The sequence below is a fragment of the Mustela nigripes genome, chromosome 16 (assembly GCF_022355385.1).
Source record: "Mustela nigripes isolate SB6536 chromosome 16, MUSNIG.SB6536, whole genome shotgun sequence".
Taxonomy (NCBI): Eukaryota; Metazoa; Chordata; class Mammalia; order Carnivora; family Mustelidae; genus Mustela; species Mustela nigripes.
The window spans coordinates 40,849,965-40,921,061 of NC_081572.1; the positions used below are offsets into that span (position 1 = coordinate 40,849,965).

General features: G+C 44.0%; 1 protein-coding gene and 1 long non-coding RNA gene across 6 annotated transcripts; both read left to right on the plus strand.

Annotated features, from left to right (window-relative positions):
• The first annotated feature begins 14,191 nt into the window (after positions 1 to 14,191).
• WSB1 (WD repeat and SOCS box containing 1) lies at positions 14,192 to 32,759 on the plus strand. 3 transcript variants are annotated; one of them, XM_059381054.1, is made up of 9 exons: positions 14,195 to 14,550; positions 21,564 to 21,732; positions 22,569 to 22,837; positions 23,977 to 24,108; positions 26,325 to 26,425; positions 28,697 to 28,869; positions 29,399 to 29,512; positions 30,965 to 31,072; positions 31,557 to 32,759. In XM_059381054.1, exons 1-9 carry the CDS (start codon positions 14,511 to 14,513, stop codon positions 31,714 to 31,716), a joined length of 1,266 nt encoding a protein of 421 aa, XP_059237037.1. In that variant the 5' UTR covers positions 14,195 to 14,510; the 3' UTR covers positions 31,717 to 32,759. The 3 variants fall into 3 exon arrangements, 2 of the variants coding, with proteins under 2 accessions (XP_059237038.1, XP_059237037.1); XR_009400535.1 differs by lacking the exons at positions 28,697 to 28,869; positions 29,399 to 29,512; positions 30,965 to 31,072; positions 31,557 to 32,759 and adding exons at positions 27,298 to 27,473; positions 28,199 to 28,419 and having other exon boundaries at positions 14,192 to 14,550; XM_059381055.1 differs by lacking the exons at positions 28,697 to 28,869; positions 29,399 to 29,512; positions 30,965 to 31,072; positions 31,557 to 32,759 and adding an exon at positions 27,298 to 28,419 and having other exon boundaries at positions 14,192 to 14,550.
• A 10,091-nt stretch (positions 32,760 to 42,850) lies between these two features.
• LOC132003443 (uncharacterized) lies at positions 42,851 to 48,411 on the plus strand. 3 transcript variants are annotated; one of them, XR_009400200.1, is made up of 4 exons: positions 42,851 to 42,881; positions 46,447 to 46,628; positions 47,253 to 47,298; positions 47,756 to 48,411. It is a non-coding gene; the product is annotated as an uncharacterized LOC132003443 (long non-coding RNA). The 3 variants fall into 3 exon arrangements; XR_009400199.1 differs by lacking the exon at positions 42,851 to 42,881 and adding an exon at positions 43,006 to 43,813; XR_009400198.1 differs by lacking the exon at positions 42,851 to 42,881 and adding an exon at positions 46,176 to 46,258.
• The last annotated feature ends 22,686 nt before the right edge of the window (positions 48,412 to 71,097 follow it).

A 71,097-nucleotide genomic window follows, 5' to 3' on the forward strand; every position in this document is an offset into this window, starting at 1 on the left:
TTTGACAGAGAGAGAGATCACAAGTAGGCAGAGGGGCAGGTGGGGGCGGGGGTGGGGGAAGCAGGCTCCCTGCTGAGCAGAGAGCTGGATGTGGGGCTCAATCCCAGGACCCTGAGATCACAACCTGAGCTGAAGGCAGACGCCCAACCCACTAAGCCACCCAGGTGCCCCAAGACACCGGTTCTTAAGATAGCTCCTGCTGAAGTTAGAAGAGCTACGCAGTAAAGAAGTGGTGGGAGGAATCTCTCCCTGCCCCCAACACAGACCAATACCCTATGGTATTCATTATAAAAAGTAGAAAAGACTCAGAGATGAACAGTCTACAGAAGCAGATCTCACAGGCACTGAATGATTGAGACAATGTATTAACAGGAGAAGATGAACTCACTAAGAAACTTAGCCATGGGGCCGAGCCCTTTCATAACAACCCTCCCACAAAACAAAACAAAACCCAAAACCCAAACAAACCTGGAGGCAAGTCAAACGGGGCATACCCGAGGATCCAGAGAAAAGATCTGTGGCTTGTCAGCAACAGAAGCAATTAAAAACTATTTTTAAAACTTCCTGTAATTTAAACATCTGTCTCTGCCTTGGTGACACAATTACTATAATTCTTTGTTATCCAGTTTTGATACAAAGTACTGGACTGGGAGAACACCATTTGACCAATGAGGTTGGTCTCCTTTCTATAGTTGATAATTTTGCTTATTCTTCGGTTGATACAATCAACTTCAGCTAAGCTCATTTTTTTAAAAAGATTTTATTTATTGGACAGACAGAGATCACAAGTAGGCAAAGACGCAAGCAGAGAAAGAGGGGAAAGCAGGCTTCCTGCTGAGCGGAGAGCCCGATGAGATGACAGGACTGGATCCCAAGACCCTGGGATCATGATCTGAGCTGAAGGCAGAGGCTTTAACCCACTGAGCCACCTAGGCACCCCCAGCTAAGCTCATTTTTATAAAGATATCATTTATTTATTATTATTTTTTTAAGATTTTATTTATTTATCAGAGAGAGGGGGAGAGAGCGAGCACAGGCAGACAGAATGGCAGGCAGAGGCAGAGGGCGAAGCAGGCTCCCCGCCGAGCAAGGAGCCTGATGTGGGACTCGATCCCAGGACGCTGGGATCATCACCTGAGCCGAAGGCAGCTGCTTAACCAACTGAGCCACCCAGGCGTCCCAAGATATCATTTATTTTTAAAAAGTTTTCCTTTAGTGGAGATTTATATGACTGGGGAGAAACAGATCGTTTTGGTGATGGTGGGGTGTTTGTTTTGTTTTGTTTGTTTTAGGTCTGTTGCTTATATCCATGTCATTACAGTGGAAAGAATGATAAATTTCATCTATGAATAGCTTAGGAAAAATTATATACATATAATATAGATTTTATTATTTATATACTTTACTATATATAACATATATTTTATTCTTATATATAATTATATACATAATATATAAATAAATAAAGTGTATTTATTTATTTATTTTGAGAGAGAGAGAGAGGGAGGGGGCAGAGGGAGAGGGAGAGAGAGAGAATCTTCAGGAGGCTCCAGGTCCAGCATAGAACCCGACATGGGGCTCGATCTCATGACCCTGAGATCATGATCTGAGCTGAAATCAAGAGATACTTGATTCGCAGATGCTTAAACTGACTGAGCCACCCAAGTGCACGCAAATAATAATTTTTTATATTTATAATTTGTAGTTACATATTTATATAACTTTATGTAAAGTTATATAAATATAACTATATTTATATAGTGTTATATTTATTATTTGTTGTTAAAATTTAGGTATTCTCCAACCCTATATAACTCTCCATGAAAAAAGACCTGTACTAAATGGAAATGGTTTGCTCATCTAAACACATAAAATACCTGGTTCCATCAGAGCACTTTCCTTAATACTAAAAATGGACCCTCTACTGAACAGCATACATTGTTCTTTCTTGTTGAACAATATAAAGAGGAATTTTTAGATTCCACTGTGGTGATAAGAAAGTTAAGCCTACCTACTTAAAAAAAAGAAAAAAAAGGGTATCAAGTAAGTGCCAAGAGGTAAGATAATAAAGTAACCACAGAGATGATTCATGTGGAAGCCTTTTGCTTGTTTTCTTTAAATAAGGTACTGATGAGAAATGGAAGAACTCTGAATTACAAGCCTACCTCTGCTATATTCTATTACTTTATGGTCTAGGAAATATAATTTCAGAAACCCCGGATTATTCAGCAGCTGCATTTGGGCAATAGAAAAAGGAGCTGACAAAATATCCCTGATGATGGGCTTCTAGGTAATTTCCAGAGATTAAACATTGTTATTCTTTTCTCTCTTAAACTAATTCCTCCAAAAGTACACAAGGCCCCAGAAATGTTAGGTGACTTTTCCATTGTTCTTTTGGTAAGGGGGCAGGATAGACACTTTAATCCTTAACTATTTATTTGCAGGAGAAAAATAATATATATGTACCAGGGTCCCTGGGTGGCTCAGTTGGTTAAGCGTCTGGTTTCAGCTCAGGTCAGGATCTCAGGGTCTTGAGATCAAGCCCCATGTGGGGCTCCATGCTCAGTGGGGAGTTTGTTTCTCCCTCTCCTCCTCTCCCAGCTCATGCTCTCTCTCTCTCAAATAAATAAATAAATAAAATCTTTAAAATATCTCTATGTATATATATACATCTGCCAAATAGAGAAAGAGCAGACTGCGACTGCTTTGTAAGGTTTGTGTCAACTCAGCTATACCGAACTACATTTCCCAGAATTCCCTTCCAGTATGTTTCTGGCTAAAATGGATCACAAGAGACATTCTCACACAGATTTGGGGCTTGGAAGTGAAGCAGCAGCTGTTTTGTAGCTCATGTCATTGATGAGAGAGCAGAAGTCTAGCTGAAGACAAAGCAGAAGTTGACACCCTGCAGCCTCCCACCGATCCCCCCACTCCTGGGAGGGATACTTGTGACACTCCTCCAGGAAACTCCCAACCATCTTCTCGTTAATGCCTTGCTAGAAAGGAAAACAACCTTAACTTGACAATGGCAGGGCCTCTGGTATCTTGGCTATCTTGTAGGTTGGTCCTCTTTAGCATATGAAAGTTCTTTTGAGGCCCCCCCTTTCCCTTACTTTGCCCTAATTCCCCAGGATATAATCACCACTCCTCAGAGATCCTGGTGCAACAGCTGTCTCTGCCCACAGATCCTGTCCCGTTTTCCCCCCTCCCCCATTTTGCATCGAAGACGTCTCAATAATTCTTTCTAGGTCATTGGCTCCGGATCTCACCCCCACCGAACCTCACCTATATTCCAAAACTACATCATCATTGCTTATCTACTGGCTCACCTCTCCAGCAAGGGACAGCCAACTCACAAGCCAAGGAATGTACAACTGCTCCACCTACCCCCAATCCTTCCCCAGCTTTTCCAGCTCCTGAGCTAGATACATGATGAAGGGGGACAGCTTCTCCTGTTGGACCTATGCCAATAAGATCAGTGAGATCTTAAAGGCAGTGAGAAGTGACAAGGTTTCATTCTGTCCTCCTGGGTTCTAGCTCACACCTGTAGATCCTAGTTTACGTTTGCTTTTCCCTGCTATACATGTATCTTCCCTTCCAGGCTGCCTTCTCTGAAGTCTTCAAGCTCCAGGATAAGGTATGAAGACAATGGCTTTACAGAGACTGTTTAAACAGTCCCCACAACTGTGAGAGATTAGATATGATATAGAGGATACATGCACACACAGAGCTCCTGGGGGGTTCTGCTTCTGTGATTGAATCCTGACCGTATTATATTGATGTCATAGTTGGAAATGCGTCAGCTTCTTTGGGTTTGCTCTTCCAAAAACTTCATCATTCAGGATGATGTATTACAGCTTGTTTATATAAATTTTGTATTTTGAAGGCCAACTTAACTCAATACCTGAATTTTGAAGAATAAACTTTATCAGATGAACAGCTTTTTCACATCTCTAAGCTATTCATAATTGCCTAACTTATCAAAACTGCTATGTGACAAATGAAATAAGATACACATACTTCTTAGAAATACGGAGTTGGGGTGCCTGGGTGGCTTAGTCGGTTAAGCAGCTGCCTTTGGCTCAGGTTATGATCCTTGGGATGGAGTGCCACACTTAGCAGGGAGCCTGCTTCTCCCTCTCCCTATGCCCCCGCTCAGCCTACTTGTGCTCTCTCTCTCTATCAAGTAAATAAATAAAATCTTCTAAAAAGAGAGAAAAAAAAAAAAAGAAATACAGAAGCAAATGTCAGACGTCAGTCTGTTGCTTTTGCCATAAGCCTTTTTTTTTTTTAAAGCATTATTTGTCTTTCTAACCTAGTTGTACAGAGTGTTTTGATAAATGAAAATAAATATTGGTTACAAAAAAGCTTTAATAAAAAGCAAAATCCAGGCCACCTATTTGAATTAGGGCAGGCAAGAAGAAAGGAAATAGGAAAGGTTATCGTTTGAGTTAGACAATAGAATTTAGCTCTGGAGAGATTCCAATATAAGTTGAAAGGAAGGTCAAGTTTAGGGAGGAATATGAAACAGTAAGATTTAAAGGGGTAAGAGAACAAGCTCTTCCTTCTTTAAGAGCCATTTGGAATAAAAAGAAAATCTTGGCAACATATTCTTAGGTTTCTCCCTCCTCCTCATCTCTCTGCCTTCTTGTATTTATATATTCGTGTACTCAGTGAATCCAAACCGAAGAAATTAATGAAACAAGAGAACACATCTAAGCAGCTCCTTTCAGAGCTAGGTTTCACAGAAATATGAGAGTATTTTGCTAATTTAAGTCAAGGCAGGTAGGTAAGTAGTCCTTGAACCAAAGAAGTAGATGGATGAGAGGTTTCAAAGAAGAGAAAAAAGACAAGGTTTGGAGGAAAACAACAAGAAAGGCCTAAGGAAAAGTTCTGGGGAAGTGGTTTTACGTTGGCAGAGGAAAAACAAATTGTATTTTCAGTCGCTTTGCTAGTCCTATTTCAAAGCAATGAATAGGTGTTACCTCACTAGTTTACTTATTTCCATTTTAGAACTGCTTCTTCCTCCATGATTTGTAGCTTATTCCTCAAACCGTTTGGTGATTCCAGCTACACAAATTTCTAACAAATCCAATGAGCCCTGAGAGCTAAGTGAAAAGTTTAATACCCTACCTTCATACACAATTTTTCCTTCTAGAGACATAAAGCATTTCACAGATACTTTCTCTTTTATTCACAAAGCATTTCTTTCTCTCTTAATTTAAAAAATTTATGTTGAGATTTTACTTATTTGGGGCACCTGGGTAGCTCAGTCATTGGGCATTTCTGCCTTCGGCTCAGGTCATGATCCTAGGGTCCTAGCCTTGAGCCCTGTGTCGGGCTCCCCACTCAGCAAGGAACCTGCTTCTCCCTCTCCCTCTGCCTGCTGCTCCCTCTGCTTGTGCTCTCTGTCAAATAATAAATGAATAAAAATTTTAAAAGATTTTATTTATTTATTTGACAGAGAGCTAGTACAAGTAGGGGGAGGAGCAGGCAGAAGGAAAAGGAGAAGCAGGCTCCCCACTGAGCAGGGAGCCTGATGTGGGAATTGATTCCAGGACCCTGAGGTCATGACCTGAGCTAAAGGTGGACATTTAACTGACTGAGCCACCCAGGCGCCCTTCACAAAGCATTTCGAAGACTGCAGCAGAAAGACGTGTACCCTAAGCCATGCAGACCGTCAGGAAAAGAGATTAAGTTCTGGTGTTTCACCCTCAACTCTGCCATTCTCTGGACCTCATGATGTACTTTCCAGACTGTAATCCCCTCTGACTAGATGACTGATCTCGCATAGTGTCCTCTAGGTTGGTTTTACGCCATTCATCCATCCCTTTGGGTGCAATGTCTCAACCAACAACAAATTCAGTTAACACCTGTTATTCTTGGCATCTCATCAAGGAGTTTCTACGCTGGCTTTATATTCACATTTGTAGGTTCTTTTAGAACCCTGGGCTGGAAATTGTATGGGCCTGAAGACAAGCTCATCTATGGGTCTATATACTCTCTTAATTCCTTCTCACTTACCTTGACCTTTGTTTTTTTAAATTTAAGTATAGCTGACATACAATGTTACATTAGTTTCAGGTGCACAACATAGTGATTCAACAAATATATATATATATATATGTTGGGCTGTGGTCACCACAAGTCACCATGCAATACAATATCACTGACTACATTCCCTATGTTGTATGTTTCATCCTTTGACTTATTCATTCCATAAGCGGAGTCTATCTCCGCCCACCCCATTCCCTTCTGGCAATCATCAGTGTGTTCTCTCTGTTGATGGGCCTATCTCTGCTTTTTGTTTGTATTTTTATTTATTCTGGTTTTTAGATTCCACATGTAAATGAAATCATATGATATTTGTCTTTCTCTGACTTATTTCACTTAGCATTATACTCTCTAGGTCTATCCGTGTTGTTGCAAATGGCAAGATCTCATTCTTTTTTATGGCTGAGTCTCTTAAGCTTTAACTTTAACTCCCTTTTACAGATGTTTGTTTGAAATCACTTTTGGTTGGAAATCACTTTTTCTAAGAGAGCAAGTCAAAAGCTTGGCCAACAACAGGAGATTTTGACTGTTGTCTTTGTCGCTGACTCAAGGACTTCCACTATTCCTTGCTCTGTGACTCTGAAGATAATTTTCGTGCTTTCAAATTGCATGTCAATAAAACCAGAATCTCTCCAAAGGCAGACGAATTACCAGTTTAAAGATCTTAAAAGACATCAATATGAGGGAACCGCAGCTAAATGCCATTTATTACTCACAATCCTTATGTTTCTTGCCCAAGAAAAAGAAAGAAAAGAAAAGAAAAAAGAAAATGATTAGAATTCTCTCGCGTGTGTGCATATATGTGTGTAATAGGTCATGTTGGGGGTGAAATGAATGGTAGATGACTTATCCAAAATCAATGATTGCATCAGACAAACCATTGAGAAATAAGAGGGATATGTCACTTGCTGGGTCCTCATGTGATACGGGTCCATTAACTTTTAACTATATATCAGCAAATGAAATTGAAAGGCAGAACCTTTTTTTCCCCATTAGAAAATACTCCCCAGATCCTCTACAAACTTACACATTAAAAAGCATGACGCAGGACACCTGGGTGGCTTGGTGGGTTAAGCGTCTGCCTTTCCCTCAGGTCTTGATCCCAGGGTCCTGTGACGGAGCCCTGCATTGTGCTCCCTGCTCAGGGGGGAGCCTGCTTCTCCCTCTCCTCCCCGATTGTGCTCTTTCTCACTACTCTGTCACTATTTCTCTCTCTCTCTCTCTCAAATAAATAAATTATATCTTTAAAAAAAAAAAAAAAAGCATGACGCACGGGGCACCTGCGTGGCTCAGTCTGTTAGGCACCTGCCTTCAGCTCAGGTCATGATCCCGGGGTCCTGGGATCTGGTCCCACATTTGCTCTCTGCTTAGCAGGAAGCCTGCTTGTTTCTCTCTCTCTGCTCTGCACCCTGCTTGTGCTCCCTCCCACCCTCAAATAAATAAAGTCTTCAACAACAACAACAAAGGGAGTTGAGTACCTACCATTTGGTAGCCACATTTGCCAGACATTATAACTTTTATCTTCCATAAAGAGTAAGATGAAAAAGATATGACTCCTGTCTTCCATTAACCTAAAACCCTTTGCGGGGAGATGGCATCCATACAAATAGCTATATTCTGCTAAAAGAGCTAAAGTGCAATAGAAAAAGGTGCTGGGTTCTTAAGGGCAGAACTAGGTCTCCTCTTCATTTTCCCCCTACCTAGTTGTCTGAATGTGAGAAAGTCATTCATACAATTGGACATAAGTTTCATCACCAGTACAATAAAGTTACACCATACAATCTCTAAGGTTCCCTGCAGCTAAGTATCTGAAAATTATTCTATGCCTCTGAAAACTTAGAGGTTTTTTTTTTCAAGATTTATTTATTTACATGAGAGAGAGAGAGTGCACCACATGCAAGCAGGGGGAAGGGCAAAGGCAGAGGGACAAATAGACCCACGGCTGAGTGGGGAGCCTGACGTGGATCTTACAACCCTGAGATCATGACCTGAGCCAAAACCTGAGTCAGAGGGTTAACTGATTGAGCCATTCAGGTGCCCCAGTTTTGTTTTTTGTGGGTTTTTTTCCAGTTTTATTTAACTCTACACCCAACATGGGGTTTGAACTCATAACCCTGAGATCAAGAGTCATATGCTCCACTGAATGAGCCAGCCAAGTGCCCTGAAAAATTAGTTTAAAGGCTTACTCTTGAAGACCCCTAACTATATGTTGGAAATGCTCTCTTCAATACACTCATTTTTCCAAGTAAACCTAATAAGCAAAGTCACACAATATGTTTCTTACTGGTTTCCCTCTACAAGTGCTTCAACCTTTCAACTCACCTACTGTCAAACTTTCTCATTTAATTCCTCTTTATTTTTGTAAAGGCACTAATAGGAACATTTGCTTTCTAAATCAGTCTCAAATAGGGGGCACCTGGCTGGCTCAGTCCATGGTGCATGTGAATCTTGATCTTGGGGTTGTGGGACTGGAACCCCACTTTGGGTATGGAGATTACTAAAAGAAAATAAAAATAAAATATTTTAAAAATCTATTAATCAATCTCAAATAATCTATGAGGAAGGTAGATGAAAGATATAACTCGATTCCATTTGACAAACATTTCTTGAATATCAAGAAATGTGCCAAGTCCTAAAAATGATTCTAAGATATAGAAAGGTCATGCCCTAAGGAACCTACAAGCACATTGAGAAAATGAAACCTTTCCATTATATCAAGAGTATTCATTTTATAGAAAGGAAAAAAACAAATTCAGAAAGTAAAACAATGTGGCAGATAGAAAAACAGCAACGAGGCAATGTGTTGGAAGTAAAGTCAGAAGTTCTTCTGCCTAAAAAAACACTCTGGCCTAGTAACCAGCAAGTCAAGGCATCAGTAGAAAGGTCCCAGCATTCAAATTCATTATACAAGGCCAAGACTGGCAGGCAGAAGCCGAAAGGTCCAGCTGAGATATCCCGTGAGCTGTCTACAGGACACTCTGGGGTCCATGGAAAAAGACATATACATTCCAGCCAATGCCAGGAGAAAATAGCTGACTAAAAATTAGGCTCCCTGCCAAAGCCAGGCGGAGATAGGAAGACTCAGGAAGAATTTCCCCAATAAGAAACCAAAGAACAGGGAGGAGGACAAGTAAGAGAAATCCTTGCATTTTGTGGTTAGTGAAGGATAATTTTCTTCCCCCTCATAATCTTTATAGGTCCTAGGAAGGAACATTCAGAAAAATGAAAATGCAAAGCTCTACCAGAGGAAGAGAAAAATGATTGGTATGGGAAAATCTCCATCCTAGCATGGAATATTCCATTCTATACAGATTTCTCCTGAAGGTCAAGGACTGAGCTAAAAGGACACAGACTGCTTGTAAGCGCTGGGAGTTTGGGGGTAAGAAGTGGAAGCAGATGAAGCTGGGTTGGCTCAGCAGCAAGAGTAGGGAATCCTACAGAACACTGGAGCCAGGGGCCTCCTGCTTGTTCTTTTCAATAGAATACAGTAATTTCCGATAAGCTGCCAGGAGCATTCTGGCTCAGACACACGTGTAGAAAAATCTAGATGGTTGTACATTTTCCACACCTCTGAGCCATTCTGTGTATAGCTGTCAACTAAGATCAAATTATTCATCTTTGAAAACCTGGTGCTAGTATTCTGCTCATACCACACTGTAGAACAGCCCACAAAAAAAATGTGAAAACTAAGGTATCCGGGTGGAACTGGGGACACCAATAGACATTTCATCCTCAGCAAGACTACCACAGCCAAAAGGAATTGCCTCCAGGGCTTTCCCCTGGGTCCTATCACTTTTCCAGCATGTTCCACAATTACAGAGGTATCTATTACTGTTATTAATGTACATGTTTATGTGTATAAATGATGTCTGTCTAGCTAAATCCGGAGCAAATTCCATACTCTCAATCTAGAATTCCAGATTTAACTCCATAAATCCCATGATGTGAAACTCCTAACCTAGCACTCAAGCACTGAATAAACTTGGATGAATTCTTAGGCTTAGCCTGGGAGAATGGTAGTAACCATACCAGTAGAGAAGTCCAAAAAACAAACACAAGCAAATGAGCAACTCACCTATTACTTAAAAGCAACGCTGACGTTCCAAACTGCTATTAACTTTCTTTGTTTGTTTGGTCGTGATCATTATAGAGTCAAAAAACGATGCTAATCTTTTTCATCTTTGAGATTTAACCACACTAGGGAATGTTAAATATTTAGCATTTTTATTATTTTTTTTTCCTGGTGGTGGTGCTCAGCTTGAAGCCCCTGCTGGACAATTTATTAGTTCCTTTTTTTTTCTTTTTTTAAATCCTAGTCATGTTTGGTTATTGATTTCAGTAAATATTGCTTCTTTTTAGTTATAGGAAGGGGACACTTAGATTTCCTCTCACCAAGATATAGGTTCTGAAATGAGATCCTGCAAGAATCCTTCCCAATTTAAGAGGTTGATTATTTATTTATTTCTTTAAGAGGTTTGCCTGTAACTTTGGAGATCTGTGTAGGTGCATAGCAGGAATCCATTCGAATTATTCCTACTTAGGAGACTATGTATTCTCCAAAAACAGTTCACAGTAGTGAACTGGACACAATCATGACATGAAGGGAAATACACATACACTGTCCTTATGAGTAATGAAAAGTTAATTACAGAAGAAGGCTGCCTTTCTGTGCTGTGTTCTGGCAGAGGAAGGGGAAAAGTTCACCTCCCAGTGATGTTAAGTTTACCTACAATGATGTGGTGAAAAGTCTTGTTTTGTATTTTGAAGATTTTATTTACTCCCAACATGGGTGGAAATTTATCTATAATTTATCCACACCCGACACGGGACTCGCATTCACAACCCTGAGATCAAGAGTTGCAAACTCCACAGACTGATACAGACAGGCCCCCCTGGTGAAAAGTTTTTTTTATTAATATAGGAAAATATAATATAGGAAAGAAAAAAGGCAACACACAAAATTTTATATTGTGATCTACTCCGCCATTCTAATTATTTACATATTCATGTAAAAAATAAATACATGTTTATTCTCCTTGAACAAAAGAATAATTATTACTCCCCATTTCTCTACTTATACACCTGTCAGTATAAGAAGATGGTATAGAAAAGAATACACCCTTAAAGATGATTAACTAAGTAAAAATACCAGACTGTTGTTACAACTTTTTGCTGAGATGTAAGAAAATGGAACAAGGAAGGCTAAAAAAATTTTTTTAAATTATATGTCAAGATACTAAATGCTGGTTCAAAAATTTCAAAAAGAAATAATATCTACATAGTAAAAATTACAAGTCAATCAGCCTTACTAGTTAACTGCATAACAGCAATGCTTTCTAAATAACTCAAGAATGAGATTTAGGAGAATGGATTTTTAGTGGTTGGGTCAGCTTTGTTTTAGAAATGAGTCTTTTCCAGAATTTCCACTTATTATTTTGATTATACACATATTTAAGGTCATTTTAATGGCTCTTTACCAATCCCTTATTTTTTTTTTTTTATGAGATTTTGATCTCTCAGCTTTGCAGTTAGCTGGGATTACTTACTATATACAAAAACGGCATCTAACACGTATCTCACCCTTAGTGTCTGACACTGTGTCAGATAAATTCACTTCATTCTCAAAACTGTGAAATAGGTAATATTATTATCTCCATTTTATAGATGAGAAGACTAAGGCATAGGGGGGCTAAATAATTTGCCCACAGACACAGCGCTAGTAAAATTTTTAAAAGACTAGAAGGAAATACACCAAGGTATTGATGGTGGTTTCTCGGGGATAGGTTTATAAAGGATTGTTAAGAGAGATGACATAACGAGATAAAATCTTGAGCTAAGACAGAGACAGCTGAGCTGGAACAGAGAGGACAGATTCCAGATCAGTTTGAGAAAATATGGGCAGAATTGGTGGATTGAGGGAGAGGTGGAGGAGTCTGAATGCCTCCACCTTGGGGCACCTGGGTGGCTCAGTGGGTTAAGCCTCTGCCTTCAGCTCAGGTCATGATCTCAGGGTCCTGGGACTGAGCCCTGCATCAAGCTCTCTGCTCAGCAGGGAGCCTGCTTCCCCCCTGCCTCTCTACCTACTTGTGATGTCTCTCTCTGTGTCAAATAAATTTTAAAAATGTTTTAAAAAAACAAAAAAGAATGCCCCCACCTCTGGTTGGGTGGTTGGGTGGACATATTTACTAGGATAGGGAATATAGACGGTAAGAGCAACTTTGGGAGAGAAGACAATGTATTCAGTTTTGGAGGTCTGAGCTTTATTCTAAGTATCTGAATATGCACATTTTAAGCTCAAGAGAGAGGTCAGGTAGGTCTGGTCTTAGCTGGTTGTTAAACCCAAAATAGAAGCTGCCATAACCCAGGGTTGGTGTGGAAGAAGAAAAAGGCTGTGGGTCAAGGACAGAACTCTGAAGAATCTTCCACTATTACAGGATATGCAGGGGATAAGATGGTCCTTCAGATTTGACATTAAAATAACAAAGCTATGAGATGCCAAATACAAATTCACTTTTCAAGCTTGGTTTCATTTATGAGATAGCATGGAAGTAGGGCAGGATAGTCAGACAAGTTTGGGTTCAAATCTAGCACTTTGCCTCTAAGTAGCTCCGTGCCTGTTGTCAAGTTACTAAGTATAAAATGTGAATGATTAATATGCTACTCATACTGTTGTGGGTTTTAAATTAGTTAATCCATAAAAGCACTTACATGGAACAGTGTCTAGCATGTAGCATGGATCCAAAAAATATTAGATATTATCACTATTGACGACAAATAGTAAAACTGTTTTTCATTACATTGTTTTACTTTGGTTGAGAAAATGGTCAGGAAGTTTGTTGGAGAGCAGGATTAACTCCAGTAATTAAACAACTGTCTAAAAAAACCACCAAAGAATTTCAGGCAGTCAAGAACTGGTATTTTCTATGAATTTGTAAGGTATAGTATAAGTAAACAGAGGTACTAGCAGTTGGTTAAAACAATGAAAAGGGACTGATAGAAATGCTGATATACGAGTCACAAGACTGCGTTAAAATTGTTCTATTCTAAATACTCAGCCACTAGCCCCTGTGCCTGGGACACAGTAAGCCATCAATAAATTTAAATTTGTTGCCTGAAAATAAAAGAGAGGGGCTGATTTCTTTAGTCTGCTACTAATCATTTCACTATTGGAATAATTAACACACAAAGAAAAGTAGACATGCCTGACTGCTGTGATTTGAGAACTCCCAGAAGGGTCTGACTCATGCAACTCCTCTCCCAGCAGTATCTGCCACATACTTGAAATTCCCAGCCTTAGATGTCCTCCAGTGGAACACGGATTAGAGTCCACAGAAGGGCCCCTTAAAATGCAAGTCTGTCATCTGTGATCGGGAAGCAACGTGGCTCTGGCCCACAGGACTTTCATCAGCCTTGTGTGAATAGTTAGCTGCCTGCCAGAGACCTCGGTCTGAGCGGACACGACCCGGTCTGCCTCGGGAGAGGCCGGGGCAGGGCCGAGCCTTGTGGGGCCGCCAGGATGCAGGAGCAGCCAGCACAAGGCAGCGCAGGGAGGTCCCCGGGCTGGGTGGGCCGCCCGCATGCCCGGTCTCCTCGACCCTTGCAAACACCGGCCGGCCAGGTCAGGATGACCGCCGTCCGCACGGCTGGGGTTACCGCGATCGATGTTCATTCTCATCTCATTTTTTTGCATCAAGCACGTGAGGGCTGGGGAGGTGGCCAAATCGGGGTAAAATCTGAAACGTCTTTTTTGTTCATTTTGGTCCAGCCAGTTTAAATTCCACGCCATCTTTAAGCGGTGGGCCAATAGGTATTATACGATTCCCCGTTTGCCTTTTCGAAGGCATCTGAACTCAGAAATACAGACCACGCTATCGTTCCGGGGGCCGCGGAGGGGTGGAACAAAACCGAGCTAGAAGCACAGCTCGGACTCAGCGTTCCGGCCTCGGGTGGGCTGGGGATGCAGCCCGGATTCCGCCCTCGCCTCCGCGTTCTTCCTGCCCCAGCCTGTCCAGTCCTCGCAGAAACGCCCGCGCGTACCCGGCGGGGGGGCGGGGCACCGAGCCCAGACCGTCACGTCCCGAGCGTCGGGGGGCGGGGCTTCGGGCGATGGCGTCACGAGACCCCGCCCGCGCCGCCGTGCTATCTCTCCCGCGCCGCCCGCCATTTTGTCTCCAGTGTCTGGTTTGCGGTCGGCGGAGTTGAGGGGAGCGTCTTGGTCCGTAGGCTTGAGGCAGGGAGCGGGGTCTATTGTCTGTGTTTGACTCCGTAGTTTGGTCCGAGGCCTTCGGGAGCTTTCCCGGGGGAGTCGGTAGAGCCTCCCGCTTCCGCCCCCGCCCCTCCCCTCCGTCCCCCAGTCCGGGAGGGACCGAGCCCGCGTCACGCCCCTCAGCGCTCGCCGATCCCTTCTCTATCGTTGGGTCCGCATCGCACCCCCGGAATCAGACGGTGCCCCATAGATGGCCAGCTTTCCCCCGAGGGTCAACGAGAAAGAGATCGGTGAGGAATGGGACTGTGGGTGAGGGGTGTGGTGAGCGTGCCGGGGCTGCGGAGAGGCGGGGAGTCCCCGGACGAGGAAGAGTCTAAGCGAAGAAGGGGTGAGCCGGGGCCAAGCCCTGGAGCATAGAGGAAGGAAGCGGCCCCGCTGGTGGGTGTCGCCGAGGGGTAAATGGGGTCGTCATTGCTGCAGCGTCTACTGTGCGCGAGGCTAGGAGGGAGGCGGTGGGCTGATCTTCGGGTTCGGGGCGCTCCGGACTGTGTGGCCGGGGGCGGACACCCACCCCCTGGGAGCCCCCAGTTTTCCTTTAAGGAGGAACGCGCAGGGTCATTCTCCTGGGATTCTCTAGGCGTCGAGTGGATAGGCCAGTGCTGGGCAGGTCTGGGGACGCGAAAAGTAAACTTGGGTGCTCTGAGTGTAATGAAAGGGGAGGGGTCCTCAGGTAGGTATATCAGCTATCCCTAAAGGAGAAATACGACCGAAGAGGTGCCAGCGGCCTGGAAAAAGCAGCATTTTTTTTTTTTTTTAAGTAGCATTTTTTAAAAACGGCGTGGCGTTAAGGAAGGAAGCGGCTCAGGGGAGGAGACTCAATTATCTTTTCTACACAGAGGAGCGGGGAGGAGCAGAATGGTTGGGTGAATGACAGGAGTAAAGCTGTTGTATGAAAGAGCGCACTCTGAAAAGGCGGTCTAAAAACTAGTCTAGAAGCTAGCCCCTGCCACACCGAAGTCAGGGCAATAGATCCTGGAGGCTGTGCGTCAAGTCGTTGAGAGCACCTCGCATTTAAATTCGCCCTTAACGGGAAAATAACTGGAATAATTTTCGGGGGAGTTGGTGCTGTGCATTGATGGATCGGCTTAGTAAACATTGAGCTTGCCAAGTCATGTGATACATCTTAAATTATAGTTTAAAAAATAAAGACTTTGCACCCCCCCCCCCCCCCCCAAAAAAAACCAGCGCCAAACTTACTGTGTTAATTAAATGAAAATTGGAAGTGGTTACTGAGCAAAGACCCTTTGCATTTCCTCTTCCTTTATGTATGCCTTTAAATATATGGAGGAGGTACTTCTAGACCAAGGGAGAAGCTAAGTAACCAGTAGGCCCTTTATCCTGTATGTGAGTTCAGTTTTTATATCTAGAGACAGTTATCTTAGAATTCTGGACTTTAGTTCTCTTAAGGATAAGGTTAAATGGCAGGTTAGGAATGGCAGGTTAGGAGGGGACTTTAGCCCAGTTTCTTATAACTGTTTTACATACACAGGGAAGGGGCGCCTGGGTGGCTCAGTGGGTTAAAGCCTCTGCCTTTGGCTCAGGTCATGGTCTCAGTTCCTGGGATCTGCCCGGCAGAGCCCCGCATCCGGCCCTCTGCCTGCCTGCCTGCCTCTCTGCCTACTTGTGATCTCTTGTCAAATTTATTTATTTATTTAAAGGTTTAAATAAATCTTTAAAATTTAAATCTTTAAATAAATAAATACACAGGGAAAATAGAATTCATGCCTACTTTTTATTTTAACTGTATTTTAAGACTAGTAAGTAGGTGCTGAGTCGAACATGGAACCCAGAAGTTCTTTAGTCCAGTGGAGTCCAGTGGGCTTTTTTCCTCCTCTGCTCCGCGATAGTATCACAGATAAGTGATCTGCCTTTCATTTATCTGTTTTACTTTATCTTGATGAATCATTTTGAAAACTTTCCAGTCCTGCCTTCCAGTGGCTGAGTAGAGCTTCTGAGCATACCTGAATAAGGTAGAAGAACCAGCCACACTAAGTAATAGCCTTTTCAGTTAACGTTTTTCATATTTAGTAACATCTCAGTGTTATTTGCTGGCTGTAGTATAAAATTATTAGGCAGGTCCCAAATATCTGAAAGAACCTCGGCCTTTTCTAAGCTTTCGAACCACCCCCATCAGCCCTTTTTTTTGTTTCTTTCTTTGGAAGTACCATTTGGATACAGAGTTAAACAGTAATATCTCTGTGTAGCTTTGTAACTTTCAGTAAGAACTTAGCTTTTCCCCCTTTTTTTCCTTGAGTATTAATTATAGCTCTTCCGTTTATCAAGTGCTGAAAGAGGAGAGGCAAGATTCCTAGACTGATTAAAGAAGTCTTGTGAGACAGGGAGTACTGCCTGGAGCTGCTGCCCTCTTTCACAAGGCACTACCACAGATCCTCCCTTTCTGGTTATGAAATTGCAGAGAGGAATGTGAAGAAGGAGCTAAATCTGGTTCATTCGGTTCAGCAGTAACTCAGTGTATTACTACTGTACAGATAATTGTATTTTATGGCTGAGTTCCCATGGCAGGCAGCTTTTCCCTTATACAAGGTCATTAAATCATGTATCTCTTACGATACTCATATTAAACAGCTGCAGGTCATAAAGGTTTAACTTAAAAAAAATTTTTTTTCAAAGCACTTCATTATGACCTTGTGCTACTTGATAATATTGTACCAGTAAGTATCTGAATGAGTGCTTGAATCATTTGATGGCAGAGATCATTGGGGGAGGGGGAGAAATCACTTGATGTGCCTGTTAACAAGCAAGGAAACCCCAAGTTAATTGCTAATACTTGTGACAGTATAGCACTTATTTATTTGGTAATTTTTTTTTTTAAGATTTTATTTATTTATTTGACAGACGGAGAACACAAGTAAGCAGAGAAGCAGACAGAGAAGTGGGCAGAGAGAGGAGGAAGCAGGCTCCCTGCTGAGCAGAGAGCCAGATGCAGGGCTCAATCCCTGGGCTCTGGGATCACGACCTGAGCCGAAGGCAGAGGCTTTAACCCACTGAGCCACCCAGATACCCCTTTCTTGGTAGTTTTAAAATAATGACCCCATTTCTTGAATGCCTATGTGTTTAAGAATAAATTAGCTTTTTAGTTCATGGTCTTTGTTATTTGAAACAATTTTTGGTTGTTAATTTCCACCTTTAAACCAGAGGAGTTTTGTGAGTGTGGTCAAGGTAAAAGAAAAATAGAGTGATGCTAAAGTACAGAGTAAAAAAAAGTGTCTTTTGTGGGAAAGTTAATCTTGCTTGCTAAAGGAGTGGTGTGTTCTAGTCTGATTAACCAGATGTTTTTAAGTTGAATACAAGGGCCAGTCTTCTATTTTTTTGAGAAAGAAATTATAAGAATATACTCATCAAGTTTAGCTAGGGGTTTTCTCTTGAAGATGATGCTTGGGTTTTTTGGCTGAAAAAAATTTTTTTTCCAGTTGAATTTTAAAACTTGTTTCCCTGACTCCCAAACTTTCTTTTTCCTTCAAAAGATAGGATTAAACAGAAACCCAAGTTATATTTAAAAAAAAAAAATTTAGGCAGGGGTTGCAAATTCAGGAATCAGGCACATGAACTACCATGGTGAGATTAACCATCTATGTGTGTGGCCTTGGAGGACTATAAGGAAAAGCAATATAAGGAACAGCAAGCCCTTCCAAAAAAATCATTTGTAGGGGCGCCTGGGTGGCTCAGTGGGTTAAGTAAGCTTCTGCCTTCAGTTCAGGCCATGATCTCAGGGTCCTGGGATCGAGCCCAGCATCAGGCTCTGTGCTCAGCCGGGAGCTTGCTTTCCCCTCTCTCTCTGCCTGCTGCTTTGCCTACTTGTGATCTCTGTCAAATAAATAAAAGCTTAAAAAAAAAATTTTTTTTTTTTAAATCATTTGTATATTTCCAAAAAAAAAAAAAGGAAAAAAAGGAAATCATTCTGCAGGCATATAAGGGTCACTGGTTTGTGGATTTTATGTTAAAGTCATGTAACTGCTGGTGAAAATAATGTCACTTTATGCTTTATGGATACACTTGGGGTGGGAAGTAGGTGGGGGTTCTGCTCCTTTGATCAAACCACACCTGAGGTGATGTGTTTAGTTCAGGGTGCCACTTTTATGAAGACCATTACCAACTGGAATTTCTCCAGAGAAGTGTTGTAGGCAAAGGTAGGGAATGGACTTGAAACCATGTAATCTAAGGAGTGATTGAAAGGCCTATGGCAGTTTATTTATTTATAAATGAAAAGATTTACTTGCTGATGTCATGGCTTTCTTCAGTATATGACTGTCATGTGAGAGCAGGATTAGGCTTACTCTCTTAGGTCAGAACCAGGACTGAGTGGGTCGTGGCAAGGAGAGAGCACAAAGAGAAAGGGAGAGCCCAAAGGCAGGGAGGAAGATTTATTTTTTTGTTAAAGGATTTTATTTATTTGAGAGAGAGCACAAAGGGAAAGCAGACTCCTCACTGAGCAGAGAGCCCAACGCGGGGATCCATCCCAGGACCCTGGGGTCATGACTGGAGCCAAAGGTAGACAGACACTCAACTGACTGAGCCACCCAGGCACCCTAGGAGGAAGATTTTTGAGTCATCAGAAAGAAAATTTTTGATAATGTCAGCTCCACAAAAACAGAGTAAGCCTTATTAGGTATTCATATTTCTGAATATCATAGAAAAAATAGGTCTCAATTTTGTTTTACTTTTTACATATATATTTTTGGATTTTATTATTTTTGAGTACTCTACACTCAACATGAGGTTCAGACCCACAACCCCGAGATCAGCAGTCACATGTTCTGCTGACTCAGCTAGCCAGGCGCCCCTGCTTTACTTTTTATCTTTATTTTTATTTTATTTATTTATTTGACAGAGATCACAAGTAAGCAGAGGGGCAGGCAGAGAAAGAGGGGGAAGTAGGCTCCCCGATGAACAGAGAGCCCGATGTAGGACAGGACCCTGAGATCATGCATGACCTGAGCTGAAGGCAGAGGCTTAACCCACTGAGCCACCTAGGGTCCCCTGTTTTACTTTTTAAACCATAGCTTGTTTGTTAATGTATCAAAAACTTGGAGAAGGAAATGTTGAAATCCTTTAAGAATGGGAACTTATACATGTGCTTTTATATTCACTCAGTAAATATTTACTGATCACCTGTCATATGCTAGGTGCTCCACTGACTGTTGACAGAGCACACATTGAGACTTGAAGTGTCACCTGAACTAGTACATGGGGGGCCGGTGTAGGTATATATCTGCTTTAGCAATAAGAGCGTAAGTGGTTCTTATTTGAACTGCAATACATAGGATATATGTAGTTTGGTTGTTGGGAAGTTTAAATCCAAAACCTAAAAATAGTTAGCCAGCACTGAATAGAAAGTAGCGAAACTAAAGAGATACTAATTTATACCTGAAAAGGAAGAGTAGCAAAATTTGAAATCAAGACCAGCCCAAGGGGCGCCTGGGTGGCTCAATGGGTTAAGGGCTCTGCCTTCGGCTCAGGTCATGATCCCAGAGTCCTGGGATGGAGCCCCGAATCGGGCTCTCTGCTCAGCAGGGAGCCTGCTTCCTCCTCTCTCTGCCTGCCTCTCTGCCTACTTATGATCTCTGTCTGACAAATAAATAAATAAAATTAAAAAAGAAAAAAAAAAAGACCAGCCCAAGAGAGCAGTGGTGATACAGTGAGTGTTAAAGATTCTTTACCCAAGTTGAGGAAATTCTGGCCAAGTTTGCATACACAAATGTATAGTAAGAGTTTGTTGATAAACTTCTTGTTAAATGCGAACGAAAAGTCTCTGTACTCTGGAAATGTGCCAGTTTTTGTTATGGATGATAAATATAGGTACCCTTTATTTTCTTTCAAGATTTTATTTATTTGAGATTAAGCACATGAGTGAGAGAGCACAAGCAGGGGGAGCTGAAGAGGGAGAGGGAAAAGCAGATTTCTATGGAGCAGGGCACCTGGATGGGCTCTTCCAGGACCTGAGTCAAAGGCAGCCGCTTAACTGACTGAGCCACCCAGGTGCCCCTAAATTTAAGTAGTCTTAATTAAATTAAAAACATGAGATTGTTTATTCTCTGTCCTTAAAAAACAAAAGAATTGCTTCCATTTTTGGTCAGTTTATGGCCCACTATTAAGATGTTTGAGGATCACAAATGTAATACATTTTAAAGCAGCAATTGGGAGATTGTACTAAATAATCATTAAGTCCTTTCTAGTTCTAGGAATTTTATGACTCTTTGTGACCTGGGCCTGAAAAAATACTCATGTTGGGGCGCCTGGCTGTCTCAGTTAGTGGAGCATGTGACTCTTGGTCTTGGGGTTGTGACTTCAGGCCCCTCATTGGGTTTGGAGGTAACTTTAAAAAGTCTTAAAAAGGGGCGCCTGGGTGGCTCAGTGGTTTGGGCTGCTGCCTTCGGCTCGGGTCATGATCTCAGGGTCCTGGGATCGAGCCCCGCATCGGGTTCTCTGCTCTGCAGGAAGCCTGCTTCCCTCTCTCTCTCTCTCTCTCTCTCTCTCTCTCTGCCTGCCTCTCTGCCTACTTGTGATCTCTGTCTGTCAAATAAATAAATAAAATCTTAAAAAAAAAAAAAAGTCTTAAAAAAAAAAAGAATATCATGTTTAAATAGACCACTTAATATTGCTTTCCTTTGAATAATGATAAACTATTGTATTTTATAGTGGTTTGTGGTTTTTGAAAATTACAAACTTATTGGAAGATACTTTCCTTATAAAGTGAGTTTGGCCTGTTGCATTTTAGATGTCAGTAATTTGATGAAAACATAAGGCAGTGCAAAAGTCAGTAGTTGAGTAATTGCTAACCCTGATATTACAGTACCTTAACCAGGGCTTTCTTTTTTAGATTTTACTTATTTATTTGACAGAGATTACAAGCAGGCAGAGAGACCGGCAGAGAGAAAGAGAGGAGGAAGCAGGCTCCCTGCTGAGCAGAGAGCCCTGATGCAGGGCTTGATTCCTGCCATGACCTGAGAGGAAGGCAGAGGCTTTAACCCACTGAGCCACTGGTGCCCCTTAACCAGGTTTTTTAATTGAAGCTTTCTAAACAAGCTCTTGGGTGGGGAGATGTTGGAAAACCATTTTATCAAAACTTGAAGATAGTTATTATCATTAAGGGTAGAAATCAGAACTCCTTAGACCTTGTATGCATCGAAACTCAATGAAGTTGAGAGTCCCAAATTAATATTGAGGAAGTCTCAGATTCATTATTGGTTATATGTGACATCCTGTGTATCTTTTCTTCTTTTAGTGAGATCACGTACTATAGGTGAACTTCTAGCTCCAGCAGCTCCCTTTGACAAGAAATGTGGTCGTGAAAATTGGACTGTTGCTTTTGCTCCAGATGGTTCGTACTTTGCTTGGTCACAAGGACATCGTACAGTAAAGCTTGTTCCCTGGTCCCAGTGCCTTAAGAACTTGTAAGACTCTCTTCTAATTTGTATATTGTATGTCTTTGTAGAATTTACTGTTATCTGTGTGGAGTAATAGAAAGATTGTGATACTTAAGTTTTTCTTTCTAGTGTAAGGTATTGTAAGTGTATCCTAATCATAAGCTGAATATATTTATTGGAAAATTTGTGGGAAGAATTGTTTGGCCTTTTATGTTATGGACTACTTTCTCAGATGCTTTTGTGTCTTTGTATTAAAAAGCAGATTACTGGTTTCTTGGTAGTGTCTATATTGCCTTATGCAAGGGAAGATGACCTTTTGTTATGTGACACTTTTTGAATTTCACGACATTTTATTAGGTAACAGCAGTATGCTGATCGTGTAATTAATTATTTTTATGTACTTAAAATTCCTCTGCTTGGATTTGTTTATTTGTTGAAAGTTTTTAAAAAATATATATTAAATTTAATCTCACCCTTTTTGTGTCTAGTTGACCTTTATATAAATAATCTTAAGTTAAGCAGGTTTTTTGTTTTGTTTTTGCTTGTTACACTTACTTTAGGTTAGCTAAAGGAGTCCTCATTGATTATAGTGGTTCTGAGGAAAATTTTGACACAAAGAAATTATACATTGCTTAATGTTAAACTTAATCTCAGCAACTGAAGATGTCTTTTAGTTTGAATTTATTTGGTCCTACCCTCATAGCTAATTGCAAATATCTCCTTCCCATCCATAGAATTCTATTGTTATTCAGTATCATTATGGTAATAATTGAGGTTATTTTAACAAGCATTTATCATTTAGTATCTGCAGGAATCCAGAGTTCATAATAACTAGATGTCAATCTGACCTTTTTTCCCCTCAGTCTCTTGCATGGCACCAAGAATATCACCAATTCAAGCGGTTTGAGATTGTCAAGACAAAATAGTGATGGTGGTCAGAAAAATAAACCTCGCGAACATATTATAGACTGTGGTGACATAGTCTGGAGTCTTGCTTTTGGATCTTCGGTTCCAGAAAAACAGAGTCGCTGTGTCAATATAGAATGGCATCGATTCAGATTCGGACAGGATCAGCTGCTCCTTGCCACAGGATTAAACAATGGGCGTATCAAAATATGGGATGTATATACAGGTACAGGGCCATAGTTTGAAAAGCAAACCTGATTATTTTGTGATGCAGGGCATCTCTCATAGGCACTAGAAGATAAGATTTGAGATATTAACTTGCTGAAAAGCAAGAATTGATGCTATGAATGTGTCCTTATGATTGGCCTACATAGCATCTTCTGCTCATGGTTTTATTTTATGAGTAGAGTTCTCACTGCTTGGTCACTCTTCAGAGAATATTACAGTAAGAAGGTCGTGTCTAAGGAATAAACATTAATCTTAATTTTTAATCCTTAATTTAATTTATAAATTAATAATTTAGTTTATGACTCAGATGGCAGGGTGTTTTCTTTTCATTACATACTTTTTCAGTTGATAGCTTGGAGGCTTTCAATGCAAATCTGGTTTTTAAATTGTCTAACCTTTGGAAGTTTTAGTGACATTGTATTTAAAGTTTAACCAGATAGGTTCAGAAGGTAAATTCTTTGGGCAGTTAAAAGTGAACTTGATAGTTCTGGCTGATGGTATGTACTTAAAAATTTGAAGACATTTTTTAAAATGAGCGGGAAAACTAGGTATAGTAGAACACCGCAAGTGATGCTACTATTGAATGAGGACAGTGAGTCAGTAAATTTGGATTCTTGAAAAAATTGAAGGAACGCACATAGATTTTCATAGAAAACAAAACTCTCAATATTAGATGCATAAAGCATATTTTTTCACTGATTATTATTGAAAATTTAGGTTGTTGCGAGATAACATGAATCTTTTGGGGAGTTGGACAGTCTTAGTAATCCAAGGCCAAGGAAAAGAAAAGGGAAAATTTGGTTTTATGTTAAAATCATACTGTACAAAGATTTAAAAATGATAATGTGGGTTTTCCTGATGGTAAATTAACTTCTTTGCATTTCAGGAATTTTCTCTAAGCTGATCTAATAAATTTAGGTTTTGTTACTCTGGAAATAATCCATTTTACAACTGTGTAAATAGAGAATCTTTAAAGGTGATAGTAAAAGCACTATTAAGTCACTTTATACTTGGGAGACTAAGGAGGTGACAAGTATTTCTGCATGTATATATAATTTTTTATGGTGAAGAACCCTATTTTAAAGAGAAGCTGATAAAAATTAACATTGTCTTTTTTCCCTCTTCCATTGGATTTAGGAAAACTCCTCCTTAACTTGGTAGATCATACTGAAGTGGTCAGAGATTTAACTTTTGCTCCAGATGGGAGCTTGATCCTAGTATCAGCTTCAAGAGACAAAACTCTGAGAGTGTGGGACCTGAAAGATGATGGTATGTCTTTTTTACAAGCTGTGAAACAGAATGAGTTTCTTAACACCATTAATGAGAGATGCCAAGAAGTGTCGATCATTTGGGGTGTTTGAGTTTAAAAGTGGCCTGTGATCAAAGTTTGCTCTTATCTTTTAATTGGTTTGGTCCCTTCCCTTGTGCAGATCAAATGCAACCATAAATGTGACCCAGAACAGGAACCAGCAGTTACTCTAAACAATCTTATATTACTCAGAAACTAACCACACAGATCTGTATCAGCTATATGAGGACAAAATCTGGGTCATTTTTAGGTTTTTATAAATGAACTGGTCTGCGTTTATTTCCTTCATCTTAGGGAAGGTGGTTAATTTCATTTGCTTAGCAAAAATTTAAGTAGGTCTCGAAGTTATATATAATTTAGTAATCTAATAAAATTTAGATTAAGACATTTATATACCAGGATTTATAACTAAAAGCTTATAAGCATAATAATAAGTTGGATAGGTTAAGTAAGTAATTACTGAAAGACTTGCTATCCAATATAATGAAAGGTATGTTAGGGACCCCTGGGTGGCTCAGTTAGGTGGCTGCCTTTGGTTCAGGTCATGATCCCAGAGTCCTGGGATCAAGTCCCATATTGGGTTCCCTGCTCATCAGGAAGCCTGCTTCTCCCTCCACCTGCTCCCCCTGCTTGTGTGCTCGCTCTCTCTCTCTCTCTCTCTCTCTCTGACAAATAAAAATCTGTAAATAAAAAGGTAAATAAAAGGTATGTTAGTGTTAAGTACCTGAAACTTTGTTAATTGCAGTGCTTAGAAAGTTTGGAGAGTCTACCTCATTTAAGAGGACCAGAGATGAGCATCTCTTTCTGCTTCTTAGCCGCTAATGAGAAAGATTACAGTTTTAGCTAACACCTTATATTTAAGATCTGATAGTGCTCTAAGAGCCTCAGGCTCAAGGTTAAGGTCTTGCTTAGAAGTATTGCTGACTTAAACTGAAGGTAGTAGAAAACAAAAGTCTGGGGTTTGGAGACTTGATCCAGCTGATGGGCTATAACCATTGCCTGATAAAATAATACGCTTGTCTTACCAAACCATGACCGGACCTCCTTTGCATCTTAGTGTTCTCTGAATTTTTGGCTGTTGAGGGGTGGAGAGATCCCAACAGTTAAAATAGTTTGGTGGTTAAATTTTTATTTTCTTTTGCATATCAAATGCTACTTGCTTTCTCAACACATTTTTTTTTTTTAAGATTTTATTTATTTATTTGACAGAGATCACGAGTAGGCAGGGAGGCAGGCAGAGAGAGAGAGGAGGAAGCAGGCTCCCTGCTGAGCAGAGAACCCAATGCAGGGCTTGATCCCGGGACCTGGGATCATGACCCAAGCCGAAGGCAGAGGCTTTAACCCACTGAGCCACCCAGGTGCCCCTCAACACATTTTCAGTTGTGTGCATATGTTTTAAGAATGCAGACTCAGGGGCACCTGGGTGGCTCATTTGGTTAAGCATCTGACTCTTGATTTCAACTCAGGTCATGAACCTCAGGGTTGTGAGATTGAGCCATCCATTGGGCTCCATGCTGGGGCATGGAGCTTGCTTGGGATTCTCTCTCCCTCTCCCCTTTCCACCCCTCAAAAAAAAAAAAAAATATATATGAATTCAGTAAAATATAAACTCAAGAGAGTTGGGACTTAGTCTTATTCATGGCTGTCTCCTCAGTGCCTGACATGTAGGCATTCAGTAAGTATTTGTAAAATTAAGAATTAAAATATCTGTAGACATAATTGTGTGCTTTAGATATAATGCACAGGGGCTTTGGAATGGAATGTAGGTTATCAGAAAGGAAGGATGAAAGGCATTTTGAAGTTGTTCCTCAGGTCTCAGCCTTGAAGTGTTTGAGTTCCTTCATTTGTAGAATAAATGTATTAAAAGAATTCTATCTTCTATAGGTGAAGGGTCAGCAGACTTTTCCCTAAAGCGCCAGATGGCAACTGTTTTAGGCTCGTGCACCATGCTGTCTCTGCCTTAGTTATCTCTGCCACTGTAGCACAACATAAACACATGGGCATGATTGTGTTCCAGTAGAACTTTTACAAAATAAGCAATTGGTTTATATCCAACCCTAGTTACAGATAAGTCACTGCTGCTATAGAATTTTGTGATCTGTGATTCTGCCATTTTTGAAATGCTGCTCATTTGAAGTGAACTCTAAGGTTAACACAGGTATTTCTTTTTGTTCAGGAAATATGATGAAAGTATTGAGGGGCCATCAGAACTGGGTGTATAGCTGTGCATTCTCTCCTGACTCTTCTATGCTGTGTTCAGTGGGAGCCAGTAAAGCAGTATGTATCAAAGTTCTTGTACATTCATTGTGAACTGGATTGTAATGATGTGTGCATAATCATTTTAAATCTTAAGTAATCTGTTAAATCTGTGCTCGGTGTCATGAATATCTTAAGTATTTTATTTCATGATGGAGAATTTGCATGAGGGAAATTAAATCTAGTATTGATTGTGGAGTGAGAAATTGGATTGCTTTTAGTCAGCAATAATATTCATAAAGTAAGGGGTATGTCAAATTTACTTTTTCAAAGATCTGGGAAACTTTATGTGCTATAGTAAAGTTTATGTGCTATAGAAGAGATCTAGTCCAAATGTTAAGACATTCCCGCTAATTCTTCTCTGTTGTTCTATTTTTTTTGTCCAGTTTGCTGTTTAAAAAGTTTTGATTCCCAGCTGGTCCTGGACATTTAACTGAAAAAAAGTAACTTAAAAATCTAATAATAAAAATAGCATTCATGTATATGTAGAGTGAATTATATATGAAATTGACAAGGTCTGTCTGGCATAGCATACCTGTGGACAGATTAAGTATAAAGTAACTCTTGAGAGGGTTATGCTTTTTAATGAACTCTTAGTTGTCTGCCAGCTCATAGTGTAGTTAAAGAGATCTTACTAGCTTCAGATGTTTATGAAAAATGGTGGAGTCCAAATCTGTGGGGTATTCAGAATACACTCTGAATTACTGGGGGTGGGAGGCTGGTTTTAAATGCATTTTATTTAGCCAAGAAGTATGTTAAAATAATAGTTGGAAATGTTAGAAGTTTAGGAAAAAAGTATTCAGTTCTTTAAAATCATAAGAACAAAGCTGGATATTGACATTGCTATTTTAGGCTGTGTGTTTTCCATATGCTTCTTGCTTTCCCTGTCACAGGTGGTGGCAGCAATATTGGTGTGATTGAGGTTATGCTGGCACCACTCGCACACAGGCGCACAATGGTGTTAGCTGGGCAGAAAGAGTGGCATCTCTGGCTACCGGGCTGGGGGCGACCTTTACCATAGGATGAAGTAACCTTGCATTCGGCTGCAAGGTGTACTGTACGTACACAGGTGCTGGTCGATGTCCACTTTCTGCTTTTCTTTCTTTCTTTTTTTCTTTTTTAAAGTGATTTCCCCCGCAGTGAAACCCACTGACTCCAAGTAAATTGATCTTCCAGTCTCGTGGAATTGGGAGTCTGACATGTGAAACCAATTTAATGTAATGTAATTGGCTTTCAGATGGTTTCTCTGTGCTATTTTTTGGAATTCTTTGAGATGTTAGAGATACAGTAAGACTTTGATCCAACTTAAAATTTGTATTTTTCTCTGGATCAACTTAAAATTTGTATTTATTTTTCTTTGGAAGTAAAAATATTGTGTCTGTGCAGAAAAAAAGTAGCAAAAAGGATTGCTTTATTCCAAGAGGAGAGATTGTCTTATTAGGATTGTTGTAAACCTCCAAGCTTGTATTTAATACAACTAGACTGAAGTAAACATTTAAATCCTATTCAGAACTATTCTGCACAGTCTGAGTATTGATCTTAAAGAATCAAAAACTATGCGTAAACTTGTACTAAAGTAATTTAAATGTTTTATACTTAAAATGACTAATGATTGTGGTCTGTTTGGGAAATAAGATTGGCAAATTTGATTCACAGACATGTTATTAATTGTAATATTTTCATAAGTTAGTCTTTTCATTTTGTAATGTGGTTTAACATCCTTGTTGTTTGCCAAAGAAATTTCATTTGGCTGTGAAAATTCTCTTTGCTTGCAGTATCTGTTTCTCTTCCTAGGCTCACGTTGGTGACCCAAGCCTATTGTAAACAAGTGATTATCTCAAAGGGAGATGCCAATGGAGTAACAATTTGTTAACATTACATTTTCTGTCTGTATATTTTTTAAAAATTTGGTAGTTTCTGGAAAAAAAAAGAAGGGGGTTTGTAGTACTTAACCCTATTTATTTCTGTATATATTTTAGTTAATTAGTTTTTGGAATAAATGGATTTCAGTATAACTTTGTGGTTAAAAATTGCATTGCCTTTTTTATGTTTAGGCTTATTTTTAAATTAACATTTAACAGAAACATTTGAAATAGAATTTGCATGTCTACTTTAATTAACTTAAAGACTGATTTTTAATCTGGCTATGACACTGAGCATACATATTCTTTTAATTCATAATTTATAATGTTTAATATAATGTTAATTAAATTTAGTTATTTTAGATTAAGTTGTGCCATTTTGTCCTCTGTGTGTCTGAATGAAGCTATAACATTTGCCTTTTTATTGCAGGTTTTCCTTTGGAATATGGATAAATATACCATGATACGGAAACTAGAAGGACACCACCATGATGTTGTAGCTTGTGACTTTTCTCCTGATGGAGCATTACTGGCTACTGCATCTTATGACACTCGAGTATATATCTGGGATCCACATACTGGACACATTGTGATGGAATTTGGGTGGGTACAGCATGAATTAGTTGTTGTCTGTGGTTCATCTCTGGCTGTTAGTATAACTTATAAGAAACTACATGAATGATTGGAATCACTAACATGTGAGACTTAAAATTGTAGTCTGTCAATAGTTCTAAATTTCAGTATTATTTAAGTCCTTGAATAATAAGAACTTTAGATAAAAACTCTAAAAACAAATTTGGCTCTCTTGATAGAGATCATGTTATTGTCATTAGACAGTATCTGACTCTGTAGAAGTGATAATTATATTTAGAGTTTCATGTCAAGGTTTTTAAAAAACAGTTGAAAATGACATTGGAGTTAATCTTAGTGTCTTAAACCACATTGTGAAAAGAAGATTAGTAATTCTTTTAAGGTTCCTTTAATTTAATTTGAATCAGCTCTGCTCAGTCTCCTCAGCTGTGGTCATTAAGGCCTCTTCAAACATTATTCAGAGACAGATATATTTTGTACAGGGGTAGTTTTGCTTCTTGAAGTGACTCATTTTCACCTGAAAACATGTATTTGACCTCAGGCACCTGTTTCCCCCACCTACTCCAATATTTGCTGGAGGAGCAAATGACCGATGGGTACGATCTGTGTCTTTTAGTCATGATGGACTGCATGTTGCAAGCCTTGCTGATGATAAGTAAGTGTGTGAATTATAGTTTGACCTGTTTATTGTCTTCTAAAGATTTACTTTCATCTTTCTACTTACTGGAAACATTTTCAAGGCTTAAAAAAAAAATCTTTCTGTAGTGTGGGTTTTAGTGTCCTGTTTTTCCAGACAAGACTTTGAGAGATGTGTGTCTTAAAGAATTTTGGCCTGAAGAAGAGGAATTGTACAAGCTAAAGATAATCCATGCCTTTCCCTGTGTTTCTTGTGTGTTAGCTAGTGTAGGCAAACTTGGTCTTTTTTTCAGTAATATCTTGTAAAGGTTGAAGCAGAATGACATTTTCAAAGTGAAATAAATGGTAAAAGCAGAGTGACTTGTGTCCACTGCTTTTGAGGCTACAAGATGAAATGTCACATGAGTGAGGTGTACTATGTATTGGTATGAAGCAGAACCTAAGTAGCACCATTCCTTTTGCTCATGCTTTTATTATACAATGTGTATGGTATACAGCATTAATTAATTTGGTCACATTAATTCAGAAAGTGAGTCACTGTTGTCTTTCCAGAACAGAGAAAGTGTTGTTTTGTTTGTTTTTTTGTTTGTTTTTGTTTTTTGTTTTTGCCAGCAATCACTGTTTCTCTGTTCAGATTTGAATATCCAGTCTCTGCTGTTTCTAGACACCTTCTACCTATCTGAAAAGGTCAGCCCCATCCTTGGGTGCCCCAGCTGCCCCAAAAGTCGGAGGTGCATGCCCTCCGTTTTGTTTGTTTAAGTTGTTTATTTATTTTGTTTACATTATTTATTTATTTATTTATTTGACAGCGATCACAAGTAGGTGGGGGTGGGGGGGTGGGGGAGCAGGCTCCCTCCTAAGCAGAGAGCCTGATGCAGGGCTTGATCCCAGGACCCTGGGATCATGACCTGAGCTGAAGGCAGAGGCTTAACCCACTGAGCCACCCAAATGCCCCTGAAAAGGTTTTTTAAATGTGTTGGGAAGAGAGTAAAACCCTTTTTGCCTTTTGGAAAAATAAGATTGGCAGATCTTGATTCACAGACATGTTGTTAATTGCAGTATTTTCATAAATTAGTCTTTTCATTTTGTAGTGTTACATAATGTTAATGTTAACATCCTTGTTTACCGAAGAAATTTCATTTGGCTTTGCAAATTCTCAGATATTGAGTATAAGGAGAAGGATTCTGCTTGCGACCATTATGGATCTGAACACTGGGAAGGGAAGGCAGCCATGCATTATAGTCTCTTAAGTGTGAGTTGATCCAAATTACTGATTGGTATAGGCTAGAAAATACTTCATAAAGCAAGTTAGAGTAATTGAGTTAGAGTAATTGCTTGCTGCAGTGACTGTGTGTATCTGTGTGGTGTGTATTTTATGACTCAGAGTGGCATTTTTTGTCTGAAGTATTGATGTTGCTTTTACCTTAAATATCCTGCTAGATACTCAATGGATAATTTATTTCCTTTCTAGAATGGTGAGGTTCTGGAGAATTGATGAGGATTATCCAGTTCAAGTTGCACCTTTGAGCAATGGTCTTTGCTGTGCCTTTTCTACTGATGGCAGTGTTTTAGCTGCTGGGTAAATTGATTTTTCTATTTTCTTTAAGAGGCAGTTTAATTTAAGGTGGCTTTTATTTTATTTTTCAGATTTCATTTATTTATTTGACAGGGAGAGAGGGAGGAAGGGCAGAAGGGACAGGCAAAGGGAGAAACAGGGTCCCTGCACAGCAGGGAGCCGGATGGGGGACTCCATCCCAGGCTCCTGAGATCATGACCCAAGCCAAAGTCCAATGCTTAACCGACTGGCCAGCCAGGTGCCCTGAGGTGGCTTTTAGTCAAAGCAGCCAGTTTCTATTATCACTAAGTCTTCCATAAGGGTTTCTTACAATACTGTTATGTTGTCATAAAGAAGATCATTGGTTCGTCTTCCTTAATTAGGTTTTAGTGTGTAGTTTGTGACTGTCATACACAGCCTTGGATGTTAGTTGTTTGAGCTATAGGATGCTGAAATATGTGTATGAAGGTGACTGAGTTTGTGATGTTTTTTGTTGTTTTCTGTTTAGGACACATGATGGAAGTGTCTATTTCTGGGCCACTCCGAGGCAAGTCCCTAGCCTTCAACATTTGTGTCGCATGTCGATCCGGAGAGTGATGCCCACCCAAGAGGTCCAGAAGCTACCGATTCCTTCCAAAGTTTTGGAGTTTCTCGCCTATCGTCTCTAGAGGGCTCTGTTTTCCCTCGTCCTAGGGTCTGACAGAGCACACTTGACACAAACCTCAAGCTTGACTGACTTCAAGTATCTGTTTTTCAAGGTTTAGAAGACTTATTTAATTTGATACATTCTTGTGCATTTTGATCATTTGAGCATATTAAAATATTATTTATAGACTATAGGAGAACTGTTTCCGGACATATCAAATGTAAATTTTTTTTTTTTCTAAAATTTAACTGTGAAACCATATACATACATGTATATATTTAGATAAAAGCTGCTATGTGTTGAATGGACACTTCTGCTTTTTTAACTTTTAGTTCCAACATGTATATACTGCTTCAGTAGAGCTGCAATACCTAGCTTCAATATAAAATGGAAGGAATTTTTTTTATTCTGGGCCACTGAGTTCGATGGTAAATACTGGCTGAAGAAAGCTGGTTCCTGATTTTTAAAAATGCAAATTTGGTTGCGGGTGGGAGGAGTCAGGCATCTGATCTGCAGGTAAAACCCACAGGGAAAGGATCTTATTTTCTTTAGGAATGGCATCCGAGAGGTAGAATTTGAATGTGACATTATTAAATAAAAACAGCCAGGTATAACTAGGAAAAGGGTGTGTGTGTGTGTGTGTGTCCATCCCACATTGTCCCCCCCCCCCCCCCAATAACTATATAACCATTGCTGCGGGCCTTAATTTTGGAAAGCAGCTTGCTACTTTAACCCCGTGATATAAAGTATTACCAATTTTAGTCAATTTGAAAATTCCATCTACTGTATTATTGGTAAATATTTTGTTATTTGTACTAAGGGACAATTTAAAAACCATGGTTTTGCTTTTTTATTTTTATTTTTATGTTTTTTTACATATATCATGTTTCTGCAGGGGGTAATATTGGTGATTTGCCAAAGAGAAGCAATCCAGTGTATCTGCTTTTGCCTTCTGTTATTTATCTTACCTGCAGATATTAAGAATGTATGCATTATGTAAAATGCTTGATTATATATTTTTGAGTTTTTTTAATTAAAGACTTGTTAAAAAAACAAACAAACAAACCCACTCTTGTAAACATTTCTTAAGTATGTTGAAAAGTTCTGTACTTTTGTGTGTCTCCAATGTAAGACTGAGGCAAATTAAGCAAAAAGGGTAATGAATTGCACGAGTACTAGTGATTAAGAGTTAATGCTTCATAAATGCAGCCACTTTTATGGTGATTTGTTCTGGGAGAACTGTTGTAGTAATTAATACTTCAGAAGCACAGAAAATCCCCTCTGCAGTGCTGTGCCAAGGAGCCAGCCCCAGGAGTTCCACTGGCCACCCCAGGCACTGAGGTCTCCTATGGTCTACCCAGGTAGCTAGGGGTTCTGCTCAAGAAGGGGGCAGCTCCCTTCGGGCCTGGCTGCCATCCTGCTTCCAGGCCAACTCCTGCCTCCAGCTTTCTCCTCCCACCCCCACTCCCCAGCCTCCTTTCTACTCAATGGGTTTAGCCACTGGTGCTTTGAAGCCTTTTGTTTTTATAAGATGGTTTTTGCAAGGGACCTTGCAAGGCAGGGAGCGTCCCTGGTTTCTGTGTAGGTGGGTTCATTAAAAATAAATTAATTGATCAATAAATAAGAGCACAGAAAAGCTCTGGAACAAGGGGAAATAACTGTTGAGCAGAAGAAAAATCTTTTAGGGGAAGCTACAGGCCTAGCGTAAGTCTATTTAAAGTAGCCAAAGGAAAGTCTAGTGATGTGGACCTTTTGAGGAGGCAAGATGAGCAAAACTTTCATTAGTTGTGTGCTCTTGAAGATTTGGTTGTTGCCACTGAAAATCATCTGGAAGTTCTTGGAGTTGGCTCTGTGAAGGGTGCAAGTTACAAATTTGAAAGCCAATAGAAAATGTGCCCATTACTTCTTGAGAATCCCATTATACAAAAAGTAGCACAAAACCATCTTTAAACCTGTTGTGATTTTTCTTTCTTGCATTTTACTTTGTAATACATCTTTATAATTTGAAAATAATAAGATAGCATTACTTACTATTTATACCATGAAATGATATACTCTCCAGCCAACATACCTAATCAGGTAAAAATTGCATTTTTGGGGCGCCTGGGTGGCTCAGTGGGTTAAAGCCTCTGCCTTCGGCTCAGGTCATGATCCCAAGGTATTGGGATCGAGCCCCCCATCGGGCTCTCTGCTCGGCGGGGAGCCTGCTTCCTCCTCTCTCTCTGCCTGCCTCTCTGCCTACTTGTGATCTGTCAAAAAAAAAAAAAAAAAAAATTGCATTTTTGGAAGACACGTTCTCTGAGAAGGCCAAATTGCTTGTTACCTTTTCATGTGAAAATCATAGTGCCAAGGTGAAAGGAAGATTGCAGAATGTAAGTCAAGTGGAAAACTGCTCAAGTGTTCCATTTGTCTGTAGAAATATAACAGGATGATACTATTTTAGAGCTGGGTGACCAAGAGAGAATAGGAAAGATGTGGTCAGGTCAGATTCTAGCTATGGGATGTTATCAAAATGATACTGCTTTCTTTAATTTGCCAGAAGCATGCCATTTGGAGAACTGGCAAGAGATCGTTTATGTTCAGATCGGATTTCCTATTTTAGGGCCACACAGGATGCTTCACACTCAGCAGCCAAGTTGTCTTTCACAATTTCAGATAATTTAAATGACTTCAGATGACTTTAAGACCTGTAACTTGGTTTTAGGTTAGCACACCTTAACTTTATGATCCTTGAAATCCCCTGCCTACTTGTGACAGAGTGAAGTTGGGTTCAGCTGGTTTTTGCTGCCCTCAAGGCAGCAAGACCAAAAAAGGCTGGACTACCTGTAGCATGCTTGTCGGTTGAGTCCGTGGCGGATGGGTGCAGGGGACTTGGCTGTCGGCCAGCCTGCCCAGGGATGAGAAAGTTCCAAGTATGAGAAGCCAGCATCGTCTCACAAACCAGAAACCGGGGGTGAATCCAGCCATCCGGTCAATCAAGTGGAGGTTTGTGGGTGATCTTTTATCCAAGTAATTCTGACCAGGTTCGGGCCCAAGAATGCATTTTAACTATAGAATGTTTAGATTATAAAGCACAAGTAGAGTTAAATTACCAGTATTTTGGATGTCAGTTTCAAAATCTGGTAAAGCATTGATATGGAGTATACTGTTTTTGTTTTTGTTTTTGTTTTTAAATTCCCTTTGAAGTAAGAGCTGTTAGCAATAAAGTGCAACCTGGAGAAATGGTCATTATAACCTTAGTTTGTATTTATGGTAAGATGTTTGGGAGGAATAAAGATTAGTAGATAATTTCATCCTGACCTTTTTTGCTCTGTAAAGCTTGCTTGTAGCTAAAAGCAAAATAATCTGGTTTGAATAAGGTATAAATTTATATTATAGGTAGATGGGTAGCATTGTGTGGTTGTGGTTTGGTGTTTTACATAGGTTTAATATAGGGTTCCAGAGTCTGGAAAAAAACTTTAAGGCTGGGATTGGGAAAGGAAGAACAATTTCATTCAATTTTTATTAACTGGCACTTTCCCCATTGGAGACAACAACTATGATTACCCTTGTGGTTTCTCTTTTAGAGGTGATAGAAATCTAGGAACTTTCTCTACCTGTAATACCTAGCAGGGAGTCCCTTTCCTGGTCTGAAAATAACCCCTAGACTTTGTGTAATACAGTGTAATACGGTGAGGATAGTGATCATTTTTTTTTGTTTTATTTTAAATGAGGCAGAAGCAGTAATGACTCCTTAAAAAATCTGTTCCGAAAATCTGAACCATAGGGAAAAAAACCTCTAGTATAGGTCAGGAAATAGAGTTACAATGACTTGCAACGAAGACAGATGAAGTGGTGACTCCAGTACGTGATTTGTGTGTGTGTTTCCCAGCTGCTTTTTAATAATGAGATATTCTTGCAGGAAAGGATGGATGATGAATATTAAAAGCAAGCTGAGAAGGCTAATGAGACTGGTAATAAAATAGCCAGGGATGAGGCTGATAGAAAAGGGGAACCAGGGTGTCTGGATGGTTAAGCTTCTGCCTTTGGCTCTGCACATGATACCAGGGCCCTGGGATCAAGTCCCTCATCCAGCTTCTTGCTTATGGGGGAATCTGCTTCTCCCTCTGCTGCTGCCCCTCCCCTCTGCTTGTGCTTGCTCTCTCTTCAAATACATGAATAAAATCTTTTTTAAAAAAAGAACCGTAAAGACCCAAGTTAGCACTCAGCTTAATCAGCTCTAAGGCAGAATGGGAACCTTCCCTCAGTAAGTCCTATGATTCACCCGTCTGTCTCATACCATCATTCGATCCTTAATTGTGGAAGAGAGCTCAGTTAAAGCGTTTTGTAGGACCAGCAGGAATACCTCCGTAGCCCTTCTTCCATAGGTGTCTCCTCTGCAAGCACGCAGAGGTATCCATCTCTGTAATCCCCAAATGTCTCCCCACCTCTAAGGCCCCTGAGGTCATTTGGCAGGAATGGCAGGTTTCAAGCTTGTGTGATACCAGTTGAGCTCAGAAGAGAAGTCACAAATACTCCTGTGTGCGTGTGTTAGAAGGGTCTGGAGCCCCAGAGCGGGTTGTGTCCACCATCTCCTGTTCTGTGACGTGAGCCTGTTTCCACTTGTTTACTGAATTTTATGCCATTCCAGTTCTTGAAGATACTTGAGTTTATGACCCATTACATAGGTGGCCTCTTTTTTCATGGTAGCAGATATGCTGCCCCAGCCCAAAGCACTCTTGCCCCCTTTCCTTGAATCCGTCAGTCTTAATTTCTACATCATTTCCTTGGCCTTCTCAAATATGCCCTGGTACTTGTTATTGCCCCTTAGGTGTTGGTGCGAGGGGTTCTGTGGCCTCCTAAGGGCTCTGCCCATCGCCAGGCTTTGGGTCCCAGTGACTGATCATTGGAACCACAGAGAGACGAGAAAGACTAGCCCTGGTCTGCAAGCATGGAAGTACCCCTGTGTGGGGGAGTTTGGATAAGAGACCCTGAGCCAACCCATCCAGCTGGTGCTTGGTGGAGAGAGCGGCTCCTTCAGAATATCTGGGTCATGCTGCTCAGCACCTGGGCTTGGCCCTATTTGGCCTCAGGAGGGTGTTCATAGAGCAGGTTGGTCCTGTTCCTACCCCAGGGCCTGCTGCCCAGAGGACTTTGCAGAAGCGCTGGTTGAGGCTGAGGCTGCTGGCCCAAGGTTGATTGCAGCCTTGGCTGCTTAACAGCTTATAACTTTGGGAGCTTTGAGATAAATACATATGTATCTATAAATGCTGTAATAATGCCTCTCTCCACGAGTAGTGCTTTTATTTTGTGTCTGCACAGTGTCAGGCATGTGGTAGGTGTTCAACATTTGTTACTACCATTTGTTGAACACTGGCCAAGTGCTCTTTGCTATTATTATTCCCATTTTATAGCTATGGAGGGTCAGAGAGACCAACATACTTGTCGAGGTCCTACAACTAATAAATGACATCCAGGATTTGAATTCCTGTCTCCAGGGCCCCATTTCTCTCCATGACGGCCGTGGATGGACACAATACTTTAGGTAAGGCATTCAGTCAACACAAATGCCTAAGCTCGTCCCTGCCTGTGTCTGCCAACCCCCCTGGGGTCAGCATGCACCCTGCTTTTCATTGAATCATGGAAAAAATGAGCCTAGAAGGATTGACTCCAAATTTAATTTGGAGACAGAAACCCACACAGACCAGAGAATGACTATTGAGCTCTGTCCTTTGCCCAGAGCATGGAGGAAATGGCACTGGATGTGGGTCAGTTTCCTCCTCCACACTGTTCCCCTTAGGAACTTAAATCATTTTTATTACCCATGTGAACAATCAAACTCACAGGCAGAAACAGGAAGCGGCAGAGCCGGTCTCATCACTGGAGATGAGAAAGTCAGCTGACTTCACAGCCATTGGTGTGAAAGATCAACACCAAGGGGTGGTCACAAGCTGCCAAGTCCAGGGGAAACCCAAGCCCCTTACCCCAGCTGCACCAGCAAGGTTAGACTTCCTTGCCTGGAGCTGACCCAGCAAGAATACTAGCCACTGGAGGGCCTCTGCACCAGGGCCGGGAGACTGATCCCGGCCCCCGCTACAGATGCCATGGAAGGAAGGGGGACGTTCATAGCCAGCAAGGGCCCAAGTCAGAAATAAAAGATCAGAACATCCTTAATATGTTCCTAGATTAAAAGCTATACTTTTATACCTCCACATTTGAACAACTCTGAATCCGGGATATATTTTAGAATCGATGGTGTCTTTAATTTTTTTTTTTTTAAGATTTTATTTACTTATTTGTCAGAGAGAGCGCAAGCAGCGGGAGCAGCACACGGAGAGAGAAGCAGATTCCCCACTGAGCAAGGAGCCTGGTGCGGTGCTTGATCCCAGGACCCTGGGATCACGACCCAAGCTGAAGGCAGACACTCAACAGAGTCACCCAAGCACCCCTAAATTTTTTTCTTACTTAAGTGGTACACCCTCATGGTACAGATTATAATCAGTGGCATCTAGGATTTGATGAACTACGAAGTGGAATTTATGCAGAATTTTAAAAGGTCAATGGGATGTTACAGATAACCTCAAGAGTAGAAGACACCAGGGACAGATCGGGGACAGACAATGCATGAAGGGTGAGGTAAGACGGTACAAGTGAAAGGGGAAAACATCCGTGAGCCCTGTCTGAGAAACAGTTTGACAATGAAAATGCAGGCAATGAAAATTTACTGTAGTAAACTGAAAAAGGGCTAACACACTAGGATGGAACCACTGCCTTAAGCCTTTCACCTGTATAATCTCCTCCTGCCAGCAACCCTATGAAGCAGAGTGCTTCATTGTTATCCCCATTTTATAAATGAGGAAACGGAGGTCTAGAGCCTTAACTTGTCAAAAAGCCAATCCCTGTGTAGTTAAGGGTGAAGTCGGGAGTCAGGATGACAAAACAGTTGCTCAGTCTGCGCACAGAGTTCAACCTGGAGCTTCCTGGCAGGCAGAGCAAAGTAGGATCTAACCGTAAATATGTGCTCAGTAAACGCAAATCTTCACGTGGATGTTTAAAGGACTGTCTTCATGATTTTACTGTTTTTAAAGATAAACGCTGAAGACTTTTTGAAGTCAAGCAACATGGAGAAGTACAATAAGCTGCTCTTCTCCTCCCAGAAGCAACATTAGGGTTTGGTCCCTTCCTTTTGCAAATGAGGAGGAAGAAAAGAGGGCGGGAGAGAGGAAGAGAATGGGAGAGAGAGGTGGAATGCCTTGCTGGAACTTTTCTGGGAAAGTGGGTCACTTCGGCCTGCTTTCTTAGCACTAAATAAATACCGAGAGGCCATAGACACATCTTCAGACAAGGCCAAGGCTGGGTTTGGTAATATGCTTACAAGACCATTGGCTTCAGAGTCAAGAAACACTTGGCTTGAAATCTTTGGTCTACCCTAGCTGTGTGACCTTGAACAAGTTCCTTGACCTCCAGAACCTCCACTTCCTCACCTGTGAAATTAGACATCATCCTAGTACCTAAACTCCAGGGTTATCAGGATAAAAGGAGATGAAGCCCTAGAACCACTTAGCATTTAGCACTTAGGGCCTCACCCAAAGCAGGGAGCTGTTGTGATGAGGCCTAAGAGAGCCCATCTCCATAGCAACAGGAGCCTTGGGTATTTACCATTATCCCCTTCTCCAAACAATTTTGAGGCAAAACCAGAGACTTTTTTTTTTTTTTTTTTTTTTTTTTTTTTTTGCCTATCAGCCATTGTTTAAGTGTTTCATTTTGTTGTTTTGGAAATAAATGCCAAAGCCCTTAAACAGCCACACCCCATTCTGGGCCTCCTGGTGAGCAGGCAGATGATGGGGAGGGATGGACAGGGAGGGAGAGAACTGGGTGGGATTGAGCACAGCTTCCTGCCCCTAAGACAGGAACCTGGCAGCCCAGGGAGGAGACTCCTCCCACTGGAGGGGAAGGCAGACAGCCTGCTGGGGCTGGGGAAGCCCCAGCCCAGCCCGGGGCCAGGCGGCGGAGGTTTTTGGTGGAACCAGTAGTGGGGCCACCAGAAAAAAAGGCCCTGGATCCAAGGAGCTTTCCATCTACAAGCTGCTTCTGTTTAGACATTGAAAGTTGCTCCCTCTTTTCTCCTATTAAAAATAGCTCCTCAGGGACACCTGGGTGGCTCAGTGGGTTAAGCCTCTGACTTTGGCTCAGGTCATGATCTACGGGTCCTGGGATTGAGCTCCACGTGGGGCTCTGGCTGGGAGGGGAGTCTGCTTCTCCCTCTTCCTCTAGCCTCCCCCACAAATCACGCTCTCTCTCTCTCTCTCTCTCACTCTGTCTCTCAAATAAATAAAATGTTAAAAAATAAATAAATAAAAATAGCACCCCAAAGAAGGAAGCTTTTTTAATTGCCAAAGATGGGCTAGTGGGTCAAAAGTTAGAGCTTGTATGTGCACTCTGCCTGATTGTTTTCCTGACATGCAGGCAGCAGCATGGGCGGGTAGAATGGTTTCCCCACAGCCTTGCCAGCACCAGGTATTATCTTACCAAAAAAACGATTTGGCGCCCAGCTTGTAAAACAGGCAGCTGCTGCTTCTCTGGAGGTTCACAGCCCCAACCCCGTGCATGAATGAAGGAAAAGCTCATGACGGGTGGGATGAAATATAAGGGCGTGTGAAGCCAGCCCGAGTCAAGAGGTTTTTACATTTACATGGGAAAGGTTACTGTATTTCTGCTGCCCAATGTAAAAATGTTTCCTTAAGGTTGGCTGGGCACCCGCAGTGCCTGGCTTGATGCCAAGCGTGGAGACCAGTTCCATGAAACCCTCCTGCTCGGCTGACCCATAGGACTCACCCGACAGCCCCAGAGTGGACCCCAGCCCCCGGATCAAGTCAATAAGCAGACATACTACAAGCAGATCTAGGCCCAGCTCTGTGGCAGTGGAGATGGCCTGATTTGCTTTTGGAGACAGTTTCTGTTTCTTTGTCACTGTCTTAAAAGGAGGAGAAAGGGGGTTTGTTACCAAAGCTAGTAGGCAGAGCTGCTAGGCTGCCAAGGGAAGGCTTTGGGAGTCCAATGCTGAATGGTGACACCCCTGGTGGGACGTTTGTGGGTGCTGACAGCCCTAGGGTCGTGGAGGTGTTTGATGGCAAATAAGGAGGTTGTGAGGTGGGGTGGGGGTCAGGGGTGACAGAAGGCCCCCAGGGACTGGTGTGCGAAGGCAAAAGCTTTACACCAAGTTGCTTCTTGGCTGGGGTGAGGGACGCGGCAGAGAATGAGGAAGCAGGTGTTGAGGGAGGGATCCCTGGAGGCTGCTGACATCTGGAATTGCTCAGCTCCCTACAGCCTGCCCTGCACCTGTCAGTCCCTTGCAACCACGGGCTTTTAAAGAGACTAACAGACACATGAATTTCCTTTGTCTCACAAGTCCACTTTTAGAAAGTTACTTCCCGGAGCTGTTCCCACAGCGCACCAAGGATGTGTACCTGGAAAGATACAACCAGGAAACTACCTGATTTTCCATCTGAGAGGGCCAGATTGGCCCTGGGGTGGGGGAATATCAGGAGGCTTCATAAGAGAGAGATAAAGCTACAGGAAGAGAACAGAGCAAGTTCTAGACTGCTAAGCTCAATTAGATTTATTTGTTTGCCTGTTAGTTTGTTTACTGTTGGAAAAGCTTGGAAAGATTTATATACCAAGATGTTAACAGTGAGATGTGAACTGGGGGGAGAACTAGACTCTGGTTTGGTTTCTATTTTAGACACTGCTGTATTGCTGGAAAATTCTACAGCAACCATTAAAAAGATAATTAAAAAAAAAAAAAGCTAGATACAAATGGACACTTTCAAACCTATGAACACTTCATTCAGCAAAGGCACAGTGCACCTGCTTCCTACTTGTTCTGGCCTCCGGAGTGGGGAGCTTGGGACCTGAAGATAAACAGTCCCCCCCTCCCCCCTTCCCCCACAGGGTTTCCTGGCAAGTTATTTAGCCCTTCTGAACCTTAGTGTGTCCACCCACAGCGTGGGGGGTGGGGTGGGGGGGAGGATATGGAGGGGGTGGATGAGCCCAGGGGCACGGTCAGCAAAACTCAGCATAAGAGAGACCCAGCGGCAGCAGTGTCAAACCCAACCTGAAGTGGGGGCTTGAGGAAAGAGGAAGGAAAAAGAGAAGCAGAGGAACAGCTTCCTTCTTCTGGACTCAGCCCCTCCTCCATTTGACTCTTGCTGACCTCCCTCCTGGCACAGAAGGTCTCTGTGTTCCTCCTGCCCACAGCTTCTTCCTTCCCCAATGTTTCCTCCTCCTCCAGAGAGGTCCCTCCTTTCTGGGTCTCCCCTGCCATCTCCAGAGGCAACCCCTCCCCCCACCCTGCCTCCCGCCTCCTGCTGAAGAGACCTGGTCTGTACAGGTTGCCTCTAGCTTCCTTGAGGTCCAGCGGCTCGCATTTTGGGACCAGGTGACCAAAGTGTTCTCTTTAGGAGCAAAAAGTGAAAAATCTGGAGAGAGTCTTAAAAAAAAAATAAAAAGCTACAGGCCCCAAATGGTGTCACTTAGGCCGAGTCTCCAAATGGGCTTAGCACGGGAATCTAATTGCAGTTTCAACCTCCCTGAGAAATGCAGTCCTAACCAGCCAGTCAGGAATTTTCCTGCCCACCAAGGAGTCTGCCACAGGGGTGGCCAGATCTCTAAAGGAAGATGAAGTCAGCTGCTGATAAACCCCCTTGGGCTTCCCTCTTAGGGAAAGAGTCTGGAACAATCCTTTTTTTTTTTTTTTTGGCTAATAACGTTCTTGCACCACCCTCCTTCCTATAAAATCCTTCCATTCTGTACAACCCCTCAGAGCTCCCCTCTACTTGCCAGATGGGGTGCTGCCTGATTCATGAATCACTTACTAAGACCAACCAGATTTTCAAATTTACTCATTAGAATTTTTTTTAAAAGATTTTATTTATTTGAGAGAGAGAGAGAGAGAGCGAGTATGGTTGGGGGAGGCGCAGAGGACACGAACCTGACTGCACCTCCCCACCCCCCTCCCGCAGACAGCCCCAGGCAGGGCTTGCTCCGAGGACCCTGGGATCAGGACCTCAGCCCATGGCAGAGGCTTCACAGACTGAGCCACCCAGGCATCCCTGATTTTTTTTTTAAGAGAAACGGAAATGCTGTGCTGGGACATCCCAGGGCGCGATCCCAGGGCAGAGGGAAGATCAGAAGCAGAGGTGGGCTTGGGTAGGTGTGGGAGGCAGAAGGCCACTTCGGGCTGGAATACAAGCCCAGGCCCAGATGGGCAGAAATGGGGTGGTGGCGGGGCCGGGGTGGTGGGGGCTCAGGGACATGTGTGGGGACATCCGGTGGAGCGGTCAGAGTGGTGGCAGGTGGCCGGGTTAGATCCCAGGGGAATCCAACGCCAGGATGAGACATTCCAATTTGAGCAGCTGAACTTGGCTATGGGACAGCGAGCCTAGGGATTTGGGGACCTGCCCAGGCAAGCCCAGCCTCCAGGGTCCTGAGATGACCCCCTGTGAACTCACATGGCCCGGCTGCAGAAGTTCACTAGCAACTGCCGGTCAGTCCCCTGACCTGCCTGGCACTTAGTAGGGGCTCTTCAGATATCTGTCCCATGAATGAGCCAGGGAGGAAATGGAGATGCCCTGCCCACTCACCTCCTGCCAGTGGCCGCCCTTGCTAAACACAAACTAGGCCACGGGCCTGACCCAGTTTCGCGGCGCCGCGCGCCAAGCCCGGGGAGGAGCCCGATGCGCGGGGAGCGGGACAGCCGCGTGACTCTGACGGCCGCCGCCGCCGCCCCGCGCCCGGGATCTGCAGTCGCACCGGATCCGAGGCCGTTTCTGACATTTGCCTGCGCCGTGACTCATCTCCGCGCGGAGAAGAAAGGGGCCTTTGTGGGCTCCCCGCGCGGGCCTTGGCCGGCCGTGTCCTGGGCAGCACTGCCCCCCGGTGGCCGGGAGCGCGGTGGAGGGCGCGGGAGGCGGCCCTGGGGGCGCGCGCCCGACCCCACCCCTGGTGCTGGCCCGCGTCCTGGGGCCCGAGTCCGTCCGGGGAAAGCGGGAAGAGCACTCACCATCTCCCCGAGGCCCGGGTCTTGGCCCGGGGGGAAGCCTCCACAAGGGAGGGAATGGTTTCTCCCGCCCCTGGGAACGGTGAGCTCGGGCACCCCGGATGCCGGCTCCCTGGAGGCCTGGCCCAGATTGGGGGAAGGCCACGGGACATTGCCCCCCGCACCCGCACCTCCGGAAACAGGGAACGCCTTTTCTGCCCAAAGCCTGGGCTCTGTTCCTCTTCCCCTGGCTGCACAACCACGTGACTGCCGCATTTTAAAAATAGACGCAAACAGCTACCCTTCCCCTTTTGTGAGTTGCCTATTCCTATCTTTTGTCCGCTTTCCTATTTTTAATTTTTTTCTCCCTCTCGACGATTTTTAGAAGCACTTCAAAATGTCACGTCTCTCCCATGCGTGGCAAGTATTATTCCAAGCTTAGAAGTTACCTGTTTCTGTTTTTGAAGATTTTTTTTTAACACACCAGCTTTACATTTGTATGTGGTCTGACCTTTTGATGTTTTCTTGTATTCTTTTTGCCTTTGCTTTTTGCTTGTAGGACTGTTCCCATCTGAGTACCAGACAAATTTCCCTATTCCCTCCCCCTCCGTTTTCCTCAAACCCCTCCTCCTCCTCCCTCTACTTCTTCATGTTTTTAATCCCCTTTGGAATATTTTTTGATGAAAGGTATGAGGTCGGGGCACCTGGGTGGCTCAGTCAGGTTAAGTGTCAGATTTGGCTCAGGTCATGATCCCAGGGTCCCATGGAGCCCCTGGTCTGGCTCCTTGCTCAGTGGAGAGTCTGCTGGTCCCTTTGCCTGTCTCACCCACTTGTGCTTTCTCACTCTTCCAAATAAATAAGTAAAATCTTAAAAAAAAAAAAAAAAAAAGTATGAGATAAAGATCTAAACTTATTTTTTTTCCAAATAGTTAGAAAACTGCCCCAGTGCATTATAACCTTTGTCTTTAATGAGAATATTCCCTCACTGATTTGAAATACCACCTCAGTTATAGACTAAATGTTTGGGCCTGTCTCTGGCCAGGAACCTAAGACAAAGGGTATAGTCATGGTCTTAGTCTATACTAAGTGAAAAGGTATAGATTTCTCTTAAAAAAAAAAAAAAAAATTAGGGTCTCCTGGGTGGCTCAGCTGGTTAGGTGTCTGCCTTCAGCTCAGGTCATGATCCCAGGGTCCTGGGTTGGAGTCCCACATGGGGCTCCTTACTCAGTGGGGAGCCTGCTTCTCCCTTTGCCTGCTGCTGCCCCTGCTTGGGCTTTCTGACAAATAAATAAAATCTTAACAAAACAAAATAAATTAAATTAAATAATATTTAGACCACTGATCATGATCTTAGGAAATATTCACGTTCTTCTTTGAGGTCCAGCTGAAGACATAGTCTTGGGTAAAACATCTCCACATGAAAACTGGATAGGAAATGTTTTATTTATAAAGGCCTGAACAGGGGCGCCTGGGAAGCTCAGTCAGTTAAGCATCTGCCTTCTGATCAGGTCATGATCTCAGGGTCCTGGGATCCAGCCCCCGCATCAGGCTCTCTGCTCAGCAGAGAGCCTGCTTCTCCCTCTCCCTTTGCTGCTTCCCTGCTTGTGTGCTCTCTCTTTCTCAGATAAATAAATAAATAAGTAAATAATCTTTAAAAAATTAAAAAGACCTGGACAATTTAATTCTTATATTACAAAATGGCAAGGCTACCTCCAGAATGTCTAGGCTCATTTTTATCCCACCAGAAGTGTTGAGAATGCCCTTTTCACTATACTCCTGCCAAATTGGAGTACTATTTGTGAAAACATGTCCCAGTTTGAAAGACAAAAAAATACCACTTCATTGTTCTCTTAGTTTGCGGTTGACCCTGGGGATCTCTCTGGCAGGACTGGGCAGGGGAGGTCACCTTCCTGCTTCCTGTGTGGCTCACCTGACACCTGCTTTTGACTTCTCTCTACTCCTTATGGACATGACCGTGAGATCATTTTTAAATTTAAGTGAAATTCACATAACATACAACTAACCATTTTAAGCAAAAAATTCATAGGCACTTAGTATCTTCACAATGTGGTGTTTAATTAATAATTGGGTAGTGAGTGATCCGATAAAGCAAGTTTTTTAACCTGTGAATTTTTTAGATTTTATTTATGGGGACGCCTGGGTGGCTCAGTTGGTTGGATGACTGCCTTTGGCTCAGGTCATGATCCTGGAGTCCCAGGACTGAGTCCTGCATCAGGCTCCCAGCTCCACGGGGAGTCTGCTTCTCCCTCTGACCTTCTCCTCGCTCATGCTCTCTCTCACTGTCTCTCTCTCAAATAAATAAATAAAATCTTAAAAAAAAAAAAGATTTTATTTATGTATTTGACACACGAGAGAGAGAGAGAGAGAGAGAGAGAAAGGGAACACAAGCAGAGGAAGTGAGAGAGGGAGCAGTCTTCCTGCTGAGCAGGGAGCCCAACACAGGGCTTAATCCCAGGACCCCAGGACAGGACGTGACCTGAGCTGAAGGCAGTTGCCCAACGACTGAGCCACCCACGTGCCCTGACCTGTGAGTTTTTTTAATATGGATGATGCAAAGGCCAAGCTCATGTTGACAGACACTTAATGAAATGGATTTTATTGATTTTTAGGAATGTCTGGGTAAACACACACAGACACAAACCAAAGAAAGTACCTGTAGCCAGTAGGGAAGAAATGAGCATTTGTTGACCATCCATTTGTTCGACCTAATTCCAGGTAGCGGATGCTGCCATGCCTGTTTGCCCTGGGCCACCTGGAGTCAACTGCTGATGATGACAGTACATTATGAAGGTGACTTCTCGCATCTCTGCCTTGGGACATTCCTTGGATGCAAAGCCCACACCTGGGGGGCGCGGGGGGTGCAGCTCCAAAGTGCCAAGGATGTGCCGATACCACAGGTGAGACCTTCAACCAAGGAGGGCTGTTCTCACTCCTCTGCTAAATCCCAACGTGTGTGTGCCGTCTGTCCTTGGAGGGGATGAACCCCAGAACTCACTCTGCTTATTACCATCGACATCAATGGCTCCCCTCCCTTCCCTGTCTCACTTCCCTCCCTCATGGAGGGTTGGATTTCTGACTCCTCCCTTCCTTTTCTTGCTGTTTTAATCTTGGTGAATTATTTAAACCCTGTGCGTTAGAGACCTCATTTATAACCTGCTGATCATAGCACCTGCCGCTGTTAGGACAGAGTGAGCTAATGCACGTGAGTGTTTAGAACAGTGTCTGGCACGTAGTAGGTGCTCAGAAATGTCAATCATGTTTCATAAATAGCAGGGGCACTGGCCATGGGAAGCAGAACACATCTGGGTCCAGTTTCCTCATCTGTGAACTACAGGTTAAAAATGCCCCTTTGAGGAGCGCCTGGATAGCACAGTTGGTCAAGCAAGCGCCTGACTCGGGTTCGGCTCATGTCATGATCTCGGGGTCCTGGGATCGAGCCCTGAATCAGGCTCCGTGCTCAGCACAGAGTCTGTTTGAGATTCTCTCTCATCATCTCATTTGAAGATTCTTTCTTCACCCAGTGGCTGTGACCTCCACCAAGCAAGAGGGACCAGTATTGGGGTGCAGGTAAGACCACTTCAGAGTCCTGGGCCATTTCCTCCTTTCTCTCTGGAGAATGGTGTGACCTCAGGTAAGCTGTGTCCCTTGGGCCTCGGGCTCCGCATCCTTGGAAAGAAGTGACCGGGCTTAGGGGATCACTAAATGTCCTACCAGCTCCAGAGTTCTAGGGAGAGGCCCTGTCCTGGGGCAGACACACACACACACACACCCCAACACTCACTCGCATACGTGCATGCATACACACACAAAATACACACCCAGACATACACACATACCAGGGAGGAAGTAACTGTGCTTATCTGCTCTGGCCGCTTGAGTCACCTCTGGGAGCCCCAGGCTTCTGGCTCTGTTGGCCTTGAACCTCACCCCAGAGAAGAAGAATGTGTCTGCAAAACATTTCCAGGCATTTTCATGTGTGAGTGCTGTTTTCTTCGTAGGCTTCTCTCCTTTTGTCACTTTGCAGATGTCTGTGGCTGTCTTGCCAGGTCTTGGGATCAAGCCACATGGCCCACTTGAGGGCTGACGAGGAGGGGTGCATGGGGAGCCTTATAAAACCAGCCTGGACCATCCTTTCCAGCACCTACCAGAGTCTAACCGATCCCAAGGAAGAAGCAAACAGCCCCATGACGTTTTACAGAGGTCAGAGAATGTGGCTCCAGACTCCAGAAGAAGCTAAGGCTGGATGTCACCACAGAGCAGCTGGGGCCTGAGGAGGATGCCACACGGTATATGGAACCTCCCAGGAAAGGCCAGGAGGGACAGACGGTGCATGTGCAGCCCCTCCTCTGGATTCAGGCCTTCCATCCGCTGAGGCCTGGGATCTTCTCCCTGTTTCCAGACACCTCCAAAACGCAAGAAATAGAACTTTCTTTGTTTTTTGTATCGGTGCCTCATTTTTGACTTCTAGTCCCTTTTCGCATCAGGTTGGTGGAAAAATATATATACCCTCTTGCAGGAGTTATGTCGTATTTCTGAGGTCTTAATGCAATGCTGTGGGTTAGGAGCATGGTATTGTGGTCCTCATTCAACTGTCCCCAAGTCACATCTGAGGCTGTCCTTGCATGGGTCACAGGGACCCCATAGGTCCCATGTTTCCCTGTTTGTCATGGTCACCGTCATGGCTTAGATGCATCCCCAACCCATTCGCCCTAGGCTTCTGCTGCCCCCCCCCCCCCTAGAGCTCCTCTGGGGCCCACAGATCTCTTGCCCACTCTCATTCTTCTTCATGCCAGGAGACCCTGCTTCTGGTTCTAGAGGTAGGGGGATGGTCTCCTCTCTCCGCTGCTTCTGGCCAAGATGCCTTGAACGCTTTTCTTTCACCCCTTTATCACCTACAGAAACCGCCTCAGTTCTCCTGAGGGCTTAGGCTCTTCAAAGAGCTTCATTTTTTAAACATTTTTAATTTAAAAAATTTGGGGGGCCTGGGTGGCTCAGTGGGTTAAGCCGCGGCCTTCGGCTCAGGTCATGATCTCAGGGTTCTGGGATCGAGCCCCACATCGGGCTCTCTGCTTGGCGGGGAGCCTGCTTCCCCCTCTCTCTCTGCCTGCCTCTCTGCCAACTTGTGATCTCTCCATCAAATAAATAAATAAAATCTTAAAAGAATTTTTTTTTTGCTATTGATTGACGTATATTTGACACTTAAAAGAGCTGTAGATGACTTCTGCTTCCTTCCTCTTCCTCTTCCCTCTGCTCCAAGCCTCAAAACCTCCTGAATGAGGGAAAGGGAATGGAACATACAGAGAGAAAAATGAACATTAATGAGTATGCCAAAATAATGCCTAGCCACAGCATGGGCCCATTTAATCTCAGCACAATTCCTCGATGTTATCTTCCTTTAACGGACGAGGCATTAATAATGCCACGTAACTGAGGCCCCTGGGTGGCTCAGTCCTTTGAGTGTCTGACTCTTCATTTCATCTGGAGTCATGATCTCAGGGTTGTGAGATGGAGCCCTGCGTCTAGCTCTGCGCTCCGTGCGGAGTCTGCTTGAGCTTCTCTCTCCCCCTTTGCCCCTCCCCTATTCTCTCTTCCTCTCTCTCTCTCAAACAAATAAATATTAAAAAAAAAAAAATAACGTCACATAACTAACAAGTGTCCTTCCCACATGCTGTGTAAAGCGGGTGTGTCCTGGGTCACATTTTTTTCTTGTTATTATAAGAAGGATGCTGTATTCAGACAGAACCTTCCACGAAAAACCTGGAAACGTGTTTCTGCTCCAGTTGCGGGCGCCCCTGGGCACTTCTGTGAGGTCCCAGGTCCAGGAGCACATTCAGAAACCTCCCCTTCTCCCCGGTCTGCCTGTGGACCTCCAGGCCTGCTCCATGGCCAAACTCACCCCCACCCAAGAATTGGATGATGACACTTCTTGGTGCCTGGTCTTATGGATTGCCACTGGCTTCATATCACACACAGCATGGCTCATCCCGTGAGGCTGCTGGGGCCCACTCCTGGATGCCCATCAGAGCCAAATCCCTGGCTTCTGGGAGAGTTTGGAGGCCAGCCCACCCCCTGCTGCGCAATCTCTCCCCTGCGTCCAACGCAATCAGCCAGGCTGCATGAGGCCAATTGCTTTAAATAAATGTTAATCCTGCTCAGAGCTAGATTGGCAGGGCCTGTGGAAAAGGCTAGAAGGAGCAGGGCTACAAGTTCTCCCCAGAGACATTTTTTTTTTCTCTTTTGCAATCTTTTCATTGAGACTGCTGCTGTTTCATCCCCTTTTATTCATGAAAGTGATGTTTCAGGAGGCGCTGCTAGCTTTTGGGCTTCCACAGCTGGTCAGTCTGTCCCTCAGTCACTGGGTAAGCGTTAGGTGAGCACCTACTTCATGCCAGTCACCACGTTACATGACTGCGAGGAAGATGCTGCTTCTTCATGGGCCTCAGGCCACCAGTCACGGCTTCGTGCTTCACTCGCCCCAGGACATCGTAGTGGACATTCGCTGGCTCTCGGCCATCCAGCCCTCATTACCCCCAACGACTCTGGTTTCCTTCCCCTCGATCTGCCCCGCAAGCGAGGCCTGGCTGAGACTAGGAGTCAGGGCAATTGGCCCTCTGCTCTTGGAAGCCACAGGGGTATCTGAAGGTTTTCTCCACCTCAGTTCTGCCTCTTTGTGAAACCTGGGCCCGATCACGCCACCCAAGTCCCTCCAGGGAGCCCCTCCCAGGACCTGGATACAAGGTCCAGAGAGGCAGCAGAACCCAGCTGCAAAGGACTTTCTCTTCTGCGTCCCCTACTTCTTCTGAGCCTCATGCTCCAGGCTTCCTGTGGGTTCTGGGCTCCTACCGAGTCTCTTTCTCTTCCCTTCCTTTCCTTTCCCTTCCCTTCCCTTCCCTGTCCTTTTGCCAGCCAGAGCTGGTCTGTGCTGCTTGCAGTCAAAGAAGCCCAGCTGGGGGCGCCTGGGTGGCTCAGTGGGTTAGCCCTCTGCCTTCGGCTCAGGTCATGATCTCAGGGTCCTGGGATCGAGCCCCGAATCCGGCTCTCTGCTCAGCAGGGAGCCTGCTTCCCCCTCTCTCTCTGCCTGTCTCTCTGCGTACTTGTGATCTCTCTTTCGCTGTGTCAAATAAAAAAAAAAAAAAAAAGAAAAGAAAAGAAAAAAAAAAAAAAAGAAGAAGCCTGGCTGATCCCTGAGGCTCCAGGTGTTACTCAGGTGCCTCTAACGGGCTGGAAATGGATGGATCTGAGCCCCTGCTCCGAGCCCGGTGAGGCGCGCACACGAAGCTGGAAGACAGGACACAAAGGGTAAGTGCCAACATGTGAGAAATGTCATGGAAACGGAACAAGGGAGGGTCATCCAAACAGAGTTCCAGACTTTGGCCCTTGACCCCACCCTCAGCCTCCTCAGCTTTCTCCACACGGCAGCCGGAGGGGTCTTTCACAAATCAGACGAGATCGGGCGCGTTCAGGGTGGTATGGCCGTAGACATCTTTCACAAATCAGATCAAGCCATTGCCAGGCTCAAACCCACCAATGGAGCCCTGTTCCTCACTCAGGATGCAAGTCAAAGCCTTCTATGACCTGCTTCCTCAGCAGCGGATCCCGTCCCCTAGTTCCTGTGCAGCTGGCAGAGGGCACCAGGCCAACCTCTCCTAAGTGGGCCAGGACTGCAGGTGGTGGTGGTGGGTGCATCTCACCTCTCCCTGGCCTACGAAGAGATGCTGCACTTGACCTTCTCCACTTTCACTTCTCACCTCTGACGGAAATGGCCCCAGCCAGAACAGCCTAGAAGCCACAAGGTAAAGGTGACTCCTGAATGATGGACCCTGAGGAGCAGAGCTGCCTTTTTTCCCTCTTCTTTCTTCCTCTTCCTTCCTTCCTTCCTTCCTTCCCCCTTTCTCTTTCTTTCTTTCTATAACTAAATGCACAGCGGTGCCTCAAAGGCAGAAGTGAGCTGCTGCACTTTGCTGCCCTCTGATATTCCCTCACCTATTTTTGAGGATCTGGACTTTTCTTTGTCATTCTTAGTCATTAGCATGCTTTCTTCTGGCCTCTTCTCTTCTAAGCAGAAGCTTTTACTTTGCAGTAGGCTGGGAAACCAGATAATCAAGTTTCTTAGAACAGTGACTAGGGTAAAAGTGAGCAGGTGCTGAGGGAGGCCGAGAGGTTCTCCTGTGATAGCATGTGATTTCGCGCAGAGACTCTGGGGTGTCTATAGCTTCTCAGAGACCTCTTGTGCCCTCTGCTTGTTTTCTAGACATGGGAGGTTGCTGGAAAGTAACCTCAGAATGGGTAAGGTGTGACTGCCTTCTTTCTTCTGAGGAAAAAAAAAATTTTTTTTTAAGTTCTCCTCACTCCTTACTACCAGAACTGTGGCCCATGGACAATAATAATTAAAATCCAGCATTTTTTTTTCTATAGAAATGGACACATTTTCCTTTAGTTTTTGTAAAAGAGTTGGGATACTCTAGTGGGAGAATAAGGAGAGAGAAGTTGTCCTGCCACGTACAGAGATTGATTATTAGCAAAGGTAGCCAAAGAGCATGGAACTGAGTGGAAGACCTAGAGATGGATCACATACTGATAGGAACTTGGGTCATGACAGAGGTGGTGTTACTACAGATCAGGGGGAAGAGAAGAGACCAATGGATCATGCTAGCAGAACAGTGGGAAAACAAGCAAAATATAACATCAGATCTCTTTGTGAGACTCTACTCGGATATTTTTAATTATTTAAGATTTTATTATTATTTTTTAAAGATTTTGTTTATTTGACAGAGGGAGAGAGCACAAGCAGGGGAAGCAGGAGAGGAAGAAGCAGGCTCCCCCAATGAGTAGGAAACCCGATGTGGGACTCAATCCCAGGACCCTGGGATCATGACCCGAGCCTAAGGCAGACACTCAAACAATTGAGCCACCCAGAAGACCCAATAAATAAACTCTTTAAAGAAAAAAGTCAGTCCTCAACAAGCATGAAAAGATTGAGATCATACCATGCATATTTTCAGACAACACTATGAAACTTGAAGTCAACCACAAGAAAAAATTTGGAAAGACCACAAATACAGAGATTAAAGAACATCCTACTAAAGAATGAATGGGTTAACCAGGAAATTAAAGAAGAAATTTAAGAGTACATGGAAACAAATGAAAATGAAAACACAACTGTCCAAAACCTTTGGTACGCAGCAAAGTTGGACCTAAGAAGGAAGTATCTATTAATACAGGCCTACCTCAAGAAGCAAGAGAAGGCTCAGATACACAACCTTACCTTACATCTAGAGGAGCTGAAAAAAGAACAGCAAATACGGCCTAAAGCCAGCAGAAGAAATGAAATAATAAAGATAAGAACAGGGGCGCCTGGGTGGCTCAGTGGTTAAGCCGCTGCCTTCGGCTCAGGTCATGATCTCAGGGTCCTGGGATCGAGTCCCACATCGGGCTCTCTGCTCGGCAGGGAGCCTGCTTCCTTCTCTCTCTCTCTGCCTGCCTCTCAGTGTACTTGTAATTTCTCTCTGTCAAATAAATAAATAAAATCTTTAAAAAAAAAAATAAAGATAAGAACAGAAATAAACAATATAGAAACAAAAAATCCAGAACAGATCAACAAAACTAAGAGCTGATTCTATGAAAGAATTAATGAAATTGATAAATCACTAGCCTGACTTATCAAAAAGAGAAGAGAAAGGATCCCCATAAGTAAAATCACGAATGAAAGAGGAGAGATCAAAACCCACACCACAGACGTACAACTGGAAGAGAATATTATGAAAAATCATGTGACAACAAACTGGGCAATCTGGAAGAAATTGAAAAATTCCTAGAAACGTACAAACTACCAAATGGTCATAAACAAACAAAAATGCTCAACCGCACTAGTAATTGTGAGAATTCAAATACCAATAATGAGACCTCGTTTCAGGCTGATCAGATTGGCCAGAGTTAAAAAGCCTGACCACACCATGTTGATGAAGACAGGGGAAAAGGAGAACTCATACATTTCTGGTGGGAATATAAATTGGTGGAAGCCTACAGTTCCTTATCTGCAATTCCCAAATTCAAAAAACTCTGAAAACTGCAAGTTTTTTTTCACCCTTAAGTTTGTTTGCCTTAAATGCAGTTCAGGACAAAACCTGATCTAGAATAGGAAGCAGGGTCTCAAAGAGATATTTATTTCCCCATATACACGACAGCATTATTCACAATAGCTAAAACATGGAAACAACCCAAGTGTCCACAGATGAATGGATAAGCAAAATGTGGTCTCTACACATGCAATGGAATATTATTCAGCCTTTAAAAAGGAAATTCTGGGGGTGCCTGGGTGACTCAGTCGGTTAAGCATCTGCCTTCGGCTCAGGTCATGATCTCCAGGTCCTAGGATTTAACCCCGTCTCTGGCTTCCTGCTCAGTGGGGAGTCCGCTTCCCCCTCTCCCTCTCTTGCACTCTCTCTCAAATAAATAGTCTTTTTAAAAAAATTTTTAAAAAATGAAGGAAATTCTGACACGTACTACAACATGGATGAAACTTGAGCATACTGTACTAAGTGAAATAAGCCAATCGCAAAGAAACAAATACTGTATAATTCGATTTATGTGAAGTACTTAGGGTGATCAAAATCATAAAGACAAAGCAGTGTTTTCTGGGGTCTAGGAGGGCAGAATGGGGAACTATGGTTTAATAGGTACAAATTTCAGTTTCATAAGACGAAAAGCGTTCTGTGGGTAGATGATGGCGATAGTTGCACAATAATGTGATTCATTGTATTTCATACTATGAACCATACTATGCACTTACAAATGATTAAGATGGTAAATTTTGTTATGTGTATTTTACCACAATGAAAAAAGAAAAAAAAACTGAATTGCTTTGAGTTATTTATAGTCTTTTTAAAAAAAGTTTTATTTATTTATTTTAGAGAGAGAGCGTGCGCGTGTGTGAGGGTGAGTGGCGGGGAGGGGCAGAGGGAAAGAGACAGAGAGAATCCCAAGCAGAGAGAGCGAAAGCCAATGCGGGGGTTGACCCTAGGACAGAGATCATGACCTGAGCTGAAATCAAGAGTCAGATGCTCAACCGATTGAGCCACCTGGGGCACCCCAAGTTGTCTATAGTCTTAGCCCTATTTAATGTGATTCTTCATATATTTTGCTGAAGAAATATTATTGTTTGTGATTATGGGTGCCCCACTGGGAGTTTTAGGTACTCTGTGGCATATCCACCACATTACATTTAAATATTTTTTTATTTTAAAGATTTTTATTTATTCATTTGACAGACAGTGATCACAAGTAAGCAGAGAGGCAGGCAGAGAGAGAGGGGGAAGCAGGTTCCCTGCTGAGCAGAGAGCCTGATTCGGGACTCTGTCCCAGGACCCTGAGATCATGACCTGAGCCGAAGGCAGAGGCTTAACCCACTGGGCCACCCAGGCACCCCTAAATATTTTTTTATTTTGGACATTTTAGAATTTAAATTATTTTGGACATTTTAAAATTTTGATTATTCTTTCCTTTTTGTATAGTTCTAAGAATTTTATTTTATTCTCATTTTTTGAAGATTTCATTTATTTATTTATCAGAGAGAGAGAGCGCAAGCCTGGAATGGCAGGCAGAGAAAGAAGCAGGCTTCCCACTAAGCAAGGAACCGGATGCGGGACTTAATCCCAGGGTCTTGGGATCACAACCTAAACCGAAGGCAGACGCTTAACTGACTGAGCCACCCAGGTGTCCCTAGTTCTAAGAATTTTAACACGTGTATAGATTTGTGTAACTACCATCAGAATCAGGATACAGAACAATTCCCAATAACTCTTATTTCTCCCCTTTATCATCACACCCTCCCTTCAAACACTCCTACGCCTGGCAGCCATTGATCTGTTTTCTATCCACTCTAGTTCAGTCTTTTCAAGAAGAAATAGAATCATTTAGCATATTACATTTTTAAGATCAGAACCATTCTAAAATTGGAAACAATATGGTCGCAAGTGTTTCAGAGGAACTTTTGAGAGCTGACGATAAGCAACTATTTGCCCAGAAACCTCCTCACAGGTTTGCATGAGGGACTTGTTCAAGAATCTTCCTCACAGTGCTATGCATAATAACAAAAGGGGAAACAGCGAACAGTCTGTCAGTAAGAGAATGGGTAAATAAACTGAGGTTTATTCATAAAATTTAAAACTATATAACAGTATTTTAAAAGAAGGGATCAGAATGTCAGAATATATCAACATGGTTGAATTTCAGGCATTTACACAGTATCTTATTATTTGTAAACACATATTGCTAGTATATGTATTATATGTATTATATACATTACTTTTGTGTATTTATGTATACATGTACTATTAATATAACATTGTACATTTTGACATATAACCATGAAGTAAACGCATATATGGGTAGACAAGAAGGATCTACGGTAACCTGAGTGTAGTGGTTAACTAAACAGGGGAAGAGAGCTTTAGATGTATCAGAGTTTTTTTTCTGTTTGTATTTTTTAAAGAAATATGGAAACTGCAAAGAAAAAAAGAAAGAAGGAGCAAATATGACGTGACATTAATATTCATTAAATCTGTGTAGACAAGTACATGGGTGTCTGTCATAGTATTTTTGGTACCTTTTTATTGAACATATTTCATCCTTAACTTCAATTAAAATTGATTAAAGAAAAACAAAGAGATGAAGATTTAGAGCCAAGCAAATCTTACCCCCTTGTCCCTTCCCTACTTTATAGATGGGAAATAGAGGCCCAGGGAGAGTAAGCCACGGTCCACAGTCCCAGAATGAGTTCAGAGCTGGGAAAAGAATTCCGGTCTCCAGACTCGTGCAGCTTCACCATGACATTTGCTGAAGGATGTGTTCAGTATCCTTGGCCTCCTGCTCATGCTCGAAACTCACGTCCAGACTTGAAAAACCACACTGAGCTGTTCACCAGGCCGCACCAGGTCAGTGGGCAGAGCCTCTCAGGACCGCCTGCTACTTGACTGCAAAAGACCCAGGTTACTGCTGGGGCCCATTTATGCTCTGCGGACATCATCCATCTGCTCGTACATCTATGACTTCATCCATCCACCCACTTACACATCCACTCATCCGTTCTTTGACTATCATCCCCAGCCGCCCCTGAGCCAAAAGCAGCCCACAGTCCATTAGAACAATGAATGTGTGAACTAAAAGAAACAGATGCCCAAACCTCCACAGGTCAATGTTTTCCTGGAGGTAGGAGTAATAACTCCCATGCCCCCCTTCCCTGCTCCAACCCTGGCAACGCTTCTGTCTCTTTGTTTGATCTAGCTGCAATCTCTATGGTGTCATAGATATCTCCATATCCGCTTATGCATCTGTCTATTTACATAGGTCTGTATGTAATTTTCTACTCCAGGTACCTCATGTAAGTGGAAATGTATATTTGTCCTTTGGTGACAGATTTTTCGCACAGTATTTTCAAGGTTCATCCATGTTGGAACCCAGATCAGAATTTCCTTCCTTTTTAAGGCTGAGTAATATTCTGGTGTACAGATATCCCACATTTTGTTATCCATTCATCTTGTGATGGACACTGGGGACATTTGCTTCCACATTTTGGCTATTGTGAAAAATGGTGCTATGAACATGGGTGTGCAAGGATCTCTTTGAGTTTCTGCTTTCAGTTCTTTCTACAACATTGTTAGATCATATGGTAATTCTATTTTTAATTTTTGGGGGAATGGCCATACTGTTTTTGAAGGCAGCCACCCCATTTTACATTCCCACCAATTGTGCACAACAGTTCTGATTTCTCCACATCCTTACCAACACTTGTTATTTTGTTCTTTTTAATATTTATTTATTTAAGCAATCTCTCCACCCAATGTGAGGCTGAGATCAAGAGTTGTCCACTCCTCCAATCAAATCAGCCAGGTGCCCCAGCTTTTGTTTTTGCTTTTTAGACAGTAGCCATCCTAATGGGTGAAGGGGTATCTCATTTTGGTTTTGATTTGTACTTCCTTAATGATTCGTGACAATAAGCATATTTTTGTGCTTATTGGCCATTCATAGATCTTCTTTCTTTTTTTTTTTTAAGATTTTATTTATTTATTTGACAGAGAGAGATCACAAGTAAGCAGAGAGGCAGGCAGAGAGAGAGGAAGGGAAGCAGGCTCCCTGCTGAGCAGAGAGCCCAATGCAGGACTCGATCCCAGGACCCTGAGATCATGACCTGAGCAGCGGCTTAACCCACTGAGCCACCCAGGCGCCCCTGAGATCTTCTTTTGAGAAATGCCTATTCAAGTTCTTTGCCCATTTTTAAATCATGCTGTGTGTGGTTTTTGTTGCTGAGTTGTAGGAGTTCTTTACATATTCTGGATATTAACCTCTTATCAGATATATGATTTCAAAATATCTACTCCTATTATGTGTGTTGCTTTTTCTGTTGATTGTACCCTTTGATGCACACCATGAAGATTTTTTTTTTCCACCATGAAGATTTTAAAGGGTGGTGGAAGTTAGCCTGTTAGGGCAGCTGTGGAGTGAGGAGAAGGTGCTCCAGGCACAGGAAACAGCCTGTGCAAACATACAGGGGAAAGAAAATGTAAGCAAAATCTAAGTAGTCGAGTCTTTTTTTTTTTTTTTTTTAAGATTTTATCTATTTATTTGACAGACGGAGATCACAAGTAGGCAGAGAGGAAGGCAGAGAGAGAGGAGGAAGCAGGCTTCCTGCCAAGCAGAGAGCCAGATGCAGGACCCTGGGATCATGACCCGAGCCAAAGGCAGAGGCTTTAACCCACTGAGCCACCCAGGCACCCCTAAGTAGTAGAGTCTTGCTAGAACCTGCGTGGAGTGGGTAGGAAGCAGGGAGAGATGAGGTTGGAGCAACCCCATCACAGTAGGCAGCTAAGTAGCTGGGACTTTGGTCTACCATGCTGCTAGGTTCAAGGAGTGCTCCCAGGACCTCTGCCTCAGCAGCACCCAGTGGGAGTTTGTTAAATATGCACATTCTTGTTGCCCCAGCTCTGACATGTCTGGAGTGGTGCCCGGACCCATGAGTTTTAAGAAACCCCTGGGATTTTTCTGACGTTCTGTCAAGTCTGAGCACTGTGCAGAAGGCAATGCGGAGCCGTCGAAGGGTCGGGCTAGGGGCGCTAGAAGGGCGGCACCGGGCTTTGGGGGGCCCAGCCATATCCTCCCACCAGGCCCCGCCCCGTCCCCCACCAGGCCCCGCCCCGCCCCCACCAGGCCCCGCCCCGCCCCCACCAGGCCCCGCCCCGCCCCTCTGCGCCTGCGCCGGCCACGCCCCTCCGCGCGGCCAGGGTTACCGAGGGGCAGCCCCTCAGTGGCCGGGTTCACATTCCTCTCACTTCCCGCCATTGTCCCGGGTTCCTGTGGCCGCGACTCCGCACTCGCCCCGGCCGCTCCTTCGGCCCCGAAGAGTGGTGACTCATATCCGTTCTCCGCGGTGACACAAGCCTGCGCGCAGCGTGGCCCGCCCTCTCCGGCCCGATCGGGGCGCGGGCGCCACGCGGCCCTTTTCGGCCTGCAGGGGGTGCCAGAGCCCGCAGCGCCTTCCCCGGCGTCTGTGAGCCGGGTTTCCCGGGCCCCCGCCGCCACGACCCTGTAGCCAACAGCCTGGCTGCTTTAGTCTTCGCGCGGAGGGAGGGGTCGGGGTAGGCCTCTGACCCTGCTCTTCCTCACCACCCGTCTGGCTATCAGGAGCCAGACGCTAACGGTCACGGGTGGGTAAACTGAGACCTGGGACAGGGGTGTGCCTTGGGCAAAGTGGTGCAGCCGGCCATGTCCTCCCCCCCACCCCCGCCAGGCTCCTGGGTTTCCCCCAGACCCGCAGATGTTACTTTTATCTTCCTTGATGTCCCCATGCCATGTGATGGTGTTTCTAGGACAAAGTTAGGAGTCTGCTCCAGATCCTGATTATTTGTGGGCCCTGAAACATGGACGCCCCTGGAACCAGCAGAAGCTGAGGGCAGCTTGGCTTCCCCCTGGGAAGCAAGTGGAGTCTGCTCTTTTGGGTGGAGCTCCCATTCCCTGCACTGAGTGACCCTGTCACTAAGTGCCGCCCACCGCGACCCGTTCCCCAGCTCCTCTGCACACTGACCTGTCCACTCCCTTCTGGTTTCCCTCCAGGTACCACAAAGGCAGGGAACCTCACTCCAAACCAGGCATTTCAGGTTACTTCACAAGACCCAGAATCATCCAAGTACTCCTTCCTTTAGGAAACACAGAAGGAGCCTTGCGAAGGCCACACCATGAGCTGGGGCTCACACCACACCCATCCTACCTCACAGCTGTCCCCTTCCTTTCATGCCAAATGTGACCTGCCGGGCCCAGTATGTGACATAGTGAAAGGACTCATTAAGTGGTGGTTATTGCTATTACCTCTTGTGCCTCAGTTTCCTCACCAGTGCTCTTGCAGAATTAAATGAGTTCATACATGGAAGGTGCCTGTAGCAGTGCCTGGGGCCTTGTAAGCACCTACAGCCTTCCAGAAGGTGGGCTCCAGGAAGCAGGGACTCCTCCATTGTCTTTTTTTGTGCACTGCTGTATCTTTAGCACCTAGAGCATTATCTGGTACAAAGTAGGAGCCCAGTAAACAATTGTCGAATGAATGATTGTTAGCTATTATTATTGCTGAGGCTGATTTTACTTTAGGATTTAGACCTATTAGGGCAGGTCTGGAGGACCTGAGGGAAGATTCTTGAGGGTCTATTTGCACAAGGGATAGAAGGCTCCTTGGGAAGAAGTCATCCTAAGGGAAGAAAGTTGAAGAGGATAAAAGAGATTCGAGGACAGGGAGAGGAGAAGAGGGTGATTCAGGGGAGACGATCCTTGGTGCTCACACCTGAGTCTCAGGAGCACTGCGTAAAGGAGTGGACAATTTCATGAACATGCCAGAAGGAGCATCAGCACTCTTTGTCGATGGTGGCTTCTTGACAGTTTGGCTTCATACCTCCTGTGGACACTGAGGATTTGTGTTTTTTTAGAGTCAACATTTTTAATGTGGGTGGTTTAGTTCTGGGAAGCATACCTCCCAGAGCAGAGCACCATTCCCAGGAATGTCTGCAGGAACTGTTGGGGGCAGAGCCAGAGAAAGCTGATTATTTTTATACGCAGCCATATTTCTGTCAATAGATTGATGGGATTTGGAGGGCTTGGGCCAACACAGCTCGGAAGGGTAGCCCTGTCAGGGCTGCCTTAGTGGGGAGTGGACTTGCTGTCTTTGGAAGTGTTCAACAGGGGTTGAACTACCTCTCTCTGGGGGATAACATAATGGTATCCACTGTCCGATGAGAGCTTGGGCTGGATGGACTTCAAGGTTGCTGCTTTGAAGCAGAAATAGTGAAGCAGATTGGGTGCCTGGCTGGCTTAGTTGGTAGAGCATGCTCTTGATCTCAGGGGTGTGAGTTCAAGCCCCATGTTGGGCATGGAGCATACTTAAAAAGAAGAGGAAGAAAAAAAAGGAAAGAAGGAAGGGGAAAGAAAGGAAGGGGAGAGAAAGGAAAGAAAGAAGCAAGAGAGGGAGGGAAGGAAGGAAAAGAAATAGTGAAGCAGAGGGTATCTCTGAGACCACCCAGTCCTGGTTCTGTCACCATGATGCCTTGGGAATAGAAGCTTGTGGGGAATGGAGTTTGCCATGAATTATTCCTGGCTGATCTACACTTCTTCCTGAGGGACAGGATTGCTCTGACTTAACCTTGCCCTTCTACTTCGTTGGTGGCCTGGCTGCCCTTGATGAGACAGTAAACTGTAGTGGAGGCAGCCTTGAAGAGTCTGGAGTTCCTAGATCTGGGTTCAAATCCCACCTCCACCAAATTCCTCAACAAGTCCTCTTACTTCTCTGAAACTCAGTTTCTCCAACTATAAACTGAGAATGAAAATATTTACTACTCAGAGTTGTTGCAAATTTGTTCACAATGCCTAGCACATATTAAAAGCTTAAAGAGCATCCATTCTCTCCTTCTTGCTTCAGCCCAGGGGCCAGGCTTTGCCCTCTTGGAGAGAAATGACATCATTCTTCAAAAGAATGTTGAATGTTGAAAGGGTCAAGTGTGATCTTGGGCAACTTCCTTTACTTTCCCAGTCCCAGTCGATTCCCTTTTAAAATGAGAAAAGTGGGAAGGGGATTCTCCAACTCCAGCTGGCCAAGTCCTGTAGCCTTTCCTAGATGTGGAAGAACATTACAAACCATGAATGCTGAAGGTCACATCTTAGCTCTCGCTCTCCAAACCAGTTAAGTGTTTCCACCCCTGAGCCCCATCTTGATTGCTAGCATGACAGCAGTGGTGGGAGGTGGTGGCTCTGGCCTCTTCCCATTAGAACCCCTGCCCCCTGTTTCCCCCATTGGCTTGTTTTGTGACATTTAGAAGTCTCGGAGTCATAGTTTTCTAACTATTGAGGACAATGACAGCGGCTTTGCAGGGCTTCAGGGAGAACTGAACACTGGAGCACAATATAAATGTTTACTAAGTCACTAGAAATGTAGATGGATTAAAACCGACCTATGTCAATAGACAGATGCCTAAACAGAGATGGCAGCTAGATCAAGCCTTCCCTTCCTAAACCTCCCACTCTTCTGAAACTTTCTCTGCCAAACTCTGCACCTCCCAGTTCTGGCCCTCACTTCCTCTGACCACACCAATGAATTCAAGGCTGGGGGAGATGGTTCTTCACAAAGAAGTGGAAGGTACTGAAAACCACCCATCCAACTTTAATCATTGGAGACCCCTCCTTTGTGGTAGGATCACTTAAGACATTTACATCAAGAACTCCTATTTGTGTTCTCCTAACAGCCTGGGAGGGTATTCAGAGTAAATATTAGTCACTTAATTTCATGAAAAGGAATCAGAGGGACATGGAAAAGAGTTGGGGTTTCCCCTTCCAAGCCCCAGTTAACCAGCCTGGAACCATGAGGTCCCATCATAATCATCACCACTACTTAATGAATGGCCCCTAAGTGCCAAGGACTCACCCAGCTTATCCAATGTCAGTGGTTCCCCTTAGATCAGTGTGAAACCCCCCACGTGACAGCTGAGGGAATGGAAGTCAGCTGTTGAAGTGCCTCAAGGTCATGGAGCCAGTAAACTGCTGACTGGGAGTTGCAGACCTAGGTCTGGAAAGCCATTAGCAGTAGTCTCTGATGTCTGACATTCTGCACTGGGGAAACGAGACCTGGTGCTTCTCCTGGGGAGGGTTCAGGCCAGACATCACGACCAGACTGGGAACAAGTGCCACCTGGACCCCCGTGCCCATCTTCCCCAAACCTGATCATGCCCGAGGTCTGCACCCTCCGAGGCTCACAGACTCATATCAGAGGAGCAAAACCACTTCCTCTAAAGGGATTTGTTGGGGTCTCAGATAGTATGCAGTTAATTGTGCAAACAGACTCTATAAAAACCGTCATCTTCATGTCGAGGCAGGGCAGGCCTCTGGGAAGGGCAGATGGATATAAGGTGGGGGAGAGTGAGGGCAAGCTGGAACCCATGAGAGTGGCCTGAGACTCATACTTGTTCTTGACTCTGACCTTGACGTTACGCTGCCATTCTTTGTGGAGGTGCTGCCCGTCCCCCCTCCCCCTCAGCAGAGTCTGAGAAGCTGCAGGAAGATTTCAAGAAGTCAGAGCTGTGGCAGGCTGGGCCGCTGTCCCACCCATCAGGGTCAGTCAACAAATAAGAGATAATATATAAGCTATAGAAGGACCTGCCTGGCCTTCCTGGGCATTAAAAAAAAAAAAAAATGTATTAATCATCTACTGCTACGTAACAAATCACTCCCAAACCTAGCATGTTAAAACAGTGTAAATGTGTTATGTCACACAGTTTCTGTGGGTTGGGAATGTGGCAGTGAGTCTGCTGGGTGATGCTGGCTTGGTCTCTCAGGAGGTTATAGTCAAGGTGTCAGCCAGGCCTGTAGTCAGCTGGAGGCTTGGCCAGGGCTGGAGGACTGACTTCCGAGATGGGTCGCTCTCCAGGAGCCCTCGTTTTCTTGCCACGTGGACCTCTCCATTGGGCTGCTTGAGTGACCTCATGATGTGTCAGTGTATGGCTCCCAGGGAAGGTGACCCAAGAGAAATCAAGGCAGAAGCCATGATCATCATGAACTACCATTTCTGCAGACTCTTACTTATTGTCACTCAGCCCCATCCTGTGTGAGAGAGGCCATTTTAAGAGTGTGAACACCACGGGTGCCTGGGTGGCTCAGTGGGTTGGGGCCTCTGCCTTCGGCTCAGGTCGTGATCCCAGAGTTCTGGGATCGAGCCCCACATCGGGCTCTCTGCTCGGCATGGAGCCTGCTTCCTCCTCTCTCTCTGCCTGCCTCTCTGCCTACTTGTGATTTCTGTCTGTCAAATAGATAAATAAAAAATCTTAAAAAAAAAAAAAAAGAGTGTGAACACCACGAAGTGGGGGACCTTGGGGTTCTCTGAGAAGCTGGCTACCACGAGGGGCGCCACTGTGCCACTGGAATCAAGAGAGCCCAGGGTACCCTGCCTTCCCAACTAGTTGGAGAGCTCTTCAAGTTCATGGACAGCCTTCTACCTCCTGACTGTTCTCCAGAGTCCCAGCAATATGCTGCCTCAGCATCCCTACTTGGAAACCCAAGCGGCATCCCCCAACTTCTGGATTTCCCCAGAACTTCTCCATGAGTGTTTTTTCCCATCTCAGAAGAGGCAACTCCATCCTTCCAGTAACTCAGTCCAGAACTTGGAGATCATCATTCCTCTTCCCTTTGTCTCATTTGCCATGTCCCCTCCACCAGCAAATCCTGCTGGCTCTACTTTCAAACAGATGTGGGGTCCTCCTACTTCTCACCACCTCTGCTGTCCCTGGGCTGTGCCCCATTCTCTCCTGCCGGATCACTGTGATTGCCTCCTGACCAGTTGCCCTGTTCCCACCCCCTAGAGTCTGTCTCCCTACACAGCCGGAGCGACCTTGTTAAAAGCAGGTAAGGTCGGGATGTCTGGGTGGCTCGGTCAGTTAGGCATCTGCCTTCAACTCAGGTTACAGGTTATGATCTCAGGGTCCAGGGATCAAGTCCTGCTCAGCAGGGAACCTACTTTTCCCTCTGCCTCTCCCCCAGTTTGTGCACTCTCTCTTTCTGACAAATAAATAAAAATTTAAAAATCTTCAAAAGATTCTCCAAAAAAAATAAAAGGCAGGTAAGTTCATGTCACTCCTTTGCTCAGACACCTGCAATAGCTCCCACTGACTCAGTGGGGTACCCTGGTGGCTCAGTCAGCAACTGACTCTTGACTTCAGCTCAGGTTTTGATCTCAGGGTCATGAGTTCAAGCCCTGCATTGGGCTCCATGCTGGGCAAGACCCATCTGACCTCCAGCTTCCCCACCTTCAGGCCCTTGCCGACCTCACCTGTCCCCACAGCCCCTCACCCCCTTGCTCCAGCCACACTGGTCTCTGCCACATGTCAGATCCCCTCTACCTTAGCACCTCTGCTGTCCCCTTCATCTTGGACACTTCCCTCAGAAGCAGCCAGGTCTCACTTCTTCAGGTGTCACCTTCTCAGTGGGGTCTTGCCTCACCTCCCCTATTTAACCCAGCAACCGTCACACCGCCTATGTGCCCCAGCTGTCTTGCCTGATTTGTGTTCTTCCCACTCTATGCCATCTATTACCTGACTTAGTTGTTTATCTCTTCACTGTCTATATCCCCCTTTGGAATGTCAGCTGGATGAGGACTGAGACTGTCATCTGTTTTGTACACTGTTGTGTCCAGAGCGCCTAGAGCAGTGTCTGGCAGGTGCTCAGAAAGTACCTGAATAAATAGCAGATTTTCAAGAACATTTTTTTAAAGTAGGCTTCATGCCCAGCATAGAGCCCAATGCAGGGCTTGAACTCATGACCCTGAGATCAAAACCTGAGCTGAAGTCAAGAGTCAGTTGCTGACTGAGCCACCAGGGTACCCCAACAACAATTTTTGAAAGAATAAATGGAGCATGAATAACGGCTAGTAGACTGCTTACCAGCTGTGTGGCGTTAAATGAGTCACCTCCCATCTCTGAATCTAGGACCAGATCCGGGCTCATCCTCAAGGATATGGCTGTCTTAGAGCATTCTCCAGTTGCTCAGAGTTCCAGTTACAGTGGCTCTGACACTTGCCTTGGTGAGACCTTAGGCAAGTCACTTAGCTTCTCTGCCCCTTGGTTTTCCCCTCGATAAAAAAAGAAAAATAAATATCCTAAGATACTGTTATGTGAATGCCCCGAGGGTAAGGTCCAGCCCAATACTTGGCACATAGTAGGTCTTCCCAGAGAAAGTTCTTCATCTTGCACCCTCTAAAAGTCTCCCTGTCCTGGTCATGGGACATCTGTGCCTCCAGGGCTCTTGGCCTCTGGGATTTTCCAGAACCCAGATCAAGATCTCTTAGGATTGCCAGTATTTTTCCACTGTGAAAAACCAATCTCTCCAGGTTCTACCCCTGAGAGTCACAGAAAGCTGTGAAAAGGCTCATGGGGCAGCCCTGTCTGCTGAGAGATCCTGTCAGGAAAGGAAGGAACTCAGAGGACACTTCACCTCATGTGACCACAGATCTTGAGCAAGGTCCTCATCACCCACACACTAAATTACAGAAATCACTCATTGTATCTGGAGACACCTTGGAGGGAAGTTTGTCCAGAGGCTGCAGACTGGCAGCCAAGTGCTGGATGGGACTCAGGGACCAGATTGTTCTGTTGGGCTCACACCACGTTTTGAGCACAGCAAAATCTGAATACCTATGGGCAGGTCAGAAGAGTCAATGTCTGCAGACCCTACCACTCCCTATCGCCTCACACCCTGCCAGATTTGCATATTTGCTTTGTTTGCCTGGACCCCTGAGCAGGCCACCTGTGCATTTCACAGGCTAGATTGCAAGACGCTGACTCCTTGGAAAATCGTCTGAGCCCTTGCTACTAGGATCCTCTTGGATTCCTATCTAGCCAGCAGTTAAGAGCACAGTAGTCCCTATCATCCAAAAGCATGGAGTCATCTCCAGGCCCCTGCCCTTTGATTCTTAACCTGCCCCCCTCCCCACTTTTCATATTCACCTCCTAATCCTCTCTACTTAATTCTAAGAGGAGGGGAGCCAGACGGTTGTGCTCTCGGCCAGGACATCCAGCCTCTGTAATCTGCCCCATTGGCACCTGCTAACGGTCTCCATCCTGCATCACCTCCACTTAGAGTTCCCTGTTCTGATCCTCAAACAGCCTAATCTGGACACGCTCTCTGGATGGACACCTATCAGTTCCCTCTGGGTTGCACTGATTTCTTTTTGGATCTGCCTCCCCCACCAGACCATGAGCTAGCTCCTTGAGGACAGGGATTGTAAATTACTTAGCTTTGTGTACTTAGGGCTCAGCTCGGCTGACGTGGGTACTTGATAAATGGGTGCTGAAACTATAATAGAAGAAAGAATAAATGAGGGAAGGAGGAAAGGCGGGAGAGAAAGTAGGATTTGTTCTTCGCCTCCCACACATTTGCTCGGCAGAGTTCTGGCCACTGTAAGCCCCCAGCCCTGTCTGGGATGTGTCCATCACACATAGGAGGCACTCTGGGGCATCTGGCTCGCTCACTCAGAAGAGCACGTGACTCTTGATTTCAGCCTCGTGTTTGAGTCCCACGTTGGACATAGAGCTTACTTTGGAAAAAAAGAAAAAACTTACTAAAAAATTTTTTTTTAGAAAAACCAACATCTAAAAAAGAGGAACCCTGGGGCCAGGCTGACTGTACGTGACAGTCACCCCACCCCATTCCTGGCCACCATGTCACACCCAGCTTCTGCTCCTTCTGGGTTTTGTTGCTGTTACTGGTATTGTTTTTGTAAATTTTATGACCTAACATATATGCCAAAAAAAGACAATCATTTGGGTGAATTTTCAAAGTGAACACACCCACGTAAGCAGCACCCAGATCAAGAAAGAAAACATAAATAACCTCACTTCTAGTCACTACTCTCCCCAGGGTTGGCCATTATTCTGGCTCTTGTCACCATGAATTTTCCACCTTTTAACTAATACAAATATGATAATATAACATATGCTCTTTGACTCTGACTTCTTTTATTTAATGCTGTGTTTATGAAATTTATTCAAGTTGTAGTTTATTCATCCTCATTGCTATATAAAGTTTCATGATTTAATATGCCACAATTGACTTATTCATTTCACTGGTGATGGACATGTGGGTTGTTTCAGGTTTGAGTTATTCAGACCAGTGCTTTCTTTGAGAAGGAGAGAGAGAATCTTAAACAGGCCTCACACCCAGCATGGACCTCACAACCCCAAGATCATGACCTGAGCCAAGCATGAAGAGTCGGCCACTTGACCACCTGAGCCACCCAGGTGCCCCCAGATTAGAGTTTTCCTGAGCATTCTTGTACATGCCTTAGGGAGCATGTACACACCACATCTATCTAGGTGGGAATCGCTGAGTTGTAGGTGAGGCATTTAGTCTATTTTCGTCAAGACTTGCCACTTTCCAGAGTAGCCGTGACCATTCCAGCCCATCAGCAGCGTGAGAGAGTTCTGGTTGCTCCACATTCTCCGGAATGCTTGGTGTTATCTGTCTGTCTGTGTCCCGATGTTCTGGTGGGTAGATTCTTTTGTTTTGACCACACGTTCCATCTCACTGGCAGTGTGGTCCAGCTCCCTGAGTTTGGGAACTTGGGGAACCAGCTCCTCAGCTCTCTCCCTGTAGTTCGGATCTCTAGCTCATGTCCACCCCTGCAGATCTGTACAGGCCCTGCAGGTGTGTCGGAGGACTCCCTTGCATGAGGAGCACTCCACCCTCAGATGACAGCACCCTGAGGTGTGGACCACCCGGAGTCCAGCAGCTGCAGACTCCAGCCCTCCCCATTCCTCGCCATCACACGAAAGCTGGGTCTCACCCCAAGCAGCGGGGTCCCTTTGAATGGCCTTAGTCATCAGGAGCGCACCGGCAGGGGACGCTGTGCTGCAATCCCGGGGGGGTGTGGGGGGGGGGGGGGGGGGGGGGGGGGGGGTGGGGGCAGGAAAACCTCTGTTTTGTGTAACTCAGACATCGGTGACGTGGCCGCCGCCATCACAAGCTGTGCATTTTCTCAGTGTTTCCAGTGAGCTTGATGTCTTGCTTGGAAAGTGGATGCGCATCTGATGGGAAGGGGGAAGGAAGGCATGTGGAAGCTCTTCTTTGAAGCCCACGCAGGCCCTTCTCAAGACCACAGCTTACGTAGCTGGTCCCCCGTGGGCCCTTTTCAGGTATCATACTCAGTAATGAGCAGCAAAACAAATAATGGAATAAGGGCCCCTGGCTGCCTCAGGGGGAAGGGCATGTGACTCTTTATCTCAGGGTCATGAGTTCAAGCCCCAGGTTGTGCATAAAGCTTACTCTAAAAAGAAAGAAATGTAAAAGGTAAAATTGTAAATTTCATAGAAGAAAACAGGGTAAATATGTATGACTTTGGGTTTGTCATTGGTTAGATGTGACTACAAAAGCACAAAGGAAACAGTGGGTAAACTCGATATTATCACAATCAAAAACTTGTTTTTCAAAGGACACTATCAAGACAGCAAAGACAACACAGAACGGGAGAAAATATTTGCAAATTATTTTTTAAATTAACATGCATTATTTGTTTCGGGGGTACAGGTCTGTGATTCATCAGTCTTACACAACATCCAGCACTCACCACAACACATACCCTCCCCAGTGTCCATCACCCAGCCACCCCATCCCCCACTCAACCCTCTGTTTGCTTCCTGAGGTTAAGAGTCTCTTATGGTTTATATTTGCAGATCATTTATCTGAATGATTTGTATCTAGAATATATAAAGAACTCTAGAGGTGCCTGAGTGGCTCAGTCAGTTAAGTGTTTGCCTTCTGCATAGGTCACAATCTCTGGGTCCTGGGATCAAGTCCTATGTGGGCTCCCTGCTCAGCAGGGAATCTGCCTCTCCCTCTGCCCCTTCCCCCAACCATGGTCTCTTATGCACACGTTTCTCTCTCTCTCTAATAAACAGATGAAATCTTAAAAAAAAAAAAAACATTCAGAACTCAATAATCAAAATACAAATAACCCAACTAAAAAATGGGAAATGGATCTGAACTGCCATGTCTCCAAGGAAGCTATACGAAGGGCCAAGAAGCACAGAAAAGATGCTGGACACCATAGTCATCAGGGAAATGCAAATCAAAACCATGATGAGGGGCGCCTGGGTGGCTCAGTGGGTTAAGCCACTGCCTTCGGCTCAGGTCATGATCTCAGGGTCCTGGGATCGAGGCCCGCATCGGGCTCTCTGCTCAGCAGGGAGCCTGCTTCCTCCTCTCTCTCTGCCTGCCTCTCTGCCTGCTTGTGATCTCTTTCTGTCAAATAAATAAATAAAATCTTAAAAAAAAAAAAAACCATGATGAGATACTACTTCACACCCACTAGGATGGCTTTAATGGAAAAGATGGACAATAAGAGGTGTTGCTAAGGGTATGAAGAAATCGGAGCCCTCCTATACTTCCAGCGGGACTAGAAAAGGTGCAGCCACATTGGCCAAAGATATGGCACTTCCTCAAAAAGTGAAACACAAGGTTACCATTTGATGCTCGGTATCCTCCCAAGAGAAATGGAAACATATGGCCGTCCAGAAACTTGTACATGACTGTTTATAGCAGCATTGTTCGTAAGAGCTAAAAGATAGAAACAACTCAAATGTCCATCATCTGATGAACGGACAAGCAAGACGGGGTATATCCATACAGTGGAATATTATTTGTTCTTAGGAAATACTGAAACATGCTACCACGTGGGCGAACCTTGCAAATATTAAACTTCAGTGGAAGAAACCAGTCACAAAAGAACACATATGCTCCCATGTATATGAAGTGTCCAGAGTCAGCAAATGGATAGAGATGTAAAACAGAACGGTGGTTCCCCGGGGCTGTGGGAGATGGTGGGAGTGACAGTGACAGTGACAGCTCATGGGTACTAAAAACCATTTTGGGGGATGAGAAGAATGTTCTAAAGTTGTGATGATGACTGCACAACTCTGCAAATAGACTAAAATCCATTGAACTGTGGACTTTAACATGTTGACATATATGGTATTGTAAATTAGATCTCAATAAAGTTGTTATAAAAATAATTTAAAAGTCATTGACATCTTCACTGTTTTTCCTTGGGAAAATGCTGAAAGGGAAGGTAAGAGTTAAGTGGTGTCCCCTTCCCCCCACCAAAGATACGTCTGCATCCTAAGCCCTAGAACCTGTGAATGGGACCTGATTTGGAAAAAGGGTCTTGGCAGATGTAATTGAGCATCTACAGTGGGGATCATTCTATTCAGGGGGGCCCTAGATCTAACAGCAGGTGTCCATATAAGAGAGTCACAGATCAGGGATCCATAGGGAGAAGGTAAGGCCATGTGGACACAGTGGTTG

Bases quoted from the DNA above. Each gene is read 5' to 3' on its own strand.
- WSB1 (XM_059381054.1), top strand. From the start codon at position 14,511: ATGGCCAGCTTTCCCCCGAGGGTCAACGAGAAAGAGATCG. The intron at 14,551-21,563 runs GTGAGGAATGGG...TTCTTCTTTTAG, and splicing joins GGTCAACGAGAAAGAGATCG to TGAGATCACGTACTATAGGT. The intron at 22,838-23,976 runs GTACAGGGCCAT...CATTGGATTTAG, and splicing joins AATATGGGATGTATATACAG to GAAAACTCCTCCTTAACTTG.